This window comes from Uranotaenia lowii, unplaced genomic scaffold (assembly GCF_029784155.1).
Source record: "Uranotaenia lowii strain MFRU-FL unplaced genomic scaffold, ASM2978415v1 HiC_scaffold_91, whole genome shotgun sequence".
NCBI classification, from domain to species: Eukaryota; Metazoa; Arthropoda; class Insecta; order Diptera; family Culicidae; genus Uranotaenia; species Uranotaenia lowii.
Window position 1 is genome coordinate 26920 of NW_026598878.1, and position 72089 is coordinate 99008.

General features: G+C 33.1%; 1 protein-coding gene across 3 annotated transcripts; it reads right to left on the reverse strand.

Moving 5' to 3' along the window:
- Window positions 1-7304: 7304 nt before the first annotated feature.
- Window positions 7305-51563, reverse strand: LOC129760966 (synaptotagmin 1). Of its 3 annotated transcripts, none has more exons than XM_055758651.1 (7): window positions 51308-51563; window positions 50757-50855; window positions 49861-50055; window positions 49063-49239; window positions 21971-22088; window positions 21523-21656; window positions 7305-12595 (listed from the first exon to the last, which is right to left on the reverse strand). In XM_055758651.1, exons 1-7 carry the CDS (start codon window positions 51455-51457, stop codon window positions 12404-12406), a joined length of 1065 nt encoding a protein of 354 aa, XP_055614626.1. In that variant the 5' UTR covers window positions 51458-51563; the 3' UTR covers window positions 7305-12403. The 3 variants fall into 3 exon arrangements, with proteins under 3 accessions (XP_055614626.1, XP_055614625.1, XP_055614624.1); XM_055758650.1 differs by having other exon boundaries at window positions 21971-22079; window positions 51275-51563; XM_055758649.1 differs by having other exon boundaries at window positions 51275-51563.
- Between the last annotated feature and the right edge of the window lie 20526 nt (window positions 51564-72089).

The following is a 72089-nucleotide window of genomic DNA, read 5'->3' on the forward strand; positions in this document are numbered from 1 at the left end:
TTGAGGCCAGCTCTGACGGCTAATTGTCAGGATGGTGCGGTCACATCCGGTGGCTCGTTAAGTGCAGTGCAATTGACGATTACACCTCTCATATTGACAATCAACCCCCCGCCCCCTCCCCCCGCTTCGCACGACCTTGGCTCCGAGCAGTCCGGATTTGAACCCCCCCCTTCTATAGATACACAAAGGGGGCACCAATGGGAAATCCTCTGTCTCCATTCTTGTGTGAAAATCAAGATTTGTTACCCAAAAAATGGTGGAGATACGTCGATGACATTTTTTGTGTAGTAAATAAAGATTTTCTTGAAGAACTTCTAACATCCATAAACGGTTTGTAAAGAATATTAAATTCACTTGCAAAATAGAAGAAGACAGGAAATTACTTTTTCTGGATGTCCTGGTAAGGAGAGATGAAGGCCTATTCCAGGGTAATACCACATGATCCATCGGATGAACTCCTTTCCCCGATCAATTGAAGGAAGAGAAAAGGAACTTCAATATATTTTCCAAACGGCTAATAAAAATCGATACCCCAAAAGATTCATTCAAGCCATCATAAGGAAAAAAAAGAAAGATTGCTTCAACGGAAATCTTTCACTGCTTTAAATCCTATTCAGAAGGAGTTTCAACGAAGGTCCATGGAGTTCAACAGTGTCAACGCGGTTGAATTGCGACACAAAGACAAAGTTTGATATTGAACTAGTATTCACTAGCTCTAATAATCAACTGAAATCCATCTTAGGATCGACTAAAGATCCAGTGGATCTCCTTCATAGATCTGATGTGTACAAAATCAGTTGTTCCGACTGTGATAAGGTCCTACATTGGACAAACCAAAAGGAAATTGATTGATCGATTCGAGGAACACATGGCTATAGCTAGATCTGACTCAAAGAAGAAAATCCTTCCTTCACATAATCCTAGATCTGCAGTAGCATTACACATGTGTGAATCTGGTCACTCTATTGATCGAGAAAATGTTTCGCTGATTCGGTCTGTGAATAGTAATTCGCTCAAATTGGATGTTGCTGAAAGCTTTGAAATTTTCAATGAAAAATCAGTTCATCTCTTAACGGAGACACCGGAGCACACTTGGTTCAAGGCCGTGCGAAAGGGGGGGTGGGGTTAGGGGTTTAACCCCCCTAGAGATTTTTTTCTAGTAAAATTTTTACCGTAGTAGAAAATTACTTGACCATAAAAGGTGTTTAAAAATTGATGTTAACAAGCAAGTCAGAAATTTGGCTCGCCTCCGGCGAAATTTACTCTTAAATCTCAAGCCCAGACATTTCATTTTACGACACTATATGACGTTCACGAATTGAAACTTATTTTTGATTGTAAATTTTGATTTGCAATTCGATTTACCTTTTGTATTGAAAGTCTAAACTTACAAAAACCCGACCTCGTCAATAGTGTAGAAGTGTAACTGAACAAATACAGAGTTTGAAGCGAACCATTTTAAATTCAAAATTAATAAAGCGAATTCTTTTTTATACATCGACAATTTGGATACCATGAAACAGGCGTTTAACTCTTACAGAATTAGCCAAAAAAATCATGAATCTAATACCCTTTACCTTAGTTTAAAAAATTTGAATTGAAATAAAACCATTTATGTCATTAAAAATGTTATCTGATATGAAATATTTTTCAAGAAACAAAATTTTATATTGTTCTTTTTTCTCTCAGCACCACATTTGAAAAAGTTTTGATAAATTACACAAGGCAAAAATATATACATTTTTTCCGAGGAGCAATGAATTTCAAACGTGATTATGACTAATTAGACTGCCCTGAATCTAAATATGCAGTATTTCTATCAGCTTTTGTTATTGAAATATCTTTTACAAATAAATTGAAACTATCTAGGGAAGCTCTGAACTTTTTTTACAAACATGAAAATAAAAACACAACATTTTGATATAAAAGTTTTATATCAATTATAAACTTTCATCAAGACATTATGTCACTTTGAGTTTTGAGAAAAAAAGTAATAAAAGTTTTCTTTTTGTTTACATTTTCTCATTTCACGAATTTCAAAGAAATTTTAAACCAAATAGAATATTAGATACTTTTTAAAGCATAAATCTTATAACCATTTTGCAGGTTCGAACAAATTTGTGAACGCAATCAGGTTTTTTTTAAACTTTTTGCCAGTAAGATAAAAAATACTTGTGATCTTTCCTTATTTAAAAAAAACTGTTGTATTTTACTTTTTTTAGAACATGTATCATCTTCATCATCAAAATATTATTCTTTCTTCATTCATATTATTTCTTCATTCAAGTCAGAACGTCAGTTGAACGAAATCAGAATCAGATTTTTTTCTTTAATGTATGTTTGGAAGTTAAACAATTATAAATGATTGATTTAACTTAAAACTGACACATTTAAAAACTCCATAGAATCAAAACTTAATGTGATTGTTCAAATTTGACAAAAGATCAGAGTTCAGGACGTTAGAATCTATCGAATCAATCATTAAAACATAACACTAAAATGCTGTACGCTTGAGTTATCCATTTAATTCCATAAGTAAATTTTTTATAATAGTAAGACGTGTTTATTGAAAAAAATCCTTCATTAATGTTTAAAAACATAATTTTTTTAAATTTTCAAATGTGTTAACTGTTTACAGTTTAAGACAGTTTTTTAAATTTGAAATAAATTTACCGAATTTTTAAACAAGCTTTTCAAATTTTAAGAAATATATTTGTAAACTTTGGCTATGTTTTTAAATTCTTTATTTTTTATTCTAAAAACATAAGCCTTTAATTTTTTTTCTTATCAAAAAATCATATTTCAAGTCGCGATTAATTTTTTTATATTCAAAACACTACAGTGGAATTTTTAAATGTACCCTGCAGTTGAAAATGAAGAAAAGAACTGTAAATTTTTATGAATAGTAAATAACAATAATTATCAATTTCCTAACAATATATCATGGTTCATGTTTTACCTGATCAGACATTTATTTTAGAATTCAGATTTTTTTCTTAATCGTTGTTTAGGAAAAAATCATTTCAAATATATAAACTAGACTGCGTAAAAATGATTTTGAAGCGAGTTTCTAGTTCATATCATTTTGAAAAAAATTATCAATGACTTCCCGAAAATATCATTGATTTGAAACATTCATTGTGATTTGTTTGGGATTTTTTTTTTTATGAGTAAAATGTGTTATTTATATATATCATCATGATAATCATGAGTAAGAAAATGATGTTAGAAATGCATTTCCTTGTTAATTGTGTATTTTTGGTATTGTTATTATGTTTAGCTTAATTTTCGAAACCCCCCCCCCCCATGGAGGGGTCCTTCGCACGGGCCTGACTTGGTTTTTCAAATTCTTAGGTAAAAAGAAATATAATAATTTTCCTGTCAATGCCCGCAAACGGGTAGAAAATAATGTAGCACTACCAGAAAACCCCCAAAATAGGGTAAGTAGACCCAAAAAACAGACAGCATTCGGGGGTTTTTGCTACCACTATCTGTTTTGCTTGTTAAAATATGAATGATTTACACCAAAATTTTCTTCTAAAATTTGTTTTGAATTGTTTAACAAGTAAATCAAGCATAAGCATTTACTATTTTTGGACGTAGCAATTGGCGTTGAGGACCAAAAATATGAAAAAGGGTGCGAAATAAGAATAGTACCACTTGTGTTTTTCAACAAAAAGAAGGTTATTTCTAAAAATTTACTGTGTAAAAGGGAATAACAATGCATCTACGAGTTATTTGAATAGATAACTGGATTTTAAGGAGTTTACTAGAATTTCAAAGGTTTTCGAAGTTTTTCAAAGGGAGTTTTAAGAGATGCTTTTTCAAACTCCTTAAAATGCGGTTATCTATTCAAATAATTCATAGAAGCATTATAATTCACTTTTAAACAGTAAATTGTGGTACTATTCTTATTTCGTACCCTTTTTTCATATTTTTGGTCCTCAACGCCAATTGCTACGTACAAAAAAGTAAACTTATGCTTTATTTACTCGTTACAAAATTCAAAACAAACTGGAGAAGAAAATTTGGGTGATTTACAATCATTCATATTTTAACAAGCAAAACATATAGTGGTACTATTCTTATTTCGCTCACTGTAAAAGGGAGGGAAACGATACACATTCATCAATCGAAAACGCTTACTGAAGATGATAGTAAGTTACTATCGAAGACCGGTATATGAACTTTTCATTTACCGTGGTTGAATTAAAAGGAATCTTTCGATTGCTTTGATTCATCCCCTCGGCTCTTTGATATGTGCAAGCTAAAGCCTGTGGATTAGGGTGTCCCAAAATTGCATAACTTCTGGGAATCTGGGGGCTCACCCTTCAAATGGTAGATAAGGATGTGCAGAACAAACTTTTGTATGGGGCCGACTAAAAAAAAACATGTTTAGAGGTTCCGAAAGCGCGATCTTTGAAAAATGTCCACCTTCAAAAGATTTGATTTTAAATAAAATTTTAATAAAATTTATATATTTTATATTTTTTTAATTTTGTTTGAGTTAAATACCACACGTAAAATATGAAAAATGAACAAAATTTGTATCAAAATGTAAAACAAGCAAGCTATTTCCAAGAAAAAAAATTTTTTTGGTCCAAAAATTTCGAATTCAACTGACCAAAATGTGTACCAATATTAAATATAAATATATAAATAAATAAATATAAACAATTCATCGAGGATATCCTCGCTGGCTGCCTGGCGTTTGGCCGGTGATTGTATCCAACATCTTTTCTCTTGTTGTGGGATAGGGAGAGACAGTCTTATGCCAATTACGTTGAAATATCGAGACCAGGGCCGTAGGAAGAACCGACTCATGGGGGGGGTTTTGGTGACTGATTTTTACCTTACATTTTTTGTCCAAAATCTCACGAATACAAAAAAAAACTTTGACATTAAAAGTTTTCGTATTAAGTCGTAACTTTAGAAAATTGATAATAAACGTCAAAGGTGAACTAAATTCGCTTTCATCTATAGTTAAAATTTTTGAATTTGTTTATGAGTCTTGTAGTTCAAACTTAGTTGATTTGAACATAAAACAAGGGCGTAAAAAACTTATTCAATACTCAAATCAAACAAACTTAATCTTCCAAACTATTATGCAAGTTCAAAGATTTTAACCTTCGATGAAAATAAATAAAATTTTCAAAAAAAAATTAAAAGATGAAAATCATCAGATTTTCGGATAAAATGTTTTTGAGGCAAACTTGAACTAAATTAATGATGTCAGTATTAAATTTGGCTTTAAAAAGCTGTAATACTAACACATTGTGGACCAAATACGAGAAATCTGGAATTTTTGCTTGCCGCTAATATGCTCCTTTATATGGCATAATTCAAACGTTATGAATTTGATAATGAAACCTCATTCTACAAAATTTAACACATCTTTTCCCGTTACTCAAATATCTATATAAAATTAGCAGGAATTTGAATTGCAGAATTTATTGATTTCTGAAACATAAAATGCCGAATTTTTGTGTCCTTAATGTGTTAAAAATGTTAAACAATACACTGGGAAAATATAAAATTTTGTGCAGATTTTAAGGTGAAGATGTTTCTTTTACAGCAAATATTTTTCATAAAATCAATTCCATAATTAAATTCCTGTGGATGATTTAAAAAAAAAAATTAGAGTTTTTCGGATCAAACAAAGCATTCAAATTCTACCTTTTATTTGTGATTTTCAATTAAATTGTGTACACAAACTAATTTTGTTTAAAAAATTGAAATCTGGAAAATGAATTGACAAGCAATCTTAACACATAAAGGACCACGAAGAAATCTATGACGAGGAACACCGAAATTTGGCATTCTACATCTCAGAAACCTCTGGACTAAATTTTAAAAATCTAGCATTTTTAAGTTACGGCCCATGTTGTGTTCAATTTTGTCGAATAAAGATTAACACTCAAATTCAGTCCATTCGAGTTATACTTCGAAGTGTAGCACACTTTTGGCAAGCAAGAAAAAGCGAGATATCTCGTATTTGGTCCGCAATGTGTTAAGTTCTTGATTTCTTGAATTCTTCAACAACTAATATTGATTGTAAAATTTATTTACAAGTACAATATTTTTTTTAAATTTTGAATCTGCATTCTTAATCTCTATTTTGAACCAAAAAATCAAAAATTGCGCTTTGAATCTGTATCCAGATTTCCATACAATTTCTGATATGTACAAAAAAAAAACGTTTTCCGAATCTTCTTATTCCAGATCAGAATTTTATGAGCTAAGTTTAGAGCCCTTATTCCTGAATCTATTATTTAAATTCTTTAGTTCAGGTGAAATCACTGTTTGAATTATTTATTTTAAATCTGTATTGTGAATGAGAATTAAAATATGGATTGTCATTTCAGAGCTTTAAATAATTGAAATTTATGTAAGATTTAAGTTAAAGAACTTCGAATTTGAATATGACACAAAATTTCTCTCTATTCGGAAAACTACTATCCAAATATTGAAAATGCATATGATCTCAAAAGACATGATTTGATTTTGATATAAAATGCAAAATCACATTTGAACTAGGAGTTCAAAGAAGCTTTTCTTTTCTAATTTCTAATTATTCGAACTGAAAATCAAGAATTCTAAACAGGTTACAAAATCCGAAATAATAAATTAGGAATACAATTTTGGTAATCGGTAATATAGAATCAGAAATTCCAAAATGGGTTTAATTTAATTCAAAATTTAATATTCAGACCTGAATTTCGAAGAACAAGTGAGAACATTTTGAAAAAGTGTAGCAGAATTTTGGACTTGAGATGGATTTTTGAGGTTATGGCATTAGTTTTAAAGTCAAGATTGTTTCTCTTCATTAACCTTACTCTATTATCATAATTTGGTTCTGAAATTAAAATTTTGAGCGTAGAGTAGAACACCTCGCTTGCTGTTCTGGATCCTCATGGGGGGGGTTTAACCCCCAAAACCCCCCCCGTTCCTACGACCATGATCGAGACCTCATGATTGGAGTTAAGGCTGAATTCTGGGTGCAGTAAAAAAATGTAAAAAAAAATTCAACTATGAATATCGTGTTTACTTTCCCGTAAGAGATTAGCTTATTTAAAAGCCCTCGAGTAGAAATCAAACAAAAAACAATAGACACGCTTAGATGCTCGTGTTGGTGAAGTATACTTACAATTCAGTTGTGAGTACCGTGTTTATACAATAGTAGAATGAATAAGAATTCAAATATTGATTAAGGCAGCAAATCTTGGTAGGTAGGTAAATTATTTACCTTAAAAGTTGAACAAATCAAAAGCCAGAAGGGAAAGGGGAATCCAAAACGCACCCACTGTGTTATTATAATACTTTATTATTTTTGGTTTTGATTTACAATACCTTAAATATACATATTATTTCACAATATTTTTTTTACTGGTTTGATGATTAAAGTTCATTTTGCCTTGTATATGTCTAATTATTGTTATATTTTGTTTTACTTATATTTCAATTTAACTGTAACTTATTTTTTCTTCTTGTTCTTCTTCGGTTGCTGCTGCCACTTCTTCTGCCGTCCTGTCTCTCAATGCTTATAAATTACAATTAGATCGTCGTCGGTTGTTTTTGTTTTTGTTTTTGCTTCTTCTTGTATGTTTTTTCTTCTTTCTCTTCCCTGCTATGCTACTCCTATATCAGTTGTCAGTTTGTTTCTTTTTGTTTCTAGCTGTAGGTTTATTTTATGTTTGTTTTTTTTTCTTCTTCTCTGCGATTAGTCATTTTTAATTCGATTCAATAAAATGCGCTTTAGCTGATTTGTAGCGGTTTTGTCTGGTTGTAGGTGATTGGTATCGTCTCGTCGTCTAAAGATCTTTTGGTTTTGTCCATTCAAGCCTCAGTGGTCAAGCTAAACTTTTTTGTCGGTGCTGGTAAATATTAGGTTTGTATGATTCGTACATTTATTCCGGAAATAAAATCTACTATGTCTGTTGCATAAATGCGGTGATTATAGCTCTGTCTGTTTTGTCCTACACGATTATCGAAAGTTTCGGTTGTTTTTTGTTTGTTTGTTTTTTGTTCCTATTTAAAACCATTTCTTCCTCTTTGCTCAACCTGCGCTATCTAGCACTCAGCGAGTTCTGTGTCTAGTATATTTACCTGCTATTCGTTTTTATTTCACTTTTTCTGATGACTATATTCCTATGAGGAAAGGTTAGGTAGTTATTTTGTTCTGTTCCAACGGACTTTTTACTTTGTTTGTTTTTTTAAGGGAGGTGGGGTTAAATTGAGCTCCTAAATTAGCGCATATTAGTTTATTTTTCTTTTATTTTATTTTCAAAATTTCAAAGATAGCTGAACAATCGTATGTCCTTCGTGAAGGTAGCGTTTTTTTGTTAAATAGTTTGTGATTTTGTCTTCTCCCCCACGCTATTGAATGACTTCGAATAGTCGAGTAAATTGAGTCTAGCTTATGTCTCTGGATTGTTTGTTCTGTTTTGGGTTTTGTTCACTAGAGGTGCAGTCTGAACTAACATTTCTACGAAGTGCACGAGAGGACTAGAACGAGAAGTAATGATTTTTTTAAGAGTTTGGTTTTTAGGATAGGAGTTGCGTAAATTATCGCTGAATTTTTTTCGTCTATTTCCTTCGTCTGGTCAGTGAAGGTTAAGTGCTTCTTCTTTTCATTGGTTCTCAATAAGAAAGCTTTCGTTTCGTTCGTTCGATCTGAATACGATGCAATATTTACAAGGTAACAAATTTAAGTTCCCAGAGCCACCAGATTGGGTGTGCCTCAGGGATCAAATGCAACAACAAATTGGAGGGAGCGTTATTTAGCCGTTGGAAGTAAGAAAGGTGAGATAAAATGAAACATCTGTTGTTTTCTCGTTGCCTTAAAAATTGTACGTCTCTACTCAAGAGTCCTTTTTTATGTAGCTAAAGTAAAATGTCATCTGTTGTAGCGGGTTTTGTTTTCTGTAGGTTTGTTTTGGTTTTCAGAACAGGTTTACATTGAAGGTTTTGTTTGTTTTTTTTCTATAAGTCTTAACAGTGAAAGTACTTGCTAGAAATACTAGTTCTAGAAGTGGTATGATATTAAGTGGATCACTAGTAAATCACGTTTATACTTGCGTCTTTGTAAGAAAGAAAATGCTCAAGACGTGAGTTTTTTTTTTCAGAGTGTATGTGTTAGATGTTAGAGGATTCGCCTAACGGGTGCTGACACCCCTAGTCGGAACTTTTGCTCAAGCTAAACTAATTTTAGCTGTTGACGTAGCGATTCAGCACCCGATCGTCGGCGGCTGGCAAATAACAGCTCGATCTGTGTACTGGACTATAGTTACAAAGTTTCAGTTGTGTTGAGAGATTGTTTTTTTCTTTTCTGTTTGACCTATACAGCTGTTAATGCCATTAGAATTTTTTAACTGATATAGCTGAGTGTACAAATACTGTATTTTATGGGAATATTCGTATTCAAATTTGATCAACTTTATAATATGTATATATAATTCAATAGATAGATCATCTTATTTAACGGTAAATAGTATTTTTTTATAACTTTTTATATTTTTTGTTTCAACAAGAAGTACAGTTCCATAATATTTTTTTCTTCAAACTGATTTACAGTAATCTATGGAATTTGTGAACCTATTTTACTTTCGACGGAAAATACCTTACTCAACAGTTTACGTGCGTGTGTGTGTGAGTTGTTTCAGTAGTGATCATCGTTCATGCCTTCGATCGTTTGCGAATTTGTAAAGTTTAGTTTAGTTGGATCTTCTTTTGCCATATGTATATAAGAACAGTACTGTTTGCCGCGCATGCGTCGTCTCGTAAAGTGAAGCCGGGCAAACTGCAATTTGCCTCACGCGAACTCACACTCACACACATACACAGACGCGTGGTCAAACTCATACAGTGTGAGCGTACATTTACAGTAGTTTTCAATCTTACCGACGGCTGTTTTTAACTCTCTTTCATTTCGCTTCATTCGGTGAGGTTCGATGGAATGGTCAAAAGCTCATATTTGTTACGGTGTTCATAGTTGGCTCTCTAAACTAATCCATGAAGGCAGAAGATTTCAAAGCAGCACATGCAACATTCGTAGCTTTCGAAAAGTTCAGCATCGATGGTGACTTTTATTTCATATCATTAAAACTTAATTGGTGCCAATTTGGAAAGATTTTCGTTCGGAAGATGGAATGTAAATATTTTAAAGCAGAAAACTGCTTTTAATTTTTTTGTTATTATAATAGATACTGAACACATTCTATTTTTGTCCTGAATTGAAAGAAAATATCTGGGTTATTAAAAAAATAAATACTTTGCAAATTTAAAACTGTTTGGCAACACTGCACATTTTTAAAATATTTTTTCTCTTTTTTCAAGGTTCAATATCATCTTACAAGTGTGTTAAAACTTTTTAAGTTTTAAATTGAAATATGAAAAAATCAATGAAATTCTTCCTACAGTGTTGCCAGAAACTCTTACAATTTTGTAAAGGAAGATGAAAACGGAACAACAACCTATTTCAATCCATAACTTTTGATCAACGAATCGGATGCCGAACTTTCCGCGAAACTACACTTCACAAAAACTATTGCTCAACAATCGTTTCTAATCCAAACGCAAAAACTTTCCGGAATCAACAAATTAACCAATATATGTACTGTTGCTTTTTTGTTTCCATTTTCTTTTTCAATCGAATATTGTCCAAAATTTGAGAACTATAATGACACATCAATGTTTTTTTCTTCTTCTTTCTTTTCCATTAGTTTTGCGTATGATAAATGCAAGTGTTTGCAAATACAGTCAGGACAGTCGAATGCAATCGTTATTTTGCTCTCGTTTCTAAGTACATCTTTTGTTCATTTTGTTTTTTTGTTTCAGTATATCTTACATTCGATCGAATCCTAGCTCAGATTCTTTCTCTCAGCAGATTGATTCGAATACCTGTACTCGAGGCTATACTGTAGCCTGTACTGTAGCTAATACTCGAGGTTAAAAGCCATTCTAGTGCGATGCTCAACAAAATAAAAATCAAACGCCCTAGCACACGCACACACACATTTATTACTTTCTTTGATACTTTTTTTTTGCTGCTGTTGCTGCTGCTTATTTCGATCAACCTACTTTATCCACATTTTTTTCCATTGTTTATTTGCTACCCTCTAAATGTGTGTTTGTTTCTTTCCTTTTAATGACTTTTTGTTTCGTAGCTTCTTTTGTCATTTAAGTAGTTTAACAGAACAGCTGATTATCTTTCCGTCGTCTGTCGTTTCGCTTTTTTTTTGTTAGGCTATTATTGTGCTTCTTTTCTACGACACATCGAATCATGGGACCGTTTATATTGTTTTTTTTTTAGGTTTTGTTCATGTTCGCTTTCGGATTTTCTCGTCAGCTATTCTAGGATTTTGTTTTAAATGTAGTGTTAGTTCAACTCTAGAGCTACATTGTCTATTTTTCTAGCTTTTTACAGAGCTATCTATTGATTTGCGTGTGTCTTTTTTTTTGTTTCTCAATATGCTTGCTGCTATCGTGTTTTGCTTTCTTTTTTATTTAGTATGCGTGAACGACTGCTGGCTGGCATTCGAAGCAATTATACCGAGAGCCATTGCTGCAGCTAGAAAAGATGCACAATAGGCGCTCTTCCAGGTTATTCGACTGAATTTAGACTGACGTCGTTGCTTCTTTGTTTTGCTACGATTTATATTCAGCTTTATATATGTGTTTGGTTCATAATTCTTATCAATATGCTATGCATAAGAGAACTGAGCTAGCGTCAAAAATGTAACCGCAATTGTAACTTTTTTGAAACCTAAAAAATTGTAAGACGATGTTTTTGTTTTTTTTTTCTTCTTTTGGTTTATTCATACACACCTTCTGTCGCTGGAATTTTTTTATTCGCAAAAACAAAACACAGTAGTAATCCGATTCTTCAAACGCTTTCTGCTTCTGTCTACTAGAGTTAACCGTACATCCAAGGGAGTAACGAAACAAACATTTACTTTTATCGAATTATGTGTGGTACACCTGATATAGAACATCGTTTTGTTTAATGTCTCTGTTTGTTTTGTTTTTGCTATCAACTTCTATTATTCTCGACAGGTTTCAACCTCGCAAAGCTATATGGCATATCATTTAGCTATCCTATCTTAGCATGTTCGAAATTTCTTTTACTAGCTTTTTTTTTTTTGGGATTCCAGCGCACATAAAATGATTGATCTTTTGGGTTGTTACTCAAACAACTGCCCTGGCGGTATTGTTTTTTTTTCTCCGTAATCAGTTGTAGTCTTTGCTATTTGATCATACATATATGTAAGGGTGTTTGTTGGTTGTTCTGCACGCTGCTGCTGTTTCGTTCCGGTTGTTGTTGTAGGTAGTCACCTCATCCTCTTAGCGGTTTTCGGGATGCTCCCTCTCGCTGGTCTTTCTGCTGGTCAGTAGTAGCAGCAGCTTAGTCCTTCTTGTCATCCTCCGGGTCCTTCAGCGTGTGCCATTGTGCGATTGGACGCCTAGGCGAGGCCAACATGTCGGACCAGTGGCGCAGTTCGGTTCCGCTAGCGTTATAGCCCAGGATCACCTTACCAATGGGTTCCGACGTACCGATGCGATCGTAATCCACCACGGTAATAACCAGGTTCACTTTCTGCGAATAGGGGGTTGTGGTTTTTGTGATTTTTTTTTCGAGTGAAAGTAGGATTTTTCGGGTGATTTGGATCGATTTGGATTAGGAAGTGGGATTTCGTTTTCGTCGAAGGAGGATGATGTATGAAAATATAAAGATTATCCATGATCAGTAACATTCATGAGGGATTTTTGGGGGTTGAAACAAAAATACATTTAGGAAAACAGCGACGCATAGAGTTTTCTCATACATGTAAATAACGCTGAGCCAACAACGATAGCTTTCTGTACACCATTGATGAAAAGAACGGGACTAAATACGGCTACTTTGATTTTCCAAAATTTGCTCTCTCTTTGTACATCGAATGGAAGATTTTCGTCTGGCTTCACTATTGTTTTGTTTTTCATATATAATTAAAATCTACTCTACATAACGATAATTATCGATAACAAATATATATAAAATTAGAATTTTTTTTGTGTATCAGAAAATTTAGAAAAAAAAGTTTATACTTTTATGAAATGTTGAAATTTTTTAACTCCCTCAAATCTATTCCCCAAATAACTAATTCCACTTTCATAACCATATTTCAAAATAAAGTTCATTAGTTGAAAATGAAAAAAAAACTCTTAGAGTTGTAGTATGTTTATTTGAAGAGAGTTTTTAGCCTTCAACTTTTACCCTTTTTCTCAGAGTTAAAAACAAAGTTCAGGATCAAAAGTGCCTTATATTAAATTAAGGAATTCTTTACTATAAGAATTTGGCAAGATAGGAAATGGACATTTTAATTTCATATAATTGAAAATGCTTCCACGTTCGCATATATGAAGTTGTTTCTAATTCGTAATCTATATACTACCTGCCATCGCTATCATAATTCCATTCCTAAACTATGTTTTATACTAGACTCAACATATTCCTAACTATTAATATTGAAAAATTATCAAACGTCATTTTCTGTCTTTGCTTACAAAAGTATAAAAAGATATATGATCCAGTTATTTTCATTCATGAGGATGTTACTTGATTGTAACCAAATTGTAACTAAATTCTCATTTAAATTATTGGTGAAACAATGCATTATCTATACGCTATTGTGAAACAATTTGATATCTAAACTATCCGAACGCATCACCAACTCAGTTTATGTCTGGAAACGTCATTCAATAAATAAAATTTGAAATCAGACTCTAAGACTAAGACTAGGTATATGAGTCGTGATAAAGAACTTGGGATTCTATCCTGATTTCAAATCAGAAACTTTAATGGAATCAAAAATGTGAATTCAAGGCCAAATTCAAATATCGAAAAAGTTCATAACGCTCCACGCTTTCTTGTATGACAAGTTTTTTCGCAGGAGAATTTTTTTCAAAATCAGACATAAACAAAATCATTTATAATTGACTGTTTATTGAAAGAAGTAACAAACAAATAAAACCTACCACATTAAAATGATAAAATGTAATTTAGATAGTCAAGTTATTTTCAACATCAATCAGAGTGTGGGCACAGAGAAATTGAATTTAAATATTGTTTTATCTGAATACCAACTAAATATCCGAAACAGGTCTAAAATAATGTTATTCATTGACTATTCTGGGGAAAAAAAGTCTATTGAACCGGTCCTAACGACGACATCTGGCTGATTGGCTACTTCAACCTGTCAGGATCAAAGTGGTGTCTTTCACAAGGTTGCTTTTTGTACGCCGATCCTGCTACCTAGACTAGATCCTCGTTTACGGGTTCCTCGAATACACAATTCTCGATTCTCTCATCACAGCAACTTTTCGCCAGATCAAAAGCGTTGAGAATAAAAATGGCCGAATGCTCGATCGGTGTTTTTTTCAACGATGCGGTTCCTTGAGATTAACTGTGATTCACTACTATTTGAGGAACGAATTTGTGTACGCTTAAACCGAGTTTCGTAATCTTAACTCTGCCGACAAAAAAGCCAGTAACGCTCATTGAAATGTTGTGAAGCTAGGGGAGAAATTGCAATTGTTGCCAAATATCAAAATAATAAGCTCAAACTTCAAGATTTTTATTTCCTGCTATCGAAAGCCACCAATTTTTTGTTACACCTCTTTGAAGAAAAATTCAGCAGCATTCTTGACAGCGGTTTAATTTCTTCTGAGCAATTAAGTAGAGTCGCTTGTAACGTTTCTCTCCTGAACACTTCACTTAGTCGAATCCTAGTGGAAGGCGACTACTAGATTAAAACAAATAGCGTTTTCGTTTATTAGCAGTGGCAACCTAGTCATCCTCGAGTTTTGCCCAACCGCTGTCATTGTGTTTGTTTACTTATCTATTAAAAAGTCCACCAGTTTTGCCCGAGGTGTGAACCTCAAGCAGGCGGTTGCAACCCGTAGAAGTTGTCAGTGTTGGGGATGAGCACAAGGGTGAGTGTATCAACCAATATATTTGAATTGTCCCTGGTGACGATTTTGTTTGTTTATTAAGAAAAAGTTTGAACCTATGCCATTGGAAAAAACGAAAACACTAATATTACATCCGCAAGACTGGAAGGCATTTCGCCACTGTTTCCAGTCCACAAAAAAGCGACAGGAAGGACGTTAACAACTTTCGCGGAATTTCAGCTCTATGTACGACTGCTAAACTGTTTGAGCTAGTCGTCTTGGATCCCATCTTCCTGTTTCGTTGAACTTATTTTTCAATTTTCACTTTCACATCTGCTTTACAAAACAGCTTTGCTAAGGGATCTTAAACCGGAGTACTGTTCTGATTTGCTGATCTTTATTCAATTGGTTCTGCAGTTATCTGGGAAGAATCTTACATAATCAATGTCCAATCAATTTCCCGCTTCATTCGGAGTGACTCTAGGAAGCCATTTTGGTCAAATCTCCTTTCAAATAGTTTTTAACGATTTGCTGTTGCTACTCGGTGGTCCCAAACTAGCATATGCTGATGAGCTGAAACTGTACGATCCCATCAACGACCTCAGAGACATTAACTTCCTACAAAGCCAGTTTAACGTCTCCGCCACTTGGTGCGATATCAATTGTCTGCCCCTGAATCACACTAAATGCGTAGTTATTTCGTTGTAACGAAAACTGCATACGCTGAGCATGTCTTGGTGATTTCAAGATTCACACTAACTACATCGTTGACAAAGCCTCAAGATGCATGAGTCTCATATTCTGCACCATCAAAGAGTTCAGAGACGTCTACTGCTTGAAGAGCCTTTACAGCCGCATAGTTCGGTCGCTTCTCAAGTACCCTATCAAGGCCGTCCAGTGCCGTTTTTAACGATACGCTCTCCGACATCTGAGTTAGCAAGAGCCGATTATCCGCTGCCGCCTAATCGACATCGACATGCTGCAAACCCGCAGGATTTCTACTCGGGGGCCACTATCGCTGCTGACCTGTTGTCGTCTAGAATCGACTGCTCCGCACTACTGGAATCACTCCAACTCAGCATGCGACTGCTAGGACTGAGAAACCGAAATCTCCAGCTCGTCAGAACTATTTCGGGGCCAATACATTTCTGATTATTTTGTCAAGACATTTATTCGCTACTACGACATTTAACCGCTACTTTCGTATATGTTAATTCTAAGTATCATAAGGATCAATATGTGATCCGTTGATTTGTACCTAATTTTTTTCCTGTTGGGGACAGAGTCCACTGCGACCACTAAGTTGATCTATTGTGGATGACCACCCTACGTTACTATTTTTAGTTTTCCATACTTCTTGGCATTAATACCTCGCAATTTAGCGATTATAGCTTGGCAGTTTTGTTGAAATAATGGCACAATGGGACGTTTGCTCCATTCCCTTATCCCTCCCTAAGGTTCCGACGAAGGCATGGTTTAAGCATTTCAACATTGGACGTGATTCCATTCGCGTGGTTCCTTGGTTAATGTCAAATCACTACCGACTTGACGCGCATTCATTTCGTGTGTGTCTCGCAGCTACCAATGTTTGTGTTCATAAGAATGGTTACCACGACATCAATCAAGTTATTTGGACATGTGAGCGGCATGATCGATCGAGGATCGATTCTCTGGAGTCCCAATACGAGACGTTTTGGCAAACTTAGATTTTGAATATTTGTTTCCTATTTATAAATATCTAAACCTCTCTGACGTGTTCGTTTAGTCTTCCTGTTCATATTCCCCCTTCATGTTTACCTCATTTAACGGTTTTCTCGTATATTTGTTAGAGATACCTATCACGGGTTCGACAATATCGGAAGTAAGGCTGGCCAGCAAAATGGAAATCTTCACCAAACAGCGTTGCTATCGTAACTCCAGCAACAAAAGAAGACGTTTGTAACGTGCCTTCAAACATATATAAATATGAATAATCTTCATATTTAAAAAATTTTCATATTATAATTTCATAATATAATTGAATGAAAGTTTAACCGTTTTTAAGAATTAATTTTAGCAAATGAATAAAAGTTATAGATTTAAAGACTTTCAAAGTTAATGTATCAAGATTCCATATATACTTTCTCAAATGACATAAATTCATATTTAGGTATTTCCATATTCAAAAAATTATATGTAGCGTTTGGTAGGGATCTCCACGCTTCATTCCTCCACTGTATCCTGTATCTTTCGCGGTTTTCATCACATGGTTGGCCTGGCCGTAGTAATATCTGCAATGCATAGGAATATGTAACAGATAATACGCTGAATAGAAAAATGAAAGACGCAAGTTTTCCATTTTCCAGGATGCCTACATGTTTTGGCCATGTTGATGTAAGAAGAAGAAGAAGAAGATTTAAAATTTAAAGACTTTCAAAGCGAAAATGTTCTTTATCTTATTGAGGAAAAAATCGTAGTTCTTTTAAAAAGGATCTTCTGGTGAACGATTTAGTCTAGGCATTTTATTAGAGAATATACTTTTTAGATCATCTGAAATTTCTTCAAATTTCCCATTTGGATAAAATTTTCAAAAGATCATACACTCCTCTTTAATAAGGATGGAATTGATCCGACACATTGAAACTCTTGATGAACTCTTCATAAAAAATGTTTTCGAATTGTCAAATGAAAATTGAATGATTTACGAAAAAATCGAAATTTAGCTATTGGTATCATTACATGATCGGGAAACAAAGCTTAGGGAATGATGAGCTAGTTGGAGCCGGGAACTCTGGGCGATGAATAATTTTCTCCTACGCAGGGGAAGTTATATCAGCTTATCAGTGAGAAGACCACCACCAATGAAAACTCTTCCTTAGTTAAATTCTTCTAACTGTTGAATCGCCGTGACTATTACGGCCCCCTCTCCTACTAACCTAGTAAAATGCTTAGTTCTAGATACACTCGGCACATTCAAACTTTGTTAAACTAAAATTCCTAATAAAACTAGTTGGTAAATAAAAAAATGCTACTTGGCACAACGTTCATTGTACTATGTTTGCCAGGTTATTGAACGACCGAGATTCGATCTCTTGAATGTTCGCTTAGAAGACAAAGATGCTATCCGATTTTTACACTCTATATGTGAAGTTTTTCTAGCACTCCAGTCTGGCATGAAAGAATTATGAAATGTTTTAACTTATAAGGAATATTTTTCCGCTATTAGCAACACAGGAGCACATACTTTGTCACGGAGTACTTCAAACTTTAATTTCACATGATTATTTGAGGAACAATTAGTTGCTCTGCAACAGAGATCCAGTTAGTTGCGGATGTAGTAAATCATGAACTTTTGGCCATAATAATTGTGTTCTCAACTTAAAAATTCTAATTGTTGAGTGAAAACTTCCCCTACCCACATTTGACCATGAGAGCAATTTTGAATGCAAAATGAAATTCACTGTGCTTCTGCCCTTGACAAGTTGTTATTAATAAAATACTCATGGTTATTCATAACCACACCTAATGTTTCATTTGAACCTACTTTTCATAAGTTTTTTATCCATCGAAACTGTATCGCAGAATTTTTCATCACTACTGCTAAAGATAGAGGAGCTCATGCATAAACTAGTTAACACAGGTGGTCACTACTAGACAGTTCGCTCCACAAGGCATATTTATACGGTACACATGCAGCTAAATTTAGGTACAGATTTTCGATTACACTCAAGTTTGGTTTTGCTACCTATCGTAAACTAATATGTGGATATTTATGGGTTAAAAACCAGCGAAAATCTTCCATTCGTAAGTAGTCTTCAAGTTGTTATTGACGTTGACGAAGTAGTCTTCTTTGTTGGAAACTTTGGTAAGATGGTTCAACTATTGGTTGTTTCCCTGTTGTTCTATTGGTTGGTACAGAGTTGGTATTTTTTTTTTGTTAGTTATTGTAATGATGGGGAGTGAGGATCGTTGGTAGAGATAGACAGTTTGATAGATAGAACGAAAATTCGAGAGTCGGAGTGAGAGAGAGATATCGGGAAAGAGATCTGGTTGTTACCTTGAGTGAGGTGGATATTTTTTTTGTATAATCATTGTATTTTTTTTTTCTTGAAACAGTGCATGTTGCCTAAAGTGTTTGCATCAACGCATGTGGAGTTGTTTTGTTGTTTGTTTTTTTTTTTATAATATTTTTATCTGGGGTTGGTATTTTGTTGTTTTTGTTGACTTAGGACAAGTGTTCATGCAGACACCTTTTTCACGAGCGGTTTGCACTATGGCGAGAAAGCTTTGGCAGGATTTTCCTTGGGTATTACGAACTTTCTTTATTGCCTATTTCATTGGGGAAACCTGTTGTGAACTTTCTCTTTGAAAGGGGTTGAAAGATTAGTTTCGGCTGTTTTTAGAAATACTTGTAGACGGAAATGTATTGATACTCGATCAAAACTGTGTTATCTTATACGGGCAAATGGTGGATTCAAAAAGCGACTGTTTCCGTGAAGGCTTTTGGGATTCATATACTGGCGGTGATTATTTGGCTTGGGTTCCATTTCCAATGACAAAGTAATCAAATATTTTGCACCAACAATTGGTTAGTGGATTATTACGTGAATCAACACAACGATATGTGTGAGCGAAAGAAGATTGAGAAACACTGGTAAAAATGCTTGAAAATAGGAAGCAATGTAACGATTCATATACACGAAGATGTAAGAAATTCAAAAGAAATTACACGACAAATACTGTAGCGATTATACGATACGAACGATTAGAAGTTGAGAAAAATTATGCAAAACACTCTCCTAGAAGGCAGTTCACTCGAAAAAGTTGAGAAACTCATCGGTGAACAGACATTTTTCGAGTATGTAGAAGGTAGGAAAGAATGAAGAAAGCATTAATATATGAAATATCGATATTCTTCGAAAAAAATAGAATTGGTAAAAAAGACAAGGAAAAGGGTTTATACTTAGTCGGTTTACGCAGTTCATATTTTCATATTTGCCAAAGGTTTGGAATGTGCACACGCTTCTGTGTCCTCGCACGAGTTCTCCTGGATTTTTGGGCGCAGTTTTACGGGTATTTTGGTGTAGTCCATTGCAGGTGGTTTTTTTATTTGATATTGTGTGTACTTGGTGATGGCATATCTGTTTTTTTTTTGACTACATTGCTTGGTTTGAACTAGATAAAAGAAGTGTCGAAAAAATGTCACGCTTCCTGACTGTGAATATGCTCTAAGGGGTGCGCAGCAAGGGTGTCTGCATTAAAATGACCTTACATTACGATTTTCTGTGTTTTTTCTTCTGGTATTCAGGGGAGTTTCATTTGACGGGGGGAAAAGTTCCGAAGATACTGTGTTTTTTGTAGATTATTGAGTATTATTCGGAAGTAGAATAATCTTTTTTCGGGGGATTGGGACTCTCGAAGAGGGTTTAGTGTTTGTTTCGAAACAAAAGTTGGAAAATTCTTAGAAGTTAAGAAACGTCAACGGTTTCTAGTAATACATTCATCACAAGGGTGGTCATTTGAATACTTGAGGAAGAAAGAATCTTATTTACAGATAGACACAAAACTACAATACACGAGAATGGCTGTGCTGGGTTTGACTTTTCTTCGTTGTTGAACTTTACAGTTGTAAGGCATTTCTAACAACAAAGCATTTCCAGCATAAATGAAAACGAAAATCAGCGTACACTGCGAATGAAAAAAAAAATGGTAGGACACCAAAACTAGAAACGTTACCACCTTTTCAAACTGACAGGTTGAGTATCGTACCAACACAGTAGGCATTTGCTGTATCAGACAACACGAAGTACAACGGCTACAACGTTCATAGTTTAGGTGCAACTGAAACTCAAAAAAGCACTACGGAAATTCAAAACTCAAGGGCTACTATGACAATAAAGGAGATACGCTACAGGTGACAGATCGTTACTATAATGCCATCGACTACGAAACATAAAAAACGAAACGATATCACAGACAAACAGATGCAACATCGGTCACATCCACATGCTAGGCGCCATGTGTTCGGGAAATGTTATCATGGTTTGAAGGTTTTTATTTTCGTTTGGAATTTAGAGAGTTCCATCTTGTTGTCTGCGGATGATGGTTTTGGATGGGTTTGATGTTAACGAGTTATGAAATGTTCTGGTGTAAAGTGAGCTTTTGATGCTGATGTGAAGTTTCTGCAAATGCTCCGTCGCACAAAATCAAAGCCAGCACAACGAAACGACATTACTGTATGTTTTCAAGTTGGGGGAGTGATTTGTAGTCTTCAGAGACGTCTCGTTCTTGTTGTTTACTTGTTGGGGATGGCAAGCATGCTTTTATTTTTTTTGGAGGTTATGTTATTGTTTTTTTTTGTTTCTAAAAAACAAAAATCGGGTACTCTCGGTTGGGGGCTTCCAGTGGACCGACCCAGGTGAGAGACGAATCGGAATTGTGGGCGTGTTTGGAATGTTGTAACGTTTTACCAACAGTTTAGATTCATACATTTACGGAAAAAACTATGCAGGAGAAAACGCTCAAGAGAATATGTACAGGTACAGTATGTATAGAAAAATATGCAACACAACACAGAATTTTTAGATGATAGTATAATACATTCTCGCATACTTGTATTTGTTCGAAAGGAACTTCGAATGAGAACGACTCATTGTAGTAGGGGTTTAGTGTGCATTTTTTGATACTAGTCTTTTTCTTTTTCAAACGCTTTCCGTTCTGCATCAGCGCAATCTTAACGTAGGGATCTAGAATGAAACATCAAGAGAAAACATTGAGAACAGTTCATTAGTCAGCTACAAACACAGCTTGGTGCGCAGGATATTATGTAATTGCCAATAACAAAAAAAAAATTCCAGAGAATTTCAGTGCCAATTTCAGATTTTGCAAGTCTTCTACTTTCGCTGAAAAAGTTTCAAGAGTTTCAGATTCTAATTAATTTTCTATCAGTTCCCGCAAACCAAGCTCGTTTGTGCTTATTTGCAATTAACATTTTCAAGAATGTGCCTTTAGTACCTAATTTGAATTATTATTTAATAATATAACAGAAATGACACCTCACCTGACAATCCACCGACATCCATTTTCTTCAGATTCTTCGCTTCCAAGATTACGACGGTCAATTTACCTGCAGTTGGTACGTAACGCAACGAGAAGCAGATGTCTCCCAGCTTGTTATCCTGTTAAAGCCAGAAGGATCCAGAGAGCATTTCCGGTATTCGATCGTTGTGATATCAGAATGTTTTTTTTTCGGTGGATGAGTAAGGGGTTGGTGAAAAAAAACAGAGACAGAGACGAAGACAGAGAGAAAAGAACAGACACGTTATAGAACTTTTTTTCCTCTGAAATTTCACTTTTCGCGCGAGCAGCATTGGGCCATAAGCTAGTAAATAGGTTTTGGTAATACTGTTTAAATTCATAGTATTCTAGCAGCACAGTTAAATATATATGTATAAAATTCAAAATAAAAGGAAAAAATAAACGAAAAAAATAAGACATCTTCAGGATATCATGCTCTTTTGATTCTCTAAAACCAGCAGCGAAAATACAATATATTTATATAGGTTTGATTTTTTTGTTTGGTTTGTTATCACTACGTGCTTCTAAAAGATAGCATTTACATTGTTTTTTTTGGTTTGGGTTTAGTTTCGATTAATATATCTTATGAACGTTTAGCGGAAGGAAAAGAAAACTGTATGGAGGACAATCTTTGGCAATAGGCATACTTTATTTTGGTCCTAGCAGTTGGAATGTCTATGTTTTGGAATGTTGTTTTTTTTCTTCGTGGATTAGCGATAGAGTTAGATCGAAAGACAGGGAACGAGAGTTTTGTTTCGGGAAACGAGTTTTGAAGATTTTTGTTCGAATATATACAGAATTAATTTTCGGGGCTTCAGTTGCCTCTTCATTTTTTTAAATTGAAAACAGGAAATGCTTATCTTGCTCAAAAGATTCCACATTTAGCCATGGAAATTTCCATTTATTAACTATATTTTTTTCAATGTGCCAAATTTACTATTTTTATCGAATCACGTATAACTCGTAAAGATAAAAAGATAATATTTTTTCTTGGTCAAAATGTTAAATAACAATAATAACTGTATAATTTTAGGTTTATAAAGCTAATCTCGTGTTTTTTTTTGTAATGTAAATTCTAACAATATGTCTAACAAACAAGGTTTTAATTGTTCTAATAACTTCTAATAAATTCTCAGACATTTTTGTCACTCAATGATAGAAGAGTATTTTAAGGCCAATAGTCGATTAGTAAAGAATCCAAAATTCAGATTCAGAATTTGAACCTTAATATTCACTAAAAATAATTCTTTAAACTAACTTGGCAATAAAATTTCAGGAAATCTTTCATAATAATGAATAAAATAAACTTCAACGATTTCACTAGCTGGATTCAGTTGGAATAATTTTTCTCATCTTGTTTATAAAGCTCAAATTTTAAGTGTTCAGCCCTTACTGGAGGAATATTGAAAGAAGGTAAAGTCTAGAATAAGGTTGCCAGATTGCCAGGTTTTATCCGGGTTTGCCCGGATATTTAATACCAAATTTTGGAACAGTTCGGCACGGCCCGTTTGCCTGGATTTCATTGAAAAATGCCCGGATTTTGCCCACATTTATTCACTTTATTTGGCAAATAAAACAAAAAAAAATGTCTTGTCAAACGAATTTTTTGAACAAGTTTTATAAAAGTAATCCTGAAAGGCTTTCTAAAAACCTAAAATACGATTTAAAATCTGTCGATGAGTTTTAATAAAAATTGTTTTTTTCAATTTTTTTTCGGGTTTTTTCTAGAGTAAATTTTGGATTTTGACAAAATTTGCTCGGATATTGCCCGGGTTTTTGGTCGACAGTTTTGAAATGAAAGGCCCGGATTTTTCCAGGTTTTTATATAAAATTGCCCGAATTTGTGCGGCCGAATACGTGTTGGAAAAATTCTGGTAACCTTAGTCTAGAAGCATACTGTTTTTGGTTTGTAAAGTCACAGAAGCCATTAAAAATTAAGATTAGTCTTGAAAGAAATGCAAACATTTCAAAACTTCAGCAATCCAGTATTTTTAAAAACTTTGATCGCATAATGAATTTTTTTTTCTAAATTCAACTTGGTTACAGATTATTTTTACTGTCAAAAGAACTGGGAATTAGGTACTTTTTTATTGACCAGATTTTTGGTGTTAGTAACGTCACAGTAGACTGAGTCGATTTGGCGTCATTTTTTAATTTCTCAAATCCTGGGATTTGAAAAGCTTCGTTTTTGTTCAAAACTCATCCATGATATTTTGCATAATTTTTGAAAAACGTTTACATGAGTAAATTTCAGCATTTGGGTTTGTATGGGAAAATTGAATATTTTGTTTTGAAAAATGAACAAAGTTTTTGTTTCTTCTGTAGAACCGACCATGCTGATGGTTTTTGTTCTAATTTATAAATTCTTTAATGGAAATTTTCCGCTGAAAAATTCTTTCAAAGACCGTAATTTTGAATTTTGACCAAAAAGTTACTAACTGTTGAATAGGGGTTTGTCTTTTAGCATTGGAAAAAAATCTATTTAACTGACATCACTGCTGGTGCCTAGCAAAGTATTGCATTAAAAGTACCTATGCAATACTTCACTAGGCACCAGCAGCGATGTCAGTTGAATTGATCATTTGTCAATGCCAAAAGACATACCCCTATTCATCAGCTAATAACTTTTTTGTCTAATAAGATACGAAGTTACGGTCTTCAACTAAATTGTTCAGCGAAAAGTTTCATTAATGATTTTATGAATAGGTACAAAAACCTTTTGCAGGATCGGTTCCACAAAAAAAAGTGGAATTTTCACAACAAAATTTGAAACGTTTCCACACAAACCTCAAAGTTAAAATTTACTCAGGACGACACGAAGTTGGCATGACCCTCTCAGAGTTCAATGAAATTTGGTGGGCATGCTCATACCTAATAAAGCAACATGGCATACTTAATTTTCCCAAAAAATATCTAGGCTATCATTTGAAAAGGGCCAAACGTGTCTGACAAAAATTTTATGAACATCATTAGCTCGAAAAATAACTGTTCCTATGTGCATTTTGGAAAAATTATTGATTTTTTTTTTAATAATTGAATTTTTTCAAAAAAAAAATGATTGAATTTTTAGAAAAAAAGTGATTTTTTTTCATTGAAATCCTACACTGAGAAAAATGCATTTCAAAAACTAAAACACAATTTCCAAAAAAAAAAATGCAATCTCAGAATTTGATGAAATTTGATTCAAAGCCGGGTAAAAATAAGGTCTACAAGCCGTCCATACATTGCAACGTGTGCATATTTAATCGAATAAAAAAATTCTAACAAAAACTTTTTCATTATTTTTTAAAGTTGAAAATCGTGCAATTTATTTTTTCAGTGTAGATTTCCAACCATTAATTCAAAAATTGTTTCGTTCAATTGATTGTACTAATTGATGGTAGAAGTAAGAGGAAATCCTACACTGAATACACTGAGAAATCCTCTCAGAATTCGAAGATTTTGTATTTGTGGTGGGAAAAAATGTGGCCAACTTATTTGAACATTGCAAAGTGAGCAGAAAAAAGTTTTTCTCACAAAAACTTTGTAATGTTTTTTTTATGAAAAATGAAAAACAAATGTTTTGGGTGTATAATTATAAAACTTAATGTAAAAGTGTAGTAAGCACATTCAAAAACAAGATGTTGGCAGAAAGAAAGCTAAGTCAATTCTCGTATTTAGGTAGACAATAACAATAGTTTCAAACCTAGGATGATGAAACTGTGCAATGAATTGTATACCATATACTTTAGAAACAAGCTTCAGCTAATCTAAAATATTTATTTCTTTCAAAAAATTGCACCAAAAAATTACACCACTGTCATAAACTAATTAAAATTAAAATTAAACACTTTAAAAAATATTTTATTTACGTATGGACAATGGAGTTACAATGTATGGACGACTTGCAGGCATTATTAGATATAAGCCGTCTTAGAAGAATAATTTATCAAATTCTGAGACGGCGTTTTATGGGAAATTGAGTTTTAGTTTTTAAAATACATTTTTCTTAGGATTTCAAAATATTTTTTGTCAATATTTTTTTTTTCTAAAAATTCAATCATTTCTTTAAACCCTCCTGTGTAGGATTTAAAATTTTGGAGCTAAAAATTTTCATAAAAAAATAGCCTGAAATGTTTGGCCTTTTTCAAATGTTATTCTAGATCTTTTTTTTGGGAAAACTAAGTATGCCAAGTGCTTAAACTACTTCAGGGCTATACACACACAAAGTTTCATTCAATTCTGAGAGGGTCATGCCAGATACTGTGTCGAGTGGGCGCGAAATCCGTCTCATGTAAACGTTACCTAAAATTTTTGCGAAAAATCATGGATGAGTTTTGAATTTAACACTGATGAAACGATAAAATACTGAGCCCTCTTTCCATCAACCATCATCTCAATAGTTCGTGATTATACCGTTGGCAGTGATGGCGCTAGTTGACTAGGCTCTGGGCGATAAAATTTTTCTTATCATTTGCTTAGGAAGTTACTTCAGTTCATCAGTGCTTTTAAGACCCGAGGATTTGCGAAATTCAAAAATGCCCCAAATCGACTCAGTCTAACGTCACTGCTTATATAGGACTAAAGCATGGTTTCATTGACAATACCCTCTTCGAATATTTTTTGGTCAGAACGATTTTAAATTGCTTTTAGCAAATTTTACTAAAGTTGCGTGAGCTGCCCCAAACAATCGCATACTTGATTATCCTTTCTCAAATTTACCAATTCATCGTTAAATCTACACGTTAAACTTAATGGGTCACCATTTTCTCCTAGAAATTTCTTCACCCTATTTGATCAGAAACATATACACTAAACAGCTAAATTACGCTCAACATTTACAATACTGCGCAATACCATTACAATCTTACACGCTAGGGATGTTCAATTCGTCAAACCTCTATCTCAAAGTTTGCCAATACGCTCTAAAGGCCAAAAAAGTTTATGCCAGCAGTTTTTATACAGCGTCTCGATTAACAAAACACAATTTGCGCAAGAAACTAGATTATTTGGTAAACAACGCAGAAATATCGGTTTCGCTATATACTAAACGTGGACAATTCTAATTAGCATATTTATTGAGGGATCTTTGGAGGCAAAACAAATGCATAAACATTCACAACATTAGGATTACGGGCAAGGGTTTCAATTTTGGGACATGGAATCAATTTACTCTCTCGGTTTGGTAGTCTCAACATCAAAACAAATTTCAACAAAGGTTAGCTTTTTATTTCAGTTTCGATCAAGGTAACTTTTGGATGGAAATTCAACAACACTGCTACAAATGGTATCAGAAAACTTCACTTTTAAACATGCGTTCTGGAAAGTCCCAAAATCACATGGTTGAACTCCCTCAGAAAATATACAAATACAGATGGTGGGTTTCAACTTGGAAAATTGCACCATTCACGCAGAGGGAAAAGATCGCAGATAGATGAATTCGAAACTCGGGCTTGTTGGTCGTTTGTTTGTTGCTTAAAGTGTGAAATCCGAGGGTTTTATTTTTTGTAATCATCTGAGAAAATTTGGACAAAACTCGCAAACGTTCTTATCATACCAAAAAGGCGTATCGCGACGTTTCTCGATTACGTAGAAGCCTAATCACACATACAGCTTTAGGATTGGGAACGCACATATTCGTGTACCTAGTATTAACGCAGGACTTTGGAGAGATTAGTTGTGATCGATAGTTCTTAACTTATTGCATAACACACGTTCTGACTCTCTAGCATCAACCAACAACTGTACACAGTAACAGATTTCGGGACTGGAATTTTGGTTCTTGCGTTCTTGAATTGATAGGAAAACACCCAGCTCAAATGATATTCTTAACGTAACGATGGTCTAGAAATCAAACAACGTCTTCGAACAAAGGATGAGGGAAAAATAGTAATGGATGTTATGATAAGAGAGTTATTTTTACATTCCAAGTTGTTCAAAAATTTTGTACTTCATGAACCATTAGCAGCCATACCTAAGAGTAAGTTAAGGAATGTGACATTTGTGTGTTTGAAAATTTTGGTTTCGTTTCGAAGTGATTAACAGGGAAAAAATCAGATTAAATATTATCTCAAGTATTCCCAAAATAGAGAATGTAAAGATCCTAGAATCATTTCCCATGTTTGTTACGTAAGAAATGAATCATCTTAATATCATTTTTAAATAATGCTTTAAAAGGGTCTGTTGCAAGTCTGTTGCCTCCTGAGCAGATGTACGCGAGTTCGAGCCCAAGAGTAAACATCGAACACAGTTGTACCGGATGAGTTTTTCAATAACGGTCCGCCAACTTGTAACGTTGATAAAGTCGCGAATGCCATAATGATGGTAAAACGACTATAATCGAAACAAAAAAAAAATATTCACTAGTTTGACTCATTTAAAATTTGTCATCCAACTAAAATGAAAAACAAAGAGAAATTCAAACCCCAAAATCACTCGCTCAGGATAAATTTTTCCTTACAAGAACAAAACAAAAGGTATTTTTTCAAAAAAAAAGTTGCCTCTAAATTTTATTAATTAGTTCCTAGTTCAAAAAAGTTCAGTAGATTGTCTATAAATTAAAACTCACTTTAAGTAACTCAACAAAAGTTGTTTCATAGAAATTTGGCAAAGAGAATAGCAAATACTAAGAGTTTAGAACTGATTTTTTTTACGTTGGACCTTTTAGTTTCAAACAAAGATAATAAATACAAAGATACCACAGTTTCTGCTCTCTTCAAGCAACACCACACTTATTCTATTCTAATATGTGTTTTAAGCCTATTTGGTTGAATAATTCTACTGAATCAAAGCAATCGCAAAATTCCCCGGCGGTTGTATTAAAGGAAATCTTTCGAATTTTTTTGATTCAGTACTTATTTCAGTCTATATGAACCGAATAAGCAGTAATGCCGTTATGCAAAAAATAACCACGAGTACCAGCGTATCGCTAACAACGGCTTGGTTTTTTTAAAGGACACGAAACCTCATAAAACGTCATAGTTTCAATCAGTTGAAAATTATTGGTGGAACCTCAAAAGGACCCAGAAGACGCTTTGCTACAGAATGCATTTCAAGGCAAACTGCATTCAGCGATCTAATAGTGGATAAGAAGAATTCATGGAAAATTCGGGCATTTCTCATTCATAAGCTCAAGTTATTTTTGTCTCTATCATGTATGATTAAATAGTTAAAAATATAACATGAATCGTTCTTTGGAGAAAAATTTTCATGTTTGATTCCTTAATTGACCTAATGAAAACCTTCAAAATGAATGCAAATCAGCGCAGTGTTGAGCGTACCTACCCAACAAACATTTTGGCTGATTAAAAACGACAACTCGCTGAACGAAAGCTGAGTTTAAGCATGATTGCTGTTTCAGCTTAATGGCTGAACAAAAGCAAACTGGAGCACTGTTTCAGCGTGTAAAGAAGTTTAAGAGCAGTCAATGGAAGAAGATGAAGAGTTGTTTTTGTAACACTGTTTCAGCCTTTATTCATCCGTTCCTGCTGGCGGATACTTTGAAATCATGTTTGGTTTTGAATTCAAAATACAGACTTTTTTTTCGGAATTTCTTGATTGGCTTGATTTTACATTGAGATATGGCTTGTCTGAAGGATTGCATTTTCGATTCCCAACATCTAAAAAAAAGTCCATTAATTTCTCATATGCTTATTTGCCTCCTATAGAGAGCCATTTCGGTCGCTCAAGAACGACAAATTTTAATTTCGTCGCAGACGTAATGGTTGGTTCTGAGTACTGCAGCATGAGACCAATTAACCAGAGGTTTAAAGTTCGATGCCAATTTCAAAACAAAAAAACAACCCAGGGGGAATGTCAAACATTGAACCGACATTTATCATTGTTTTTTTGTTTCTTTTTTGGGTTAATCCGTCAATTGACGTCTGATGACAGAATTGCTGAATAACTTCTCCAGATCAAGATGATTAAGTGCTGAAGACACGCTTCTTAGTGAATTTTGGTGGCTTTCTTCCAGCCAGATTGCTGAGTAAAATTTATGCCAGGATATTTTTCAGTTAAATGAGATAAAGCAATAGCCTTCACTCCAATTTCACTGCGATTAGCTGTCATTTTTATGGAAATCTGTGTAAGAGTAAAGAGCAAGCTTTATTCTTTTTATCAGGCCCAGCAAGGAGGAACTCCCAAACTCCTAGGAGTTGAAAGTAACTCTTTCTAGCTTTTCATCGTTACTACATATAGGGGAAACACTTTCAATGTTTCGAAAATTACAATGTTTGGCGCTAATCTAATGATAGGAATATGTTCACCTAAGTGTATCAACACTTTCGAGACCCTTTGTTTATTTATAGCAAACAAAATAATAAACAAAACAAACAAAAACTTTGAGGATCCATTATTTGATGTAATTTTCTCTCCTCATAAAATAGTTCATAATTCTCAAAATGTTCGAAAATGTCAGCCGTTTCCAAAGGTCGAGTGTTTATTAGGCTTCTTTTCAACCATCTAGTGGAAAACCAGTGAATTTCGGTAAAAGGGCTTGAACAACAAACGTTTTGAGAAAAAAAAAGTTGCTTAGGCGGGTAAGACGGGCACATATGTAAGTTTCTTCAGGATTTTGAATTTTTCATAGGTTTGACCCTACATATGCTTTCAGAAGACCTTAACAAGAGCTATTGTTAGGCTTGCCAGATACTTTCAGAAAAAAGCGGGACATTTCACGATAAAAATGCGGGACACAGCCGAAAAAAGCGGGACATTTTAAAAAAAAATTAAAACATCAATTTTTTCCTTTAAAAAAATAAAAACAGCTTATTTGTGTAACCAAACTTCACCCAAAGTTGTTCATTGTACACTAAGGTTTTTTTTCACGCGGATTTTTTTGTTCAATTTTTTCTTACATGACTTCTATTTTCCCTGGTTTTTGCCATAAACACGTTTAATTTTCACGTTTCTCGCGAATTTACACGTTATTTTAGAGAAAATATATATAAAATATAAGCCCTACAAGTAAATGGTGGAATTGATACAGCGTATAAAACTATTGTGTAATAACAAATATATTTCAAACTTGTTTTAAACATTTGAAAACTCAAGAAAATTTCCATCATTGTAAATTAATTAAAATTTCGGCGAAAAATTAAGATCTTCAATCATTTGGAAGCAACCTTCACAATACTTTCTTCCTACTGAATCATAATCTTTCTGTAATGCTAAGAACATTAGAGTTATTCAGTATTGTTTTACATGAAATATGAAAACTGCTGCCTATTTTGAGAAAAAAAGTTTTTGAAACCTTCGCTGTGTTGAACCAATGAATTCAAATTGAGGCTAAAGTTTGATTTTTTCTAGTGCAAGCTAGTAAACTTTGTTAAAATTTTCCAAGAAAAAAAGCGGGACATTTTGAGGAAAAAGCGGGACAGCGGGACATTCAACAAAAAAGCGGGACATGTCCTGCTTTTGCGGGACGGATGGCAACCCTAGATATTGTGGATCTAAAAGCACTCACCATGAAGAAAGCGCCTATGAAATACGAAATTCCGAAACCACACTGTTTCGCTTTTGGACTCGGACCAGCTGGTTTAATTTTGGTTTAAAACGTTTTTAAATACTTAATTCACAAAGTATTCACTTTAAAGCATTTTTTCGGCAGAATGTACCTTTTCTGAGCAGTGTCCGTTTTACCCGACCATTTTTGAAAAGTGTAATTTGCAAGCATGTTTTAGATAGCTAAGAAACAGTCTTGATGAAGGAAATTTACTAATTCCAATAGTTAATGCGATACCAAACAACCTAAACTTCCCATCTGAACGAATACTGCGATGAAAATAGCAATATCTGATTTTCTATTGCGATTCCACCTTAGGGCGCCCGTCTTACCCGATTTTCCCCTACACATTTTCTGTAATCATACATATTTTTTTTAAATTCTCCAACCAAAAATCTGATTCTTTAATCACACAGGTTTTTTTTTAATTCTTCAACCAATAATCTTTAAATAGTAATTTCAGATAATTGTGTAAGTTAATTCAGATATTATAAAGATTTTCAGCAAATCAATAGTTTTGAAAATATTGTGATTATAATTTGAATTGATCGGTAATAATTTACTTCAATGATCCAACGTTCAAGCCATCCTTAAGTGTCTCATCCGCAAATTTGAAAAATATTTCCAAATCAGAAACTGGGACCGGAACAATACAGCGCTTACAACGAAAAGCAAGGGGTTTGAAAACAGTTTTGAAACCTTTGTTTGAGGGTTTTTCACAAAGATCTGACGTTAAATTACACGAAATGTAACTCTTAATGCTCAAGTGAAATATCATTGACTTTTTTCAGCAGCTGTGGGCCTTTTTCTCGTAGTATACTGTGCATTTAACTATGAACAGAAACTGGCTTACAACAGAGATTTTTGACACACCTAATCCCAATTGATTTTAAATTCAGGAAGAACCCAGTTCGATTTAATATTTTGAAGATATCGACTTTTTGCACTGAAAGTTGGATTTCGTTCAATTTTTGAAATCGTAGTATTCCGTACAAACTTAAACCAAAAGACGATTCAACTTGTCATATAGATTTTTGCGATTCAATACAGATTTAAAAAATTGTTTGCCTCGAAAATATGGATTTTATTGTGACAACACTGCCGCCAGAAACGTTAAGTACGGCAGCTGCTCTTTGCTCCCTCAGAAGATCTCTGCGCTCCTACCAAAAAGTTCTTCCTAGGAAGACTCACTTTGCGTGTGACGATTCAGAACAGCATTCGAGGTAGGTAGGTACCTACCTATTTGATTGCTTCAATTTGCTCACAGATGGCTGGCTGATTAAGTGACTTTGTGGCGATGTAAGCGGATCAAAATTTAAGCTACTTCTGAATCTTGATAACTTTTACATAATTCTAATTCATATGCAATATTCGGGTAAAAAGTTTGTAATAAATTAGACTTTTAGACAATATGTATTACAAAGAAATCGCCCGGTAATGAAATAGGAGTTGAAATAAGGTGTTGAAATAATAGCTACCAGAACAAAATATCTAAAATTTCTTTACAAACTTGGGGCTCGTTACGCGATCCCTTCGTGTTGTGCTATCGGAATTTTTGCAGGTTTACTTCTAGTTGACACTCAACTTTTTTAAAGGGACTTTTTGCAAATAAAAAAAACATTACACGTTTTCGGCATATAACTGGTAATGTAAAAATTGTCAAAAGAGGCGATTAAATTATTTTAATAAAAGGATTTTGTGCAATGCGTAATATAATACCTAGACAATTTTTGGAATTAAAATAACTTTTTGTTTCGAATTTTCTGTTGAGAAATAAAATATTTCAGGTTAAAAATTAAGATTTTATAGGAAATTTAAATGATGAACGCTGAGAACAACAGCCAATATCTTTAAACTATTCCTATTCAAAAATTTCCAAATGACATCGCTGACGCGAATCAAAACAAACGCACACGGACTTCCCAGTTCCCAGAGCTCAAACGTTTCCTTTACAAGCGTTCTCCTAGGGAGGTGCTACCTTCAGAGCACTCATTGCTCTTTTCAGAGCAGAGTGAGAGGTGAAAAGAACTCCCACATGAGCATAAGATCCTTGAGGCTTGAGTCAGATGGTCACTCCTTCTCATTCCTTCTTGTCGCTTAAAGAGTGGGAGCAGATTTTAGCACCGTGGTTGTTTGCTGACCAATGAGTCCGAAGCCTGCCACTTTTCATGTATAGGGGAGAATGAGGATACTTGATTCCTTCGCTATATCTGAAAACCAAAATGTCTTACAAATATCAAATGATCTAGGAAATGCCAAATAGAACATAACAACAATACTGTTCTCTCAAAGAATTTTAAAAATTTTGTTTTTCGAGTTATTGAACTTTTTTTGAAAAATTTAAGAAAATGTGATTTGAGATCTTTTTTATCACTTAAATATGTTTCCCACATGAAAAATTACAATAAAAATATTTATTCCAATATGTCAATCGTTAGAGTATAAAATTAACTTCAGAAGGCCATATTTTCAAAGCAATAGTAAACTCTATTTTTTTTTATTAAGAAAAGGTTTTCCAAAATGTATGTTATGGGTTTAATTAACCTCTAAAGTCCAAAAAGATACATTTTTCTTTTGAATTGATCGTGATCGTTGATTATCATGAAATTACTAATATTTGTCCAATAACTAATGTTTATCCAGTAATTATCTGGTAAAAAGGACTAAAAGCTCTCCTGCCAAAATTTTTAAAATTTATCGAATGTAATTGTTATAAATTGTGGAAAACTCGATAGATCGTGTAAAGTTTAGTAAGCATCATTAGGAACCTGTAACTGGTCAGTTTTGAACATTTGGACAAGGATCCGGATCTGTGGAAATCTCTGGAACAAGCCAAACAAAAGATCATCTTACTTCCTCCCGGCGGAGTTTCTCACAATTAGAAGATGTCCAAGGATTTAAACTTTAGTCATCAAGAGCTAAGTATTTTTCCATGTTTTCAAATCCATTTGAATTTTTATATTGATGAAGAACGAGTTATTGAAAAGGATGAAAATCGATTGCTGCTGATGTCCGAAACTATCAACAAGACGAAAGATAAGTTGATTTTGTTTTGAATTCGTTATCGATTTGTAATCTAATCTGATTTGCCTTCTTATATCACATTTTTATATATCACCTGATTAGAAAAGAATGTTCAAATGTGCAGTAAGTAACTTATAACAATTTAGGTTCACTATTTTGGTTGCTGCGGGCGGTCGCGGGTCTCCCGTGTTGTTTGGGGTTTCCCGGGCAGCATCAGAGGCCTGCGATACGTAGTAGTGGTCAGATGGGCGCAGACGTTGCCTGATGAAGAATTTAGTTTAAATCCTACTATACATTGATTGCTTTGAAAATTTGGTTGTTGTGGGAGAGATTTAGATGTCATTTGTTCTTACTAAAATATTTATTGATTTTGTAATGTTCGTGCTCACTGAGGAGCACAGACAGGTTTGTTTTGGAATTGTAAGTTCTATATCAGCACCAAATTGCTCTCAGTTTATTTTTATATTTAACCTATTTTGCTTCAAATATGCGTACTTTAATAACAATGTCTTAACGATTAAATTAGCAAATATGTATTTTTTCTTCCGTAAAATAATACTTTAAAATTTGTATTCATTTTTTCATAGTTATTGAAAACGAAATAATGCCATTCTTATCTTTTTTTCTTCACAATTCTGTGGTTCACCTGACAATTAAATCGAATGACTTTGAAGGAGAAAGAGAAAACTTGTTGGATAGGGCACAGGATTGAGTTGAAATGTTAATATTAAAAATATTATGCCGTGACAACATGACAACATGAAGACACTCATTCAGATTCACACTGAAAGCTTAAAGCAATTTTTACTTGTGTTATTGCCAATTGGGTGATTTTTTTAATAACGCTTGCTCGATAAAAGGATGTTTTTAATCTGAGGCCATGTCGTGGGATTTTTTATAATCGAACTTTTTTTTTGACTAATGAAGTGATTTCAAAAAAGTTTCATTAGCAAGCGTCTATCAGATGAATTTGAAAATATACTATAAAATAAAAACAAAATGTATAAATCAATAAATTAATTTTCCCAGTTATATTTTATGAAAGTCAGTTTTGTATTGTTTTTGAGTCGTCCTAACACGTCAAAGAATTTGGAAATCAAATATTTAAAAAATGTTAGGAAAAACGGATCCCCGTTTCCATCCCACTAAACCGAATCAAGTAAAATCTTTAACGGAGTAGAATTTTGATAAAAAAAACAACTGCGTGCTTCTTGAATTAAAAATATTCAATAAGACAGGGCAAAATTTAGTTATGGTAACATAAAGAACCAATTCCAAAGATTAATCCAAGGAAATAAAATAAAATATTCATTTTGATACATAAGATTGGAAATTATTTCGGTAGAGTTATTTGCTGATGAATATTGTGCGTCATTATAAAAAAAATCTACATGAATCATCGTTAAGACTAGTTTCTATTCTTAATACATCATTAGTTTTCATACATAATGTGCTATTGTTTTGTCGTTTAGTATTAGTTAGCTTGATCAAAAAGCCTTATGAAAAACGCTGAAAATCCGTTAAATATTCTAGGAATTTTTAAAAATACTGAAAAAAAATGAACTATCCAAAAGATCCTTATCAAATTCAAAGAACTATTAACATGAAGTACAGAAATCGTTATTTTTTTTCTCATAATTAGTAGAAAAATAGAAGTAGAAGTAGTAGAGACTTTAGAAACAACGACTTGCACCAAAATGTTCCAAAAGTAATCCGATTAAATTGCTGAAATTTTGTCACATTACTCTTACCAAGACAGAAGTTCAATGCTACCATAATCATAACAGAACTAGTTTTTAGAAAATTTTTCATATCTGAAATCTATTACAAGTGAAAACTTGGCTATTATATGACACGTGTTTTAGTAAATAAGTAAATTACATAATTTCAGGATTAGTGCTTCTAATGCTTTATCGTTAATAGAGTTTCAATCAAAGTCCAATGAAATTCCAACAGTTTTACATAGCAAAAAATTTAATTATTTTGAATTATAACAGTATTTGAAACATAAATTAGACTAGAAAGCTCTCAAATATGGAAAAAAATATAAATTAGATAGCTCAGAAACAATCAAGAAATAAAATATGTTAAATAATGTGTTGAAAAATAATTGAGAAAATAAATGTATTAAATTTTAGTTTCCTAGTGTTCAAAGTTTGAAAAATTGATTCTTGACAATAAGACATTTTTTTTTAATTGCCCTTGTATATATGGATGAGAAATACGAGATAGTTCCAAAAAGTCTTAGCAAAAATTTTTTTTCGATATTTTACTTTAAAAAAGAGCCGTGTTAGAAAATGAAAAAAAAATTAAAAATAATGACAACAAATTAGGCTTTCAGTTTGAGCAGGTAATAAATATACTACATCGCACTTGTCAAAAGTGTTTCCTGATCATATTCTTCATCCCACACTCCCAAAACAATTTTTTTGCTAGGATGCAGAGGTGACCTCGGTCCTAAAGCACAGATTTGATTCTTTCATCCCTTTCTATATTTTTCCTTCCTATCAATTGACTACTAGGACGTGGCCGGCGCCGTTATTGATGGTTAAAGAGAGAGTATAAGTTTTGTGCATTGAGAGTGAGTCGCTAATCCCAAGCATCATTCTTTTGACCTTTGCGCAAAATTGATAGCCTCGGTCAATCACGGAGTAGCAACCATTGGCGATGTGGAATTCTTTCTACTGAGCCACGCCTGTGATCATGGTGCTCGAAATGCATTTATTTAAAAAAAAAATCAATTAACAAAGTTCATATCATCAAATAACAATCAGAATCAGGAAAACCCATTTCAATGAATTCCATTTTGTAAAAAAATAACAGAGCATTTCGGGTTCAATGATTCAGGTGGATGTGAGTAGTTAATCAAGCTAAGCTAAGCTAAGCTAATTATCTGGTAAAAAGGACTAAAAAATACTGTATTTATCAAAAAACTAGAAATTTGCGCCTTAAAGTGTACATTGACTCTAGTGTAGTAAATAAACTTAAACAGTTTTCTTTGTAAACTGTGAAACGAGAACTAATATGGCAAAATTAATAGTCAACAGACCTTTTATCTTTGGATTTTGCTAGATTTTTGTCTAGGATTAGGGCTTGCATTGGTCGAGCTTGGATCGATCTTTGCGAGATCGATCTTATAAACTCAAATTTTCGATTTTTTGGATCGATTATTTAGCTTTGGAAGAATCAATTAAATTGGGTTATTTTCGATCCGATCTTTCGATCTTTTGAAGTTTTTTTGCTATTCATTCCGGAGATTTTGATATTCAGTTTCATGTAGATTTTCGATACCTGCACCATCCGAAAGATTACTTTTCAATATTGGTGCTACCATGCCACTCATAATAATCGAGAGCGCCAAAAATATCGTCAAACGGGGCATCATGCAACAGCGGGGTTCGATGCAACATTTATATAACACTACATCAATCCATTTTTTATTTTATGTATTGTAATAAAGTTATCTTTTAATGATCACAAAATGATGATGACATAATTTCTCACATCTTAAGCTAGTTTTCTAAAGTTTTTAATTTTTATGTGAAATTTGAAAAATCGAGCAATAAATGTACAAATTTTAACATTTTTTTATGCCGAAAAAAACTTTACCCAGTATGACGGATCGGCTTGATAATATTACCTACAAACTTTTTACTGGTTTCCTCATGTTATACCAACATTGTTGGTATACAAATATTTTTCGAACAATCACCCAATTTTTTTAAATAAATATTTTTAAAATTCCGTTAGGTGTCTGGGGTTAAATGCAACAAAATGCAAATCAAAGAAATACCTTGTAAATCTCGTTTCCATGTGTTGGAATATGAATGTTTTGCATCACGCGTTTGTAAACATTGGAATTTCATTCATACAAACATTTATTTTAATTATTTCAGCTTTTAGAATTTTTCGTAGTATTATTTAACCCCTAAATGTATGCAGCATCTTCATTTTCAGAAAAAAATGCGAAAATTAGTTTTTACAGACCCAAAAACTACTGCAATTGGTGTCGTCATGCGTTATGATCTTTTAGGCATCGCTAATATATTAAAAACTATAAATTTTCGTACGTGTTCATAAGATTTTTCATTAAAAACAAAGTTTGTTGCAAGTTACCCCATTTTCTAAGGAGGGTGAAAATCGCATGTTTTTAGAAAATTAAATAAAATTGAAGAAACCTATAATTTTTCTAACTACGCCAATTTCATACCCTAGCATCATTAAAACTTTTGATGGGGTAGGATTAATTGTGAACATAAGTTTTTTAGAAGCCATTGAAGTTGAAAATTGTTGCATGTTGCCCCAGTTGACGGTGCGTTTTTTAACATCTAGACTCTAAAGGAAAACCTAAACTTTTATTGAATGCACAATGGTCATTTGAAACCTTGCTTGAATTAAGCATCTTTATATAGCATTTTACTCAGCTCAAGATTTAAGTTCTTATCAAAACTTTCATGTTTTGTAGTCTGTAGCACGCTGTTCAGCTTTTAAATGAGACCACAATTAAAAATATTTTTAGAAAAATTAAGCATTCATGTTATATTTAAATTAGAATTATTACACTCCTCAAATTAATATTTCAATATTTCCTTTACTGTTAATGAAAGTTATACTTGAAAAATGAGATGCTTGGAGAATTGAACTTGAGCCTCTCAGATGCATGCTGAACACGTCACTTTGAAATCAAGTTACAATATTTAGATTTATTCCCATTAACCGTGATTATAATGTGAACTTGAAAGTATGTCGAATGGAGAGATGCATATTTATATTTATTCTGTTTTTGATATGTCAGAATCATTAAACCAAAGCCATGAAAAATTAAACATTCTGAAGTTGAATTTGAAAACATATTGCTTATTCATTTCATATTCAAATGTATGGACTTTCTTGTCATTTTTCATCAGTATAAAGAAGTTGTCAGGCATCATCGCTCTTTAACAAAAAAAAAGATCTATCTTGCAGAGATCGATTCTTTTGCTTCGATTTTTTAGGTGGATCGATCCTGGAATCCTTAAGCTGAATCGATCTTAGGAATCGATCTTTTCCTGAAGATCAAAAATCGTAGTCAGGGCACCCTAAATTAGAGATGAAGTCTCCTTTAGTAAAGGATCAAGTCTCCTTTAACTTAGAAAATATCACAATTTTTTTGTCTCAAAAAAATGCCTCTAGATCAGGGGTGAGCAACGCGCGGCCCACGGGCCGCATGCGGCCCTCGAGACCACATTGTGCGGCCCGCGAAGCCTTTCTGAAATTGAATTATTTTCTCGATTTTTTACTGCGATAGATCGTTAGTTATCATAAAATACCAGTCAATAAACCAGAAATAGTTGATATATCGATGACATGTTTAAATATGTACTTCTAGTGTATTTGTTTGAACTTATTCAACAATCATCATATAGGTGACTTTTTCCAGAAATTTCAACATTCAATGAGATTTTTCAAAAGAATAAGTACAATATCATTCTGAGAAACGCAATTATGGAGTTGTTTCTAATTTAAAATACAGTTTTTCTAAATTTTCTTGAAGGCTTTTAAATTTCGAATCAATAATTAAAAACAAGTCGGAAAAGGCAAATAGAATAATCGGAAGACTATTGCTGAGCTGGGGCAGGAAAACTGAATAAAAAAAGAAAAAAAAATCGTTCAACTGTCGAATTTCTCTCATCAATCTACCGACCAGTGCGAATGTTCAAAATTTAGTTTCTTATTTAGTGATTTTCAATAAAACTGATGCTGAAAATTACTTGTTTTGCATTAAATAATTATTTAATTAGGTTTTTTTTTGTTCTGGTAAATTATAAGAGGTTCAGGCGTATTAATTCGCTCAAATTTCGTTGTGGTTTTTGAAGCTGGTAAATAATAATTGTTTGATTAATGATTGTTCTAAAAATAGCTTAAATAACAGAATAAAATTTTTGGTAGTTCCCATGGACCAAACAACATTTTCGTTTAGTTCATAATGTATGTTTACACAGAGTTGACAGACTGCCATTTTAAGATCTAGATGGTGCATTCGATTCCGATGTTTACTTTTGAATCTACTGCAATTAACTCAGAAGTCTTTTAATTGGTAAATAACAATTCATATTAACAACGTTAGATAATTTTAATAAACAAGCGTTAGCAATTCTATCAAAGCGGCACTAAAATTAAATTTATTAAATCTTTTTAAAAGTGTTTAAAGAACTTACAATCAAGAATGTAAACTCTAGCCTTAATTTTTAGATTTAGATGAAATTTGCTTGGGAATCTGTAAAATTATTTCCAGAATTTCAGCAAATTTCATCAACATATTATGTTAAAAAGATTTCCCCACCAATTACAGGAAAAAATCTGGTCTTGAGGGCAAATTTTAACTGTGGAAAATCTGTCTGGAAATACGTACAGAAAACCGAAATTGTGGTCAGCAAATTTGAACCAAAAAATAAATAAATAGATCTCCCGTTTTCAAGTAATTGGTGTGATATACATTGCTCCAGAAGACTTTTGAATGGAAGTAATTGGTAGTTACCACCGGTTTAAATAAAAAACGATTTTTACATGGAAACAAGTTTAATGTTTCTATGCATCGTAGATATATCTTGAAAAATTTCCGTTTTTAGGAAGAAAAAAATGATGCAAATTATGTCTATGTTTAGGAGAACGAATGTTTGCAAAGAAGCTCAAGTTGATAGAAAAATTTCAATGTTTTTCAAAACGACAACAAACCCGGACTTTCATTTAGTGACGTACTTAATAATTTTCGGCTGATTTTTTCTGGTTTGCACATATAAAAACAATGTGAAATTTCTTTTTAAAGATGTAAAATAAATAACAATGATCTTTGAAAAAAAAAAATCGCTGCAAATTTGTAGCTATTCCGATTTAACATTTTTTTACCTAACAAATCTTTTTGTGACTTTCTATAGAGTTCTGCAAATAATTAACGAGTGTTATTTTATATAAGTGCGGCCCGCCGAGAAGATTTTGATTCAAAACTGGCCCGTTGGTTCAAAAGGTTGCTCACCCCTGCTCTAGATCATCTACGGGTTCATTCGTTCTAACTTGACATTAAACGCTAGAGCGCCGATGTGGTCCAGTGAATAGGCTGGCGCGAGTCTGGTTTTGGTATGCCAGGCGTAATGAGTTCGATTCCCGGTATCGGCAAGAAAACTTTTGGGTTCGAATCCCATAAGTGGCCGACAGGTAAGATGTGTTTCCTCTAAATAACTGACTGTATAATAAGAATATTCAATCAGGTGCCAGCTGTCCAGGTATATACACGGATGCCGGAATACCTGTAAGTAAACTAGCCCATTAGATTGACTCGTTCTTCCAAAATAAACCTACATAAACACAAATACAGTCACTCCATAACAGTTCATACGAAGCCATGGGGTCCGGGTATGGCGTACGCGTTGGATTGGAGATTTGTCGAACCTAATAATCTAAGAATGCATGTGAGCCCATACTTATGCAGAAACTGCGGTGAATCCGTGCACCCATGGTGGATAACCTACATACATAAGCTTGACATTAAACGCTGCCAAAAAATGCAATAGACAACGAGTTGCTAAAATTTCCCCAAAAGATATGATGGAAATAAGAAAAGGAAGATGGATACTGTGATACGTTTGCAGCAGCAAACGAATTGTGTATCTCATAGGATGATCCTCATGAGAAATGGTTAGAATGAATCACTATGTATCGCCTCTGGAGAACATTCGAATTTACGTTTCTCGCCTGAAACACTTCCAATTGACAGAAATAGAAGATAAAATCTGACGGGTCATGTCACTTGACCCGCTGAAAAAGGTCTATTTTTCAGGTTTCCACAATAATATGCTGCTCCGTAAAGCATAATTTGCTTACTTCATATTTAGAAATCTTCCGATTTTCATCACCGCTGAAGTGCCCGGGAAGGCAGAACTGGCGTTAGTGTGATTTAAACTAAGAAATAAATTCTGATGAATATTTAGTGAAGTGTGCTCTATCCTTTTTTTTCCTAAAAGGAATTGTAAACCAGCTGTGCACTCTATTGCTCTGTCATGCTAATGGTAATCACGCACATGGCTGTTTTAATCGGCACACGATAACGATAAACTTGACAGTGAAATAGATCCATACCTGCCATTTTTCAGCAACATCGGCACAGCCTACTCCTTTTCTGAAGATATCTTTGTATGTATTAATTTTGGCTTGAAGTTTTGCTATCACCTTACAAAATAAAAATGAACGAAATAAAAAACTCCTGTATCTTCCTGATACTAGAAACGGTACATGGGTTCGCTAACTAAAAACTCCCCTCAAAACAGAACAACTTATTTTCTGTTGCTTCGTAGAAGTTTTTAACTCCAAGATTATATAGAAGAAAACTCTACGACTGCACCATCGCAGATTTTCCGATGCTTCGATAAACCTTTTCAAATACATTGTATTTTTGCTGAAAGGTTGGACTCATTAGTGTTTAGAGATTTTATCCAATGCTTAGGGTGGTTTTATTGGCAACTATTTGGACTAGGGTGGAACGAGGAAGTGACTGCGGGCTGGGTGAAGAGGACCTAGAGAACGCATCAACGAAACACCTTCACTTCATATGAACAACACACGATCGGAATCAATCAAATACACGTTTGGAAAACGTAAACAAATATGAAAAAACTTCAGAACACATTGACAATATATTGGAAGACAACGGAAAATTGAAGGATAAAAAATGGCGGCGAGTAATTCCTCACAGTTCACAGATTGCGGTTATTGATTGTTGTTGGTTTTGATTGTAAGGAAATCTTTTTCTTGGGGAATTTGGCTTATATTTTCAGTTTTCGGGTTACTGGCAAATCACAAACACATAGCACTTTACAAATGTCGCTAATTTAACAATGTACGCTAAGTATTATATATTGTACACGTGGATAAACTCTACATTCATCTAATGTCAGCAAATAATAAAAGAAGTAACTCTAGAACTTAAATTGTTGCTTGGTTTCGATATTCATAACTTGTTGTATATAAGGATTGTTAGGCGCTACTATTTGGTGGGGGTCTGTGGGTTATTTGCTATGAGTACAAAATAACGGACACAATAGTTTAACAGTGTAATCGAGTGTTCACCAGAGATTAAGTAGGAGTTCGTAAATAGATTAGTTTTTTTCTCTTTCCATGTTAGTAAAGAAAACTGCCAGACCTAGCTAGCTTCCCATGTCACCACCAATGATGTAAAAGGTGTACATTTGAAATTAAAAAAATCGAAATTATTGTTTTTCTATTTAGCACGATTATCACCTTTCGAAAGCACACCTCGGCAACAGGTGAGAATGTTGGACTAAAACAGCTAAAGGTTATAATAAAGTAACATAAATCAAATATATGCTGTATTGCGTTCTTGGATATTATATAGGTTTAACAATGTACGCGTAAGCTTAACTCAAATCACACCATCCAAACAACGCTAGAAACGGTTACAGCTCTACCTTCATAGGAGTAAAAAGGGTCCTTTTTAGCCATGTTTTGCTACTACATTATTGCGGGAAAATATTTATTTCGGTAATAAAATTTGGGGTACATTTTTGGACCCAACTCTGCCGCATGTCAGTAATATACAAAATAAACACAAAATCAAATGTCATTGTAACAACACAAATGCTTCATTCTACGGTATAAACTTTGTTCTTAGGTATGGTTGTATGGTTGTGGGCCGCTTTTTCGTCATCTCGACTGTCACGATCGGTTCCAACTTTGGAAAACTAAGACAAAACTAAACACAGATAAAATGTATGTACAAATGCTGAAGAAATATGTTGAATTTTTTTTTGTCTCGTGGAATAAAATTGAAAATACTCTAAACAGACTACAAGCTACGGAACTGATAGTTTGGGTGATTTGAAGTGAGTACATACAATAATTTCACTATTCGCTTCGATAATCTATATTACAACTACGGAAAGGGTATAGGAAAAGCGTTCTGTGGAAACGGAAAAAGCAATTTCAACATGTTCTACTCAACTCAACGCTACAATAATCAACTACAATATAGGTATATACAATATCATATCAACACAAGGTGCAGTTCAACCATCTTTGCTGGAATATTTTCAAAGGGGGTGATCGAAAACATTGGGTGATTCACATGATTAAATTTCTTTTGGACAAATTTAGTTAATAATGATGCTACAGAAAAGAATATCTTCCGATTGGTGAAATTACACAATAAAAAACAAAACGAACTGAAAACTGGACACTGTGTTTGTGTGTTAATTTTACTGATGGTTTTGAATAGTTTTTTGTTCAAGAATTGTTTATTTTCACCTGTAAAATAAATATTGTACTCAAAGAGTCTTTGATCAGCTTGTGCTCTTAATAAGCAGCCGAGAATATTTTATTTATAGACCACAGTCAACAGTCAGAAGTTCGAAGTCAGAAATACCGAGGATAGAATTACGATCTAATAGTCAAGAGTAAAGAGTTTTACTAAAAACAGTCAACAGGTGATAAAAACCCACAGAACTAAATAGCCAAAGGTCACAGTTAGCAGTCAATATTAACATTTGTAGTCATTTCAATCAAGAGTACAATATTTATAATAACAATCAGTCGTTAACAAATCCATACATGAAAATGTAAATTTCGTGGTTTTTTTCTCGTGTATGTGTTATGGTTTTTATTTTTAATATTTTTTGTTTTATAAAAAGCTGTTTCGAAATTATTATTTTACGATACTCAGTATTAAAAATTATGCTTAACACCTAGAAGCTTGTTTGTGGAACTGAATAAATTTTTGCGTACTACAAACTACCAAATAAACAAAACGACCAACAGAATTCAAATCGGAGTTTTCTTGTAGAACAATGTTATTTTTTGTATCAATTGAAAATGAATCATTGTTTTGTTTTCATTTGAAATAAACAAAAATAATTTTGAAGGGGTGCAATCAGATCTGACAACCAAAAAGAAGTGTATGTGTGTTTGTATTATTTCCAATTGTGTTGAAAATGCTCTACTTGAAAAAGACTGTTCTACAAAAATATTTCGTTCAAAACAATACAGATTAATTTTGTTACTATCAAGCTGTTGTGTGTTCTGAACTTTTAATACGAAGTGATGGCAAAAAAGATAAAATATAAAAAAAAAACCAGATACTTTTGTTTCATCTGATACTTGAAACTAACTAGAGAACCAAATTCTAATTGCATCGAACTATATAAACAAACTGAACTCGAACAGTACATATTGCAACGAATGAAATTGGGCTGAAACTCGGTTGAATCTTCGATCGATAAAACAGTACAACATTAGTATTAAAAGTTGGTTTAAAAGTAGAATAGTGTTCAAAAAAGTTTAAAAAAGATGAAATATATTTGTAGTAGTAAGAAGCTAACCTTCGTCTTAAGAATCTTATCACTTCACAACCATTTAGTAGCCTACTTTGTGTGGTGTGGTGGAGAGTCCGCTTACGAGTTGAATACAAAGACTTAAAATGCCATTGAGTAACGTTTACGTTGCTCTGCTAAGGGAGTGTGCTAAATATTTGGATTAAATCATGGCTTGCTATTTCTCTGTTGTTGATGTTGTTGGATTTTTATAATCATAATTATTTTTGTTTTGAATCAACTAATTGATAAGAACAAAACAAACGGATAATGTGAGAAAACATATGAAAGGAATTTTGGTAGTTTTTTTTTTTCAAGGTTTTTCAGACAATCCACAGCAAATTTTGTATACAAGTTATTTGCAGTAAATACAGTTGGTACAAAAAAAGGTCTTTACATATAAGCTATACAGAAAAAGCCAATACAGTCAAACAAATATACAGCGGCACTTGATAACTTGAGTAATGTAGTAGACTTTAAAATATTTTCCTTATGAAAACGATACTTACGTGTAATGGTTTAATCGATTTTTATAGTTTGGTTTTGAAGCAGTTACATGCATATAAAATATTTTTTTTAGATATATTTTGTTTTTTTTTTTTTTTTTTGATGAAGACACAACCATTCACAGGCGTAAGCACAGCAGAGAAAAATTTGAGGAAAAAGAAAAAAATAACTTACGTCAATTAAATCAGTTTTGAAAAACGAAATTAATGTCGAACCACAAATAAAGAACTGAATTAAATGATGGTCGATTTGATTTTGGTGTAACTACTCAAAGATGTTTGGAAAAAAGGTGATCGCTGCTTTACAACGCTTCCGATCTTCAATTCGATGGTGTGCGATTTTGCTACTCAATCGTTTACTGTTTTTAAAAAAAATATTAAAGTAAAAAAACGCTTAAAGTTTCAAAACTTTTTTAAACATTTTAATACCAAAAATATAATAAAGGGCGAACACGAAATTATTGCGACACATTCAACAGGGCATAACTTTTTTACCGTTGGGTAAAAATTAACAAAATTTTGCACACATTCGCATTGATGTGTATTTTTTACTTGCTGTCAAATTCGAAGTCTGTTGTGTGATGGATGACGAAACGTATATGAAAGCTGATTTTAAGCAAATTCCGGGGTTGGAGTTTTTCACCGGCAAGAGCAAGTTCGACGAGGACGACAAATTTAAGAAGAAAAAAATGTCCAAGTTCGCCTCCAAATATCTCGTTTGGTAGGACATCTGATTTTGCGGACTGAGGAGTCAGCTTTTCGTGACAAAGAGTGCAGTAAATGGCAAGATCTACAAATCTGAGTGCCTCGAGAAGCGCCTTTTGCCGTTCTTGCAGCAGAACGACGAAGTTTCGCTATTTTGGCCATATTTTTCATCATGACACTATTCTAAAAGTGTCCTGGAGTGGTATGAGGCCAATTCTATTCATTTTTTTCTAAGGGACATGAAGCCGCCAAGCTTTCCGGAGCTGCGCCCGGTGGAGCAGTACTGAGCAAAAATGAAGAAGGAACTTCGGAAGAGCAAGAAGACATATAAATATATAAATATATGTATAGAACTACCCTAAAATATTGGTTGGATTCTAAACATTATCAGAAAATTGGCATGACATTTTCGGTGTCGCAATAATTTCGTGTTAGCGCTTTAATCAGTTTTGAATAAAATTGTTAGTCAAATTAAATTAGAAATCATATTATTTTTATCCAAAGAATCAGAATTCAAAATCAGAGAACCGATAAAAAAAATTTAAATTTAAAACTCAGTATTTAGACCCAAACTGTGTATCTGAGTAACGAAATGCGCTGTCATGAATTGATTTATTTCTATTGAATTGATTAAAACATATTTGGTTACAAAGCAAAAAAAACTGTTTCTAATAAAAGAAACGCACTCTTTCCCGTCTTGACTGTTGAGTATCTATTTGTTAGAGTGAATCTGTTAAGAGTCTTAACACAACCGGTGTTTGCAAGAGTTATCAATACTTCGGAATACTTCCAATCGAAAACGATGAAACCAACGGAAAAACAGTTATTAATATGGAAGAAGAGCAAGAGTAAGAGAGATAAAGAGTATAACGTGAAACGCAAACCAAGAGTTGGAAACCTAACAAAACTTAAATCAACTAATCAGAAACCAGTCGAAAGGATTCGAAAGCCGATCCTGTATGTTTAGACCGAAATCAAAAATCAGTGAGTAGTAACAATTGAAGAGATGTATTATGAATGTAAAGAGATTGAAAACATGTCTTGATTATCGATTCTTGGAAAGAAAAATCTTAGTCTATTACTTCCACGTCAAATAGTAAAAGATAAAAGTATACTAACATGTAAGCAAATATATATAAGTATATGAAGTATGAAATGTAACAAGATATTGAAAAAAGTAACAATTCTTCTCGAGTCTAGCAGTAATATTTCCTAATGTAAGAATATACCATAACTGTAGAATTTGTTTTGTAGTGAAGTCGAATAGAGAGCGGTAAAAATGAACTGAATTTGAACTGGGTGTAGGTTATCTTTGAAAATTTTCCTTAAAGTTGATAGTTTTTTTTTTTTAGTTTTATTGCTTCTATCTGTTCGCTTGCGAGTTGTATCAACGAGGATAAGACGCAACGTTCGACGCTTCGATCGCGATTAGGTAGAATCTGTGTCTCAGTGTCCCTTTCAAAGGTATGGTTCAAGATATTCCGTAGCACTGTCCACGTACCAAAAGTTCACAAACAACCTTAATCTTCAGTTACGAAGAGTCTGACAACTCTCGGTTTTCTTTTTCGTACAAAAAACAACGTACAAAGTGTAAATCGGTGACAATATTGAGCGACTGTAATCTGTTAGTGTTTGGTTGTAGTGTTGATCACGAGATAGCTGCAATCAGCGGTTTGATTTCGTTGAAGTTGGTAGTCAAAAATAATCTGATTTAAATTATGTTCGGGGGAAAGTTGTGAAAATTCACAAGCAGTTTCAACTTCTGCTTGCAGCTACCTCTGTTGATACTTTTTTCGCGCTTGATTATTATTCTATCGATTCATCAATCAATATACAACATTAACTGTCTCGGAAACGGAAATCACCGGATAAGTAAAACTGAAAATTTGAATCCATAAACAAGATAAAATCTGGTTTTGTTTGTATCGTTTGTTTTTCGATTTTTATTTTTTGGAGCTCGTTGCCGAGTCGTCCATTGGGAACCGATCCCAGGGCTACGTACCTGACCGCCTTCGCCTTCGACGCTCTGCAGTTCTCGCCACTCCTCAATGGTTTGGGCCAAATCGATCTGGCACAGTGGGACCTTGACTTCCCCGATCTGGTCGTGTTTGGAGAATCGATCGAAATCGAAGATGGCAAACACTAGGGTTTTGTTCATCGCATCGGCATATGGAAGGCTCTGTCGTTGATCGAAGCACGCACCACCAGAAGATCGCGATCAGGTACAACCAAGGTGTGGGATGAAAGGAAATGTTAGTTATGATCAAAGAAATTTCTTGGCCTAATTGATTCAGCTACGACAGAGTTTGAGTACAATCATTTTACCACACATATACACAGACAGACGGAGACTTCTTGTTCTATAATATGGGCCTAAAGAGACTTGGGACAAGGCGTAGTGGAATCAGTAAACTGTAAATCTGTTAGAATAACTGATATCCTCTGGAATATGTGTACCTAGCAGAAATAGTTTGTATAGTAGCAGTAACTTTGAATTATAAATGAAATTTTTATGAAACGTCAACTTGAATGTAGAGAAAGAAATGGTCACGAAATAAATATTGAAAACAAACATCAATCTGTGTTGTACTGAATTGGATGGATAAAGATAGAGGTGCAGATATTGTAGCGATAGTAAAAGAGCAGGAAAACCTATATAAGAGTATGTGAGAAGAGCAAGTAATATCACGAGAAACAGGAAGGGGCAAAAATCTACCAATAGAATAGAAACACCGAGATCTTACATGGCTAGGAACACTGTATAGATTAATAAAAGTAAAGCTGTACTTTTCGGAATTACCTTGAACGTGAACGATTCGTTAAATACCGGATTGAGAGTTTTCCTGTGAACTTTAGTTTCAAACTTCTTCTTCTTATCCGGCAGCAGGTAGACTTTGACGTATGGATCCGATGTACCTCCCATGTCCAGGGCAGGCAGTTCTTCCGCCTGGATGACAGTTACGGTGAGGGCGTTTGCATTGAAATCGTACTCGATCTGGAAGCGCGAAGCAATTGTGTTAGTATTTACCAGATGGTACAGAAAAACACGCGAAAAACATGAAAGTGGTACCTACTCGGAAATATTAAAAATGCTCTTCCATTCTACAGATGTTCTGTGATACAAAAAATTACAATCCGGATTGAGGCTTCCGATTTCACTGAATAATCATTATGGCTTGATTGTTTGAATTTGAGAGAACAAAGAATTAACTTTCAAAGATCTGGTTGCTTTGATGAAAACTATCCCAACTACACGGACACGTGGTTGCATATCCTTTATTCTAGTACTGCAATGCTCTTCTACGGGTATGAGTCCCGAGTGCAAAGAAACGTCAAAGTAGAAAATTGTTTTGAAATTTTATACTCACACGAATTAAAATTATGTCGTTTGTACCTATTGAATAAAACCTGTTAAAGTTTTGTTAAGTGGTTAAAATCGTTTAGAGTTTTAACTTAGTATTTCGACGAACCTTGTCTCCCTATAAAAAATCATAGTTTTGAAAAATGGCTTATTTGTTCTTTAAATTAATTTCAGATCTTTGAGAAATTATGTAACTCGGAAAGAAAACTTGTTTTGGGTTTTTCTTTTAAGAAAACTTAACAATGATTAGAGAGGATCTTCGAAGCCTGTACCACTTTCAAATTTTTCGTTTTCTAGTAAAAACCCTTATCCCACAATCGTCGACATTCGCTAACCTTGTACTGGAGCTTGCCCAACTTCTGCTCGCTCTGCTTACTCTCCCCTTCGTCGGGTTCTTCGGCATTCTCCGTCAGTTCTTCCATATCCGGTTGAACCTAAAAACGCGGGTATTGATGATGCGTGGGGTTTTGATTTGATTTTTGCGGTTAGTTTAGGGGTTATGGTAAGGGGGGATGACGATGAAGATGATTGTTTTGGGGGCATTATTCACAGGTGGGGAGAGAAAAAGAAGAAGAAGGAAGCTGTAATCAACGGGCCCTACCAGCGTCTCCCGCTCTTCGATGGAACAGGTGGGACATCTACTAACATCGACAGAACAGTATTCTAATAGTATAATAAGTAGCATCTAGTTTTGGTTCAGCTTTAAAAGAGGGTTTACAACAAATACAATACAGATGTTTGTTTAAAAATTCTTTTTGGCTTGGATAAATTTGTTTTTTTTTGCTTAGTGAACGCACATATTACAATGCACCTGTACACTGACACATTTAATGAATGAGATTCTACTGAATACCTTTTCTTTGTATGCTGAACCTAATAATTGTACCGATTTCATATCGACTCCTTTCATGCCCTTCTTGCCGTCTTTGGAGCGCCGCTTGCGGAAGCATCGCCGAATGCAGAACCCGCAGATGCCGAGGATGATTAGGAGGACGACGATGATGATCGAAACGAGGCCCCACGTCGGGATGCCCATCTCGTGTGCTAGCGCTTCGGTGATTTCGGCCGCTTTTTCGCTAATTTTCTCCGCCTCGCCCTTCGTTGGCGACGCGGTGCTCGATAGGTCCTCATTTTCTTCTATTTATAGAGAAGTAAAAGATAGAGAAAAAATGTTTAGTTTAATGAAAAATCATCAATTAAAAAAACAAGACATGGTGCCGAATACTAGGGATGAATATCATCCACATTTTAAATTTTGTCGATTATTCGACTCTAAACATAGTGGGCGATGGAAGTGCTGCCGAATTTGGGTGATGGTTTTCCATTAGTGCAAGTGGGATGCAGCTAAAATTTTACCCAACTTTTGACAGATCCTACGGGTTTTTCTTAAGGAAACAAAGAATAACTTTTCAATTCCATCGCCCATTGTGCTAATTTTATTCATCAATTTTACGCCATGAACCTCATTCAAATTGAAGTGGCTGAAGTAAGCAGGTGTTGCTCGGAACAAGGATGCAAGAATTAGCCTTGAATAGGTTCTAGCGAATCTCCAAAAATTACTTTTTCGACTCTAACTAAGAACGTAAGAACAGTTTGAGATCGTTAGTTCTACAAATTTGCTATGAGCTATCATTAAAATTTCCAAACCGATTTATCTCGCTGTTTTTTAAGCACCACCTTAAGCTAAAGAGCTCAATTTTAAGTTGGTCTAGCGTGCGGTCGATGTTTTGGTTATTATTTTAACCTTTTTAAATGATATTCTAATGATTCGTTAAATGGTGAAGGTGTTTATTTGGTTGGCCCAAGATAATTGCATCGAACTTGATTGAAGAGAAAGGAAGATAAATATGTTTTATTCAGTTCGGGAGTGCATGGAGAAGAAATTGAACTTTCTTGAAAATCGGTTAAATGATTGATAAAAAAGTTCAACTACGGGGGGAAATCGTGTGTGGCCACCCCTCCTAATCCCCATGTCCAGATTTTCATTTCAATCCAATGCCCGATAAATTCAATATCTCAAAAACAATGTACATGAATAGCTTATTTCTCTAAACTAACACGTGTAAATTTTCAACTCAATTGTATAATATCGTTATTATAGCTGAAATAGTATTTGTGTTGTATGGACGACCACCTTCAAAAGGGGTCATCTGAAAATAAAAAAAAAAAAAAAATTCATAGTTTGAATGAGCTCTAGTGCCAAATTTTAGCTCTCTAAGTCCTAAGGCGACTGAGCAAGGCTGTGTTAATGGAGGGGGAAGGGGCGCGGGGGCGAGTAATCAAATTAATAATACCAAGTACTAGAAATCTAAGAAAGGAAATAGAAACTAGAAAATCAGAATTAAAATGTAAAATATAATAACTAAGGGGCCCCCTTGAAATAATATCTCGAATAGTTTCACTCGAATGTATAAGTTAAGGAGCCCGCTGGGTATTGACTGAGTATTGCAGAATTTTTCCCGTGAGTGTGGACCCGATCAGGAGGGAAAAACTAAATTATATCAAGATGAGATATTTTGATACTAATTTTTTCCTATCTAAATGAGTTATTATTCAGTACTCGTAGGATGTTAAAATATCTCAAATTATATAAAAAAATCCATGCAATGATAGCTAAATTATATCAATTTTAGATATGCTCTTTTCAAGATTATATCTCATTCAGATAGCATAGTTTGATATTGGATAATACAAAACCTATCAAAATTATAACTTATCAAGATATGAGTGCTTCGAGAAAAATTTCTAGTGGAATGTCAATAACCACATTAAATGCTAAAACCATGCTCCATTTTTAGTTTCCCAAAAATTGGATTCAATTTTATGGATCTGTTGAGCGAAACTCATTAATGCTTGGTTTGGGGCGTTGACTTTGATGTCCGTGTTTCATAAAAAGTTGAACGTATATCAAAATATGATATAATCATTTTATTTTAGAACAATCCGAAAAAAATCTATATCATTGAAAATAAGCTCAACCCCATTCAAGTCTGTCAATCAGAATAAGATAAAATTCAGGTTGGAGAAACTTAAAATCGAAAATTTAGAGTACTAAATTAAAACTGAATCAGATGTAAATATCTTAGGAGATACGTTTGAGTAATTATTTTGATATGCTCTCCTGATCGGGGAATAATACTAAAAATTTCATTAATTTTTATCGAAACACGTCAGCAACGATAAAATCGTTTTCCCAATCGAAATAAATTAAGAACAACTTAAGTTTTCTGTTTTTTTTCTGTGTATAAATCCAGCAAAATATGGACTTGTTTTTTACAATATTATGGCAATCAGCCAGACCGTAGTTTGCATTACTTGTTCACTTTACTTTAAAAATCAAGAATGACGAAAAAATCTGGAGAATCTTGAATGTCTACTCACAATATATAATTAATTACATTCTCTTATTTATTGGATCAAGAATATATTTTAGGAGTACCTAGCGAATGAAGCAATATGCTTTGAATAATAAAAATATATCTACAGTTTAATGTATAATAATGTTAAGGCTTATACGGCGACTGGAATTGCTTTTTATTAACTTTGTCGAGATTTGAACAAATTACAGTACCTAATGACCAGTTTTTCAATGAAGACTTGCAGCACAGAAAAGGTAGAATGAAGAAAAACATATTCCATTTTAATTAAGCTCCTGTACCCTGAACTTTATCCGGACAATATCAGTGCAAATGCTGGGAATGATTGAAACTTAAGAAAAAAATGAAGAACTTTAAGAAAAACATTGAAAATCAATGGGAATTGAATTGATAATACCGGGCAATCTAGAATGCTCACTTTAAAAGCATAAGTATGAGTATGAATAATGCAAAATTATTGTAAGCTTTCTGATCATTATTGAAATTTGCGAAAATCAATTAAAAATAGTTATTTAAATTGGGCCAATCGGCCATACAGAGATTCTTTATTGAATTTTCTTTCCAATTTCTATCTTGGTTTAGAAATTAAAATTGAAACTTTTCCAACAGAAGTTTTCTACTACATATCGATTTTGATGTAATTTTTTTTTTATTTTTGTTACTGAAAAAAAATCTTGAACTCAGCAAATCATTTTCAAATTAATCATTCTTAAATTGTTTCCAATTGAGAGAGAGATTCAATTTATTGACATTTTCAAGTCTTGTGTTGCATCATAGTTTTCTAAATTATGGGAACTCGAGATCTTTGTTGAAACTCACTCATCTGATTTTTTATGATTACTAATTATGTGTTTTGAACATCTAATCTACATTCTGATTTGATATTTTCAAATTTATTTTTGTCACTTTTAGAACAACTATTTGAAAAAAATTTCTGTTTCCTATATTTAAAGTAAAAATTTGAAATCCGCATCACATTTTTTTTTAATTTCAACACATTACATGAAAATGATCTTTTGTGTTTATGATTGCGAAAATGCAGTAGAATTTATATTTTGAATTAAAAATTTAATAACTCTTTCTTTGGCTCTGATTGTAACTTTGTTTATCAAGTTTGTAAATGAATTGCCTTTATAATGTGTTTCTCAAATATTGATTTGAAGATATTATTGAAATTTGAGACAGTGAATTGTGGTTCTGAATAAAATCTTATTTCAGGGTTCGAATTATACTCTTGAACTCTTATATTGTGAATCTAAATAAAAATTTTAGAATCGTCGCTGGTGAACTGGCAACAAAACACAGACTTCCGACAATCTAGTACTTCACTTTTCTTTGTCGGAAGTCTTTCGGAAGTCCGGACTTTCGAAGTAAAATTTAGTGCTGGCGCTATTATATTTTCACTGAATCCCGGAATCCCGAAAACCGGAGTTTTCGTCAACATCCAGGGGTGCAAAACAGAAGAAAAAAACAAAAAAAGTGCTCAAATGTCAAATTGATCTGATTTAATCACCAACCAGTGAGCAGGCATCAAATTTTGTTTCATCAGAATGACCATTCTTAAAACTTTTATTAAGTCGTTGAGAGAGTTTTGCATTGGATAAGTTTACAAGTTTCAACAAACTGAGCATGCCTCATCTATGAAACAACAGCTTTGTTGACTTTGTTTGGATCCGGCACGAATGTTTAATCACAAACGATTACAAATCTTTTCAAAAAGTGCTCATTTTTGAGTCGAAAAGTAAAAACTGCTGCAGAAAAATTTCTTTTTTCCTGACCTAGGTCAACATTAACGACGGCGACATCACTGATGACATTTCATGTTGACCAAACATCTATCAAACATCTTCCAAGTGTCGGAGCCAAACAAAAAAAAGGTTGCCGATTGCCGAGGTAGTCGATGAATTTTTCATCGTCGCTGGTTGAAAATTTCTACTGCATTGACAATATCCGTATCCGTTTTGATTCCTTGGAAACATTGAAGCAGTTCAGAGATAAGTATCGTGATAGTTTTATTTTTTTATTCTCACTTTACATGACTTTAATTTTTTCCTATCAAGATCAGAGACTATAACTTTTTGAAGTAGGTAAGTGTTTTAAAAGAAATTTAAAACATTTTTTTTTTTTAACTTCTCGCATATCCTGAACTATGTCATTGATCGTCACGTGCCTAAACGTACTATCAGAGAAAATCTACGAAATCCCTGGGCTACGACTGAATTGCGACGACTGAAAACGGAAAAAAAGATGTGCGCTTCGAAATTATAACGAACAAAAATCACCCTACACCAAGTATATATATATCGGAAGTTTAACTTCGCTTATAACAAAGCCAGCAAACGTTGTTACCAGAACTACATTCGCCGAGTACAATGTAACCTCAAGTCCTGCCCTAAATCATTTGGAAACACGTTAATAGTTAGCGGAAAGAACCTGGTATTCCTATCCATATTTTCTGGATGACATTACGGCGAACTCTGATCGTGGAATTTGCGATCTCTTTGCCCGAAATTATTGAAATATCTTCACTACAGCTTCCACATTCCAGAGCATTTGGCTAGTGCTGTCAGGAACATTTCGCCACTGGGCTTTTCATTAAACGGTATTGAAATCGAGGAAGCTCAAGAATTCGTTTTCTACGGGTCCGGACGGGATACCAGCATTGTTTCTAAAAAGTTTCATGCCTGTTTTGTTGACTCCTATTCGTCTTATTTTTCAAGCTTCCGTTGACAGAGCTACCTTTCCCCTACTGTGGAACGAAGTTTATATGAGCCCGGTCCACAAAAAAGGTGATACACGAGATGTCAACAACTACCGTGGAATCTCAGCCTTATGTTCGAAAGCCAAACTATTTGAATTGGTGGTCCTGGATAGCATTACCTCGTTTTGTAAGAATTACACGGATTCATGCCCAAACGCTCTACGACAAGCAACTTGCTGACGTTCACTTCTTTTGTGCATGAAAGCTTTGCTGCAAAATCTCAAACTGATGCCATATACACCGATCTGTCAGCTGCATTCGACAAAGTGAACTACGAAATTTCCATAAGGAAGAATTTTATGGAAATCCAGATGTTTTTTTATAAACTGAAAATTAAAAAAAAACCTGTCGAGTTTTTCAAAAATCTTGAAAAGTTTTATGTTTTTATTCTTTTTTATTTTCAAGAGCCAGTGAAGGCGCATCAAGATTCAAGATTCAAGATTCAAGATTCAAGATTCAAGATTCAAGATTCAAGATTCAAGATTCAAGATTCAAGATTCAAGATTCAAGATTCAAGATTCAAGATTCAAGATTCAAGATTCAAGATTCAAGATTCAAGATTCAAGATTCAAGATTCAAGATTCAAGATTCAAGATTCAAGATTCAAGATTCAAGATTCAAGATTCAAGATTCAAGATTCAAGATTCAAGATTCAAGATTCAAGATTCAAGATTCAAGATTCAAGATTCAAGATTCAAGATTCAAGATTCAAGATTCAAGATTCAAGATTCAAGATTCAAGATTCAAGATTCAAGATTCAAGATTCAAGATTCAAGATTTAAGATTCAAGATTCAAGATTCAAGATTCAAGATTCAAAATTCAAAATTGAAGATTCAAATTCATTTAAAACTAATCAAGTTGATTGACTCCTTTCCAATTGCATTAAAATACAGCACTACATTCATGAGTAAATCTGATACCTTCCCGGTATCGGAACAACAACAATGACAGCGCAAAAATCGATAGCCACCATTCATCAGCACGAGTGGCTGTGTGTTGTCCCCTTTCTCAGAGTGCTTCATCTGACTAAAATGGCATTTCTGTATCTCGCTCCCGAAGGATCCAATCATATTGCAACATAAAACCAACCATCGATCCCACTGGGCCAAGACAGAAAAACCACAGAATGGCTGGAGCCGTAGAAACTGACAAAGCGACAAACCATGCGGAATCGTTCATCGATTGATGAAAAAAAAAACGAACCTCAGCCAGTAAGCAGCAACAATGAATACAGGAAAAAAACAAAAATTCACAATTCATGAGGATTATCCCTCTAACTTTGTCGATATCCCGCCAACCAACGAACGCAAGGAAAAGTTACTACTTGTGCGTCTGTGTTGACTTTTAATTTTCCGCAACCAACTCCGTCTGAGCAACTTCCTTACTTCCATGTATCTCACAGTGTACAAACATAGCTATAGCACATACCTAGTTAGTAACAATCAACGGTTCAGTTTTCTTTGAAGGCCTGGGCAAAACAGTATGTTGGAAAGTCTTCTACGACTCGAATTGTTGGCCTTTTGCCGAGGATCAATTTATTGATATTTTGCTTCTATTTTGCGCTGGTTGGTAAGACATTGTGCGTGCCTCTGTGAGGGCCAAGCTTGCCCAAGATCGTTCGTTGATGTCATCGGCTATGGACTTGTTTGCAACAGTGAAGCTCTGAGGAGCAGCATTTGTGAAAGTCATTGCAATATTGAAACGAAGCCGCTGCCGAGGTTATTGACGTCATTGAAAAGAAATCCTTCCAGCCTTAGATAAAAGATTTCAAGATGGACTGACTACACAGCTGCAGAACGAATGAACAGATTGAACAAATGCTCTATAGCTAAATGGTGGCTCCAGAGAGTTTATTTCGCAGATGCCTTTTTTCACTCTTTTTTCTTCCTTGAGTGGCACTAGTACTAGCGTATAGCATTGGTCATATCGATACATGCTTTAAACCACTTTCAAGACGTTATAAAACACCACCAAGGTTGGGTAAAAGGAACAATTTCCTTGTAATCAAGCTTGATTTGAGATGTACAGGAATACAACGACAAGATAAATAGATGGATGAACATATATGTGCAATATTGTGCAATGAATGTATGGAGAAAATTTCATAGTCGAAGTTCAAAACAGACAATATCAATTTGGTTAATAAACAGACCTATGAAAAATTTCAGATCAATCGGACGTGATTTAGGAGTACCTCAAAAGGGCACAAAGATACGACTTTGTTAACTCTAAAAAATAGCCAAAGGAGGAATCAACGAATCTAGAAAATTGAAATTTTATATTTTGATGCCAAATGACTTGGAAATGTCCGATGAGATTTGATGTATTTTCGAAAAAAAATGGCGATAATCGACTTTTTGAGACTTGACCGGTTAAAAAAACCGGCAGAAAATGAAAATGAAAGTTTTTATTTCGATGCCAAATGACTTGGAAATGTCCGTTGAGATTTGATATAATTTCGAATAAAAGACGACAATCGACTTTTGAGACTTGACCATTTTTTCAACAAGAAAAAACCGGCAGATTTATACGGAATGTTTAACCCTAATCCGCTCTTGAGTGTCATTTTGATTCGCCTTGCTAAAACCAATATATCTCTCTTGTTTCTTAACCGATTTCTACAAAATGTATAGTTTTGGAAACTTCGTAATGTAACTCAAATATGTTTCTCAGATCTTAGATATATGTCAACAAACTCAAAATCCAGTGCAAAATTGAACTTAAGTGCAAGAAAATCGGGGAAATTTCAAATTGACAAAAGTTTTAAAAACGAATACATTTGAAAATTCGTCAAAAATTCCGTGTTTCGTATTTTGCCAACTAAAAATGCAAAAATGTGCCAAATTACGTCGACTTTACAATCCTCTTTTAAAACATTATCTGGTGTGACCTAATAATTTTGGTGGTTCATTGATTGAAAATGAAGGTTTTTACACCACTTTTTGACATTTTTTGTGGTCATGAACTTAAAAAATTTCAAAAACATATAATCTTATATGCAACGTATACCTTCTTACTTCAGTTTTCTTGTACACAAAGTGATTTTTTTTGTCATTTTTGTCGTTTTTGTCATTTTTGTCATTTTTGTCATTTTTGTCATTTTTGTCATTTTTGTCATTTTTGTCATTTTTGTCATTTTTGTCATTTTTGTCATTTTTGTCATTTTTGTCATTTTTGTCATTTTTGTCATTTTTGTCATTTTTGTCATTTTTGTCATTTTTGTCATTTTTGTCATTTTTGTCATTTTTGTCATTTTTGTCATTTTTGTCATTTTTGTCATTTTTGTCATTTTTGTCATTTTTGTCATTTTTGTCATTTTTGTCATTTTTGTCATTTTTGTCATTTTTGTCATTTTTGTCATTTTTGTCATTTTTGTCATTTTTGTCATTTTTGTCATTTTTGTCATTTTTGTCATTTTTGTCATTTTTGTCATTTTTGTCATTTTTGTCATTTTTGTCATTTTTTGTCATTTTTTGTCATTTTTGTCATTTTTGTCGTTTTTGTCATTTTTGTCATTTTTGTCATTTTTGTCATTTTTGTCATTTTTGTCATTTTTGTCATTTTTGTCATTTTTGTCATTTTTGTCATTTTTGTCATTTTTGTCATTTTTGTCATTTTTGTCATTTTTGTCATTTTTGTCATTTTTGTCATTTTTGTCATTTTTGTCATTTTTGTCATTTTTGTCATTTTTGTCATTTTTGTCATTTTTGTCATTTTTGTCATTTTTGTCATTTTTGTCATTTTTGTCATTTTTGTCATTTTTGTCATTTTTGTCATTTTTGTCATTTTTGTCATTTTTGTCATTTTTGTCATTTTTGTCATTTTTGTCATTTTTGTCATTTTTGTCATTTTTGTCATTTTTGTCATTTTTGTCATTTTTGTCATTTTTGTCATTTTTGTCATTTTTGTCATTTTTGTCATTTTTGTCATTTTTGTCATTTTTGTCATTTTTGTCATTTTTGTCATTTTTGTCATTTTTGTCATTTTTGTCATTTTTGTCATTTTTGTCATTTTTGTCATTTTTGTCATTTTTGTCATTTTTGTCATTTTTGTCATTTTTGTCATTTTTGTCATTTTTGTCATTTTTGTCATTTTTGTCATTTTTGTCATTTTTGTCATTTTTGTCATTTTTGTCATTTTTGTCATTTTTGTCATTTTTGTCATTTTTGTCATTTTTGTCATTTTTGTCATTTTTGTCATTTTTGTCATTTTTGTCATTTTTGTCATTTTTGTCATTTTTGTCATTTTTGTCATTTTTGTCATTTTTGTCATTTTTGTCATTTTTGTCATTTTTGTCATTTTTGTCATTTTTGTCATTTTTGTCATTTTTGTCATTTTTGTCATTTTTGTCATTTTTGTCATTTTTGTCATTTTTGTCATTTTTGTCATTTTTGTCATTTTTGTCATTTTTGTCATTTTTGTCATTTTTGTCATTTTTGTCATTTTTGTCATTTTTGTCATTTTTGTCATTTTTGTCATTTTTGTCATTTTTGTCATTTTTGTCATTTTTGTCATTTTTGTCATTTTTGTCATTTTTGTCATTTTTGTCATTTTTGTCATTTTTGTCATTTTTGTCATTTTTGTCATTTTTGTCATTTTTGTCATTTTTGTCATTTTTGTCATTTTTGTCATTTTTGTCATTTTTGTCATTTTTGTCATTTTTGTCATTTTTGTCATTTTTGTCATTTTTGTCATTTTTGTCATTTTTGTCATTTTTGTCATTTTTGTCATTTTTGTCATTTTTGTCATTTTTGTCATTTTTGTCATTTTTGTCATTTTTGTCATTTTTGTCATTTTTGTCATTTTTGTCATTTTTGTCATTTTTGTCATTTTTGTCATTTTTGTCATTTTTGTCATTTTTGTCATTTTTGTCATTTTTGTCATTTTTGTCATTTTTGTCATTTTTGTCATTTTTGTCATTTTTGTCATTTTTGTCATTTTTGTCATTTTTGTCATTTTTGTCATTTTTGTCATTTTTGTCATTTTTGTCATTTTTGTCATTTTTGTCATTTTTGTCATTTTTGTCATTTTTGTCATTTTTGTCATTTTTGTCATTTTTGTCATTTTTGTCATTTTTGTCATTTTTGTCATTTTTGTCATTTTTGTCATTTTTGTCATTTTTGTCATTTTTGTCATTTTTGTCATTTTTGTCATTTTTGTCATTTTTGTCATTTTTGTCATTTTTGTCATTTTTGTCTTTTTTAGATGGAAAACCATGTATTATAAAAATAAATGAATGAATCAGATAAAGGAAGAATGACTATTCAATATGCTAACAAACCCAGATTAGTGGCTCCAGAGAGTGTATCAAAAAAAAAGTTACTTTACGCTGTTAAAAATGGTACTTTACGCCGCTGTACTGATGCGGAGATTATGGGTTCAAGTCTCGTCGGTAAGCTCTTGTATTTATTTCGAAAAATTTGAAACGAATAATAGCTCTTTATAAATTCACAATCATACTGTTTCAAATTACCAAGTTACAAAAAGTTTTAAATTGCCGTTTTGTTCCATCTCGGTAGGTAACTCATTACTCGAAAAACTTTCGCTTTTTCATACTTGTACCCACGTTCAGTCGACAAAACGGCGATTCACCGCCACTTTATGACTTCGCTCCTTCCGAGAGCTTAGTCTCGCCTAGCTGTGGAACGCCTCCACCAAGATGCAGCAGCTTACATCATACAGGCGACCGGGGCTATTTATAAAACACTTGCAATGGTCTCTCGTCCTTCCTATCCTAACTCTAGTTATTCCGATGATGATGAATGCTCGTTTTGGACCTGGGCGAATAAGAAAATGTCCTTCCCGCTTGTTCGGAGCTCAGCCAATCAGCCCTGCACAGACAGGGACATATTGTTCGTTCACATCGCACTCGTAGCGAAGCGAGGAGTCTAATTTTTAACGTGTGGGCGACGACGATTTTCCTTCATCGATCAGCAGCATCATCATCATCATCGTCGTCTTAAGTGAGAAACTTCACCATAACACGACAGACGCTAAAAGCGATCATTGATTGGCGGCAGCAACGATTTCGCCTGCGAGATGTGGAAAGTTTTTCCGTTCGGTAAATAACGAAAAGCTCTGCCAAGTGCGAAGAAATGAATAAAGAAAATATTTAGCAAAAAAAAATGAAAGATATGTTGGCGGAAGAAAATGCGTGGGTATTTGCAAAGTTGATTTACCTATAATGAGATTGTGGGAAGCGTCAATTAACTACAGACGAGAAATGTTTGTACATTTTGATCTCTATAATTGTTAACTTATGATTGAGGTATAGGAATTTAGAATGAAATGAGATTCGGAAAATAACAAAAAATAGTCTAAAGCTTTGCTTGGAACTATGATGAAGATCATAGATTCAGCATTGAGTAAGTTAAGTTTAAAGAAACTCCTTACGTTGCGCCGAGGACTCGAGAATTATCCAGAATCACTTATTGTGTGGCAGCGACACCGAAAGCTACCACTGCCAACATTCTTTTACAGTATTTCACGATGTTTTGTGCAGTGAGTCAAAATTTATTTCAAAAGCCGAGAGAAGACAAAAATTCTGCTAGCTCGGGTTTGCTTAAAATTAATCTAAGCCGAACCATTTTTTTTCTGTATAATAATTTATTGTTTTCTTTGAACACCTAGAATTTGCAATAAATACTCTATCATGCATACAGTTAAATTCTGCGAATAATAAAAAACAACTTGTTTAAAAGAATGATTCTTATACGGTTTTGTATGAAAATAAAAAAAAAAACAATTTTGTTCTTATTCTTGACATGCGACGTCGATTTAAATACAACATCAGTGTTGAAAGCTGAACAAAATACATGTTTATAAATGAGGTATTTTACACTCAAAATTCATTTAAAACAACGCACAAATATTTTCATACTAATTGTGATACTGTTTGTATCAACTTAAACTTCGAAAAAAGCTCGTAAATATAATTCATTAGACTTACGAAAATTCATAGCCAAGCATAAAAAAAGAAAGACATCGCATCTTGAACATCATGCATTGTAAGTACATTTGTAAGCGCGCGGACACCATTAGCAGTCTGCCGAGCAAGTGCCGCGTGGTCTCCCACATAGATGCTCCAAATCAGAAAAACTAACCGAAATTAAAGCAACTTAGAGTGTTTTTTATCTAAAAACTGTTAGTTCGATTGCAATTTATCACTTTAGTATAGAAATTACTTTATTATTTAAGTTTTGAAATCGTTTTCTATTACTCGAAAAGCATTGTTCTAATTTTTATCTTGGAAGAAGAATACAGAGTTCAGTAAAATATTTTGTTATTTCAAAATGTTCCTGAAAAATATTAGATGTTAATCGAATTAAAACATTTTTTTAGCAAGATTTACATTTTACCAATTTTTGCTTCAGAAAGTTCTTGCTTGATCCTCATGATCCTTGAAGGAACACCTCCTATATGGGTGAGCGAAAGGCAACTAAATTCTTTTCAAGTATGAATGAGTGTAACACAGCTCCCACATGAGTAAGCTAGCAAATCAACAAGGACAAAATTTAAATTCAAGGAATCTTTCTACTTCTTAACACATTATGCATCAGAAGAAATCCGCACTGAGAAATACAAAAAATCAGCATTCTGTTTCTCAAAACTCGCTGGCCGAATTTTTCAAATTTAGTATTTTGGACTTACCAAAAGCATATTGTTCAATTTTGAAGAATTTAGTTCCATTATTGAATTTATAACATTTGAGATATGCTGCTTAGAGTACACGGCAAGCGAAAAAACTAGAATTCTCGTATTCGGTCCGCAATGTGTTAATGTAAGTGGAAAAACTCCAAAATATGAGGAGCGTTGTTTGGTAGTGAAAATAATAATGTGTCGCAAGTTTCCTGGAGTATTTCACTAGTAATTTATGATCCTTAAAATTCAAAGTGATTAATTCGAACAATGATTTATAAATAACAACACAGAATCTGTCGTTGCACTCGTGAATTTGCCCAGTTTGTATTCAATCGGGAAGTTTTTCTAAAAAAAACTAAGAAAATCTAAGCAATGAAATTTTCTCGAAATATGCCGCGAAGAAGTAACCTGTAAGGCAGTGATAACTCACTCAATGATTCTTTAAAAAAACTCGAATAATGTGAATAAATTCGGATATTTACCTCAATATACTGGCCACTGGGCAACATCGAGTTTTGTTATCTTATTTTCAAAAATTCTGAATGGAATATTTGGGCTAGTCTAGAGAAGTCCATACCATCTGATATACTTTTCCTAGATTGATGAGCTTTATCCACATTTTATCAGTGCTGCATAAGTAGGGAAGAGTGGGGATACTTGATCCCCTGTTCTTATTTTCACCATATCTTTTTGGAAAAAATTAGCAACTCGCACCCTTTTACATTTTCTGACCGCATGCAACTTCAAGTTTCTATGCTCCAAAAATAAAATCGATACTTTAACCCGTAGATGAACTAGAAGCATTTTCGTTGGAGTAAAAAATAGCGAAGTTAAGAGAGACTTGATCCTTCATTCAGGAAGCCCTAATCCTTGGAAAAAAATCAAATAAAACCCCAAGAAAGAATGTCAATTGACTATTTTGGTCGTGTTTGTTCTCATTTCACTATTTATAACTGACAGAAGAAGAAAATTCTATAATCTTAATCTTGTCTCAACGCTGAAGATATTGCATACTTAAAGGCGCTATTTTCTATAATTAAGAGAAAATTAATTATATTGACCCTTTTCTTCAAACAATTGTTGGATAAATATTAGTTATTGGATAAATATTAGTAATCTCGTAATCAGCAATAATCTCGATCAATTCAGAAAAAGAATATACCGTTTCCAACTTTAGGGATCAATTGAACCCACAATCAACATTTTGGAAAACTCTTTCTGAAAAAAGTAGAGTTCTCTCGGTTCTATTTTTTAAATTTTGTGCTAAAAATTTGCATAGTGCAACAGATAAAATAGCTACTTAAGTTATCGATCAAAAGTTTGGGCTCACCCCCCAGTAAGGTGTATCGGCAAAAAGCTTGGGATCATGCGAAACATGCAATTTAATTTCGTGCGTGTCTCTGTCATCAAACATTTTATCGCTAATCTGATAATTTATATTTCATTCTCATGAGTTGTTTTCGCTTCTTGGATATTTAGTGACAATGTTTTTTTCAGACTAACTTCGTTAAAACTTTAGCTATAGTTTGATCATTTTTTGATAATTTTCACCAAATAGCCGGTATATTCAATAAATGCCTGCAATCTTGTTTCGACTATAACTTTATTATCTTACGAGTTATTGCAATTAAGTTTGGCTCCATGTTTGATGGATCAACCAACATATCTCGATCCTTTTTGAAGTAAAAAGACTTGAGCCTTTAAGTGTTAAATTGCTTTGGGGGCCGTTCAAATACAAAGTGGACAAAAAAATGAAATTTTTACTCCCTTCTCCCTCACCGTGCACAAGTGTGGATATTTGGCAACCCCTACCCCCATTCCCAAGATGTACACCTGAAGATTCGATTTTTGTTGCCTACATCTAATACTACATTTTCATTTCTTGGTTTATTTCTCATTGCAAGCTCCAATTTACAGAATGCATCTCGATTTGAGATTCTCAATAGCCCATAATTTTTTTCTGAAGTAAAGATATCGAAACTGTCCAATTATTAACAAACACTTTTCTCAAATAGTGATAAGAAATGAGAATCATTAAAATTTTGGTGAGGGTCTTACCCTGATATGAAGATTCCCAGAAAAGATATTGTGGATAACTTGAAGATTTTTTTTACATTTTCTTCTAAGGCAATGTGTGTTTAATTTGCTTTTGTAAAATGACATTTATATCGGAAAATTCTTTAAAAAATTATTAAAATCATAGCTTTTAAACTGCCAAATGTTAAAAGTACGAAAATTATCTTTCTATCAACACTTTTTTGAAGTGACATCTTAGATTCGCAGATTGTTTTATAAAAGGAATTTGTTAAAAGTTTCACTATTTTTCTTGATTTCAAGTTTTTTAAATTACAAACCTCAAAGTATACAAACTTACTAAATACAAGTCTAATTTGCAATTGCAAACTCCCCCCCCCCACCCTTCCTCCTGCATCCTCCACTCTGTTTCTCAAAATAAACGTTTTTTCGCCAGATATTTACGATCCTTCTTATTGGTTGATTTTTGAAAATTTGGAAAATCACCCCCCCTCCCAAGAGACCACTCTAGGACCGCCCCTGTGTAACTGTAATCGAAATCTACAATCGCACAAAAAAAATCGTTTAAATTTAAATAAAGGTGAAAAACATTTACCAGAAGTTTAAATTTTATTTTCACAATAGCCGTTACTGAACTTTTCGACCGTAAGAAGAAAAAAAAGTCGATGCTTATCAATTGCATATATATTTGCATTTGTTTAGACATTTTCTCCATTAGCTCCTGAATAAAAGCTTCTTTAAAATAAGTTTTGCATGTTTTAAAGAAACTACTACTTTTTTGTAGTATTTTTTAACCCTAAATGTATGCAGAACCCTTATGTTTTTTTCTTTTAAAACATTATTGACAGAAAAAACGTACAAGTTAATTCGAACAAAACCAAAAATAACTGCCAATGGTGCTTTATGCGTTATAAAATCACAAATATATCAATAACTATAAATCTTCCAACGTTTTCATTTGATTTTGCATTAAAAACAAAGTTTGTTGCTTCTTACCTCTTTTTCTCAGTAGGGTGAAGATCGAAAGTTTTGTAAATTTTAAAATAACTGGTGAAACCAATAACTTTGCAGACTTCGTCAATTTCATGTCCCATCACCCTTGAAACTTTTGATATACAAGATATCTGCGAATATTACGTTTTTAGAAGCCATTGAAGTTGAAAAGTGTCGCATGATGCCCCTGTTGACGGTATTCGGTGTTCCGAATATTCGGTCTAATAGAAATTTGGCTGATATTTGGCCAAGATCCCAAAATATAACAGAGAAATGCTTTAAACATGAGCTATTTAACAAAGTATTTTTCACATTTGCAGAACCGTTATAATTTAGTAAGGCAGGATAATTAAACACGAGTTGGAATATACTCTCTGGAGCCACCATATTGATATACAGTTTGTTAGATAGACATTCTATTTTTCTTCAGTAAAGCATAATTCCACATAGAATATCAAACTGATATCAACAAAAGGTTTAGCTAAAATGAAAAAGAATGTACAATATGTATAGAGTTTAATAAGTCTAAGTCATGCGCGGTCCTATGGGGGGGTGATCGGGGTGATCACCCCCCCCCCCCCCCCCCCCCCCCAAGCGGCAAAAAACCGTTATAAAATACCCGAAAAAGCTCGAATGTTTATAAAAAGTTGGAACTTTTCTTAGTTGATGTGTTTTTAAATTTTCAAAATTTTCCACTCCGTGGGGGTGTTTATTCAACAAAAAAGTTAATTTATCACTTGAAAGGCTGAATATTGGGAAAAGTCGGTCCACCAAACTCAAGTAGCTGTAACTTGTGATTCCCTGGACTGAATTATACCAAATAACTTTTGTTGATAAGTAACTCAACAAAAGTATGTTGTTGAGAGTTGATTTTGAATGTGCTTTTAATGAAATGTAGGGACAACTTTTTTAAAATTGTCACTAATTTCCTTCATATGCCTAAATTAACACGAGCAAATCGTAATTAATTTTATATTTGCTTCGAATTCGGAGCTTCTAAATTCTTGATTTTGTTTTGAATTTTAATGAAATAACAAATTTGAAAAAGTCATATAGGGGGGTGAATATGGTTATGACACTGAAATAATGTAAATATTTGTTCTGTTGTCATCATACATTTATTGCCTTCAATATACAATTTCTTTTTTATTTGCTCAGATTTAAAGAAAACAATAGAAAAAAATCATTAAACTATAAACGTACGGATTCATGTGATTGTCAATTTTCTTTATTTTTAGAAATTTCTACCATGTTTAATGGATTAACAGATCTTGGTCGTTCTAAGAAGTAAAAAAAAAACCTTTGGCCTTCAAGTGTTAAATTACCTTTATTGTAAGAAATTTGAATTTAAGTCAAATTATCCATCGGAGTGATCAGTTTCCAGTAGGGGTTTAAGAAACGACCATCTAACTTTCTAATCTTTCTTTTTGTCTTTTAGTCACCAATATTTAAAATTCAATCGTAATAAACAACAAGTATTGATGCCGCATTAAATTCATTTTTGATGAAGTTTTGAGCAGCGAAAAGATTACCATTTGTTTTTTTTTGTATTTCAAAATATTTTTAAAAAAATTTATCAATTCAGAATCAGGAAAAATCATTCTAATAAAACTTCACTTAAAGAATAAAAAGCTAATACATATCTGAAATTAAAATACAAATTTGAATTTAAAATTTAGTTTTTTTCTTTTGTTTACAGCTGGTTTATTGAGAATTTTTAAACTTTATAAGGTCATATCAGATGTCTAATGTTAACCTCATTTTAAAATCTAAAGTATAGTGCTATTTTCACTAGTGTTTAATACAAGGAATCCTAGACTTATTGCAAAATCAGAATTCAGATTCTGAATCACAGTAAAGATTCTCTTTGGCGATTTTTTCCACCCTCAATTTTCCACCATTGAAGTATGAATTATAAACTAAAAATGATTAACCTACATTATGAAATTAAAAAACAAAAATTTAAATTTCAGATCTGATTTTATTTAATTCTGTTTGAAATGTTTCACATCAAACATTCATATTATGGATGACCATGAAAAAAATTCAAGTACTGCCAAACAGAAATCGAATATAAAATATTCGTAATAAAAGTTTAAATTTTAAAAAAAATTTTCAAGAGATTTCAGCAACAATAAATCGAAAAAAAAGATCACGTGTTATCACTCACGTGCGTTCCCTATGAGTTTTTAGAGCCAAAAAAAAAAACAAAAATGTATTTATAAAATCTGTTTCAATATGAAGGAATTGGTTTTGGCGATAGAGATTCAAATTCATCTCCAGAACCCAAAATCTGCATTCAAAACTATAACGCAAGGAAACAAATCCCATATTTTCCGAAGTGCAAAGAACTTGAAAACTGATTTTCACATATTTAGGAGCACAAAATGCAAATTTGTATTTTTAATCAGCTCTTGATTCCGGTATAAATTTTGAAAATACAAGGTTCATTGAAAAAAATTTTGCACTTTTTAGCAAAAGTGTAAAATATCAAAAAGATTTAGAAAAAAAGATTTTAACTTAATGATTAATTTTAATGAAGACTGTGAGTAATTTACCATGAGAAAAAATAATAGATGTAAGTATCTGTTCCCATTTTGTAAAATAAGATAATTATCTAGACGAAATATGTATTATTTTTTTCGGTTATTTGTTACTTTTTGGCATTTTTCCCTCTAATCTGTATTGTTGAATGAATAATGGATAATGAAAAGATTTTAAATATTTTTTGTTGTTCATGTAGGTCTACTCCTATGTTTTAAAATTAATGAATGCCAGAGAATAAGAAGGGAGAAAAAAAATCTGACAAAAAATCGAGTTTGAGACGAAAAAATCTTCCAAATTCAGTTTGCATGCGCTTAATTTTTCCCTTGTCAATTAAAACTATCCCCTTATCATTCCACTATTTTTTCGGCAACAAGGCAATCTATCATGCTAAACAGTCAGAAGATCTTTTAGTGCTTTCAGCTTATCTACACAATAATATTGAAATTTTAAATTAAAATTTAGCTTAAGGTTTGATATTCTGAATTCGAAAGCTTGGCCATTTCAATTGCAAATAATTGAGACTCTTCACTGAAAAAAAGTATAACATTCGGAATAAACCCTTCGTTTCATAATTTTTTTTATAGCAGAAAATTATTATCAAATGAAGAATTATGTGAAGGTATGTACCTACATGAACAATTAAAAAGATTAATCACTTTTTTTTATAATGTGTTTTCATAATCGGTTTATTCTACTAAATTTATATTCAAAGTGTTTATTTTATATATTGGGTTTCCAAATTTGAAAATAATAATACTAAATTTCCAAATCACGATTCAGTAAAATACCCCAATTAAAAATTTAATGCCCGTTAGTCATGCTTGTTAATTAGTTTTTCAGCTAATAATCAAAAGGTTTGAAGAACCTCTTAGCTGAATGAAACTATGATTTCAAAGTAGTCGAAGATTCCTTTGAATTCAGCTACAGTATTTGAAAGACCCAAATACTAGTATTTCACTAGCTACTTGCTAGCATCCTCAGTGGGTTATCGACTAGTCGATAACCCACTGAGGATGCTAGCAAGTAGCTAGTGAAATACTAGTATTTGGGTCTTTCAAATACTGTAGCTGAATTCAAAGGAGTTTTTCGGCCTTATTGGCGAAAAATAAAATACTTCCGAAAAATTATAAAATATGAAAGCGCCAATATTTAGAAGCTCAGGAAAAAAAATGAAGATAGCTTGAATGTTTTTTTTCTACATTTTCATCTCTCAACAACGTGTGTATTATTTTCATTGAAAAAATTACATTCATAACGAGAAAATCTTTACAGAGCTCTTGAAGTGACAATTTTCAAACACCAGATATACTTACAAATTAAAAAATAAAAATAGCAACATATTTTCGCGGTGGATATTATAGATTCGCTGGTTGTTAAATAAAAGGATGTGTAAGTTGTGTAGACGAAGATTGAAATGAGTAAATTGATAAAGTTTTCATTATTCATCTCTTGTTTCATACTTTTTTAAATACATGTTGTTCAGTGAAATTCATGAGGGAAAAAGGAGCATTGCGCCGCTTAGACTGTAGACTCATTTGCAACCATAATTGTTTTTTCACTAGATATTAACGTTCCTTTATATTGACTGATTTTTGAAAATAGGAAAATCACCCTGCCCCCCCCCCCCCCCCCCCCAAGAGCCAGCACTAGGACCGCGCCTGGTCTAAGTACGAAAAATCAGCGTAAAGATATGGAACTTGCACACAAAAATTATCAATTTTACGATTTTTCAACAACAAAGCTTAGTGAAAATAATAAAGAGTTTTGAATCGTCAGCTACATTTATCATTCTTCATTATCGACCGAAGTCACCTGATCTGAGCGAAGACAATATCGGATGAAAATAATTGTGCATTGCAGATTTTGAGCACGAGCGTTGTATATTTAGAAAAACTTAAAAAAATCGTGCATTCTACATTTAAGGTCAAAAGTATTGTCGAATGTCTAAAATTTATATGAAAGAGTGAGGAATCATTGTCCACTTTTTTTCTATACTTCATAACTTCTTTATTATAAAAGATAAAACAAAAAAATGGCATAGTTTTTACATTTTTAACGTATCATTCGGCAAATTTTTTTTTAATTTTTAGTAAGTTATTTTCCCCAAGTTCTGACTGTTTTAAAAAAAGCTATGTTTTTTGTATTTTTTAAAATGGTGAAGAATCGTGGGCCACCAAATCCAAATTGACCAAATAACATGCACAGTTTATTAGTTGACCCAAAACTGAAATTTCATAATGCATTAAGTTATTTTAAAGCAATTTCAGATGAGGAATTGAAAAAGAGAGTTGTGTATGATCGAATAATTCCTAAA

Excerpts from the sequence above, each read along its gene's own strand:
- LOC129760966 (XM_055758649.1), bottom strand. The coding sequence starts at position 51,457 with ATGGGCATCCCGACGTGGGGCCTCGTTTCGATCATCATCGTCGTCCTC. Across the intron at positions 49,240-49,860 it reads ACGAATCGTTCACGTTCAAG|AGCCTTCCATATGCCGATGC; the intron begins GTAATTCCGAAA and ends GATCAACGACAG. Across the intron at positions 21,657-21,970 it reads GGATGTCGGTGGATTGTCAG|ATCCCTACGTTAAGATTGCG; the intron begins GTGAGGTGTCAT and ends GTTTCATTCTAG.